Genomic DNA, 72,089 nt, shown 5'->3' on the forward strand with positions numbered 1-72,089 from the left:
TTTTGAACCAAAAAGGGGAATTTTAATTTTGTTTTTTTTTTTTAAAAAAATTTTTTTAAGTCAATGAATCCCCAAATAAAATTTCATTAAAATTTATTTAAAATTTTGGGTTTTGAAAAAAATTTTTAAAAGAAAAAATAAGCTACCCAAAAAAAAAACAAATTTAAGTTTTAAAACCCTTTTTTCTTTAAGGAAACAATTAAAAATGTTAAAACAAGCAACTTTGGTTTAAAATTTTTCCTAAAGAAAATTTTTATCGTTTTTTTTTTGGTATTAAACTTTTTAATAAACTTCTAAAGTCATTCTCACAAATTTTTTCAAAAAGTGAAATAGAAGGATGTAAGGGTGGGTTAAAAATGCTAGCCACTTTGAAATCTTTAATAAGACTAGGAGTATTACCAAACATCACATTTAAATTTAATTTTCTAGTAAAAGTCTTTAGGTCAATCAAGGACCTAGCAATATTGCTCCTAAATGCAGGAACGAATGAAAGACCTTTTGCCAAAATGTCCACAAGCAATGGGTCAGGTTCAAAGAGGAATTAAAAATTTTAAAGTCCTTGGTAGCATTAGTTATAACAGTCACAGAATCTACTACATTAAGAGTCCCAACTGAAATTTCACCACGAGGACCCAAAGAGGTTATCTCTTCCTCCTGTTCTGAAACTTCCTTTTCTGATTCTGAAAACGAGGGGCACGTTGCTGTCCTGCATTGTTTGAATTCCTCTGGTTCTGAAAACCCTGCTGTTGGTGAAAGTTAGAACTAGAATCACTATTGGCATTCCAATTAGCTTGCCTTTCACTCCTTCTAACCGGAGAGCCGACATTTCTATTCATACTGTCAACATTATTGTGGTCAATACAATTATTATCAAGTTCAAAATGAGAATCATCACCACAAACATCAACAATTACACTTGAACTATTCCTTACATCATTCACAGGGTTAGAATGGGGCAAGGGGTAAGCCAAACCCTTTTTATATGCTAGCGAATCCCTGTTCAATTTTTTAATTTTATTCTCTCTAATTTTGTTCAATGCATTATCTAAACTAGAAAAAATGCGTAAAAAGTCAAATTTGTATCTTTGAAAATCCTTGTCCGACCTGATAGCATTATCCAAGTCTGTTAGTTCGTTCTGTAAACAGTCTATTTGCTTCTGAAAAATTTTTAACAAACATTCAATGAATTCAAGTCCTTGTTGGTCAAATAAGCTCAACAATTATTTGTGGAACGTAGAGTTTAAAATAATACCAGTGGGAAAACGCCACTGTTGAAGTCCCTTTGGGACCTGCTTCCTTTTGATACATTCAGTAAGATACTGAATTTCAATCTGAAGCTTTTTAAACTTAAACAATTTAATGTCAAATATTTTTAAGTTGTTAATTATGGTGTTCTCGTTCTCACAAGAATGCCCTGCTTGTGTTTCTACAGTAACTTTGTTTAAAAAGCTTGCCGGCTTTTTAAGCCAGTCATTCAAGCAGGGCAAAGCTGAAACAGTACTTACAGAGTTATCACATTCGTTGTTCACGTAATTAGCATTCACGACATTTCCACTGGATGTCTGGTTACCAGAACAAGGCAATGGTATACTTTTGTCTGAAGAAGTTTATATATTTTATAAACGAAAGCGCTAACTTTATATTTATTTCTGTGTCCAGAGTGGTATTTTCTCCTTACATATTTCATTCAGTTTTTGTTTTGCATTCGTTTGTCTGTGGTATTATGGAGAATTGTATTGCTACTGGGTCACAGCCGTTATTTGAATCTACAGATTCACCTTCTAACAACCATTCATCTAATGTTGAACCTGGTGTATCTAGCAGCTATGGGAAACTCACAGCATTGATTGAACTGTTGACACAACGCGTTGACTCCTTGGCAAGCCAAGTTGCAGGAGTTTTGCCTCTTGTACCCGGAAGTGCTAGCAACAGCTCTCAAAAGGATTTACCATCGCAGCCTGTGGCTACAACTTCAAGGGTTGCCCTACGATCGCAGGATCGGGGTTTTACAACTACAAACACCTCTAACTCTACTCCATTGCCTTGTTCTGGTAACCGGACATCCAGTGGAAATGCCGTGAATGCTAATTTCGTGAACAACGAATGTGATAACTCTGTAAGTACTGTTTCAGCTTTGCCCTGCTTGAATGACTGGCTTAAAGAGCCGGCAAGCTTTTTAAACAAAGTTACTGTAGAAACACAAGCAGGGCATTCTTGTGAGAACGAGAACACCATAATTAACAACTTAAAAATATTTGACATTAAATTGTTTAAGTTTAAAAAGCTTCAGATTGAAATTCAGTATCTTACTGAATGTATCAAAAGGAAGCAGGTCCCAAAGGGACTTCGACAGTGGCGTTTTCCCACTGGTATGATTTTAAACTCTACGTTCCACAAAGAATTGTTGAACTTATTTGACCAACAAGGACTTGAATTCATTGAATGTTTGTTAAAAAATTATCAGAAGCAAATAGACTGTTTACATAATGAACTAACAGACTTGGATAATGCTATCAGGTCAGACAAGGATTTTCAAAGATACAAATTTGACTTTTTACGCATTTTTTCTAGTTTAGATAATGCATTGAAAAAAATTAGAGAGAATAAAATTAAAAAATTGAACAGGGATTCACTAGCATATAACAAGGGTTTGGCTTACCCCTTGCCCCCTTCTAACCCTGTGAATGATGTAAGGAATAGTTCAAGTGTAATTGTTGATGTTTGTGGCGATGATTCTCATTTTGAACTTGATAATAATTGTATTGACCACAATAATGTTGACAGTATGAATAGAAATGTCGGCTCTCCGGTTAGAAGGAGTGAAAGGCTAGCTAATAGGAATGCCAATAGTGATTTTAGTTCTAGCTTTCACCAACAGCAGGGTTTTCAGAACCAGAGGAATTCAAACAATGCAGGACAGCAACGTGCCCCTCGTTTTCAGAATCAGAAAAGGAAGTTTCAGAACAGGAGGAAGAGATAACCTCTTTGGGTCCTCGTGGTGAAATTTCAGTTGGGACTCTTAATGTAGTAGATTCTGTGACTGTTATAACTAATGCTACCAAGGACTTTAAAATTTTTAATTATTCCTCTTTTGAACCTGACCCATTGCTTGTGGACATTTTGGCAAAAGGTCTTTCATTCGTTCCTGTATTTAGGAGCAATATTGCTAGGTCCTTGATTGACCTAAAGACTTTTACTAGAAAATTAAATTTGAATGTGATGTTTGGTAATACTCCTAGTCTTATTAAAGATTTCAAAGTGGCTAGCATTTTTAACCCACCCTTACATCCTTCTATTTCACTTTTGAAAAAATTTGTGAGAATGACTTTAGAAGTTTATTAAATGTACATTATCCAGTTAATTCTTTGGATGACAATCTTACTTTTGAGGAAAAAGATGCTTTGAATAGCCTAAAGTTTGCTAACATACGAATATGTAAACCAGATAAAGGGGGTGGTTTGGCCTTTATGGATAAGGCTGATTATACAACTAATATGTTGCTTGTTTTGGACAGTGCAGCTTATGTATGTGTTTCTCTTAATGAAATTAATGGAGCCTATCGTAAACTTAAAGGTTTCATTAATGACTTATTCATTGAAGGCCGCATTGACATTGACTTATTTAATTTTCTTAACATTACACACCCAGTTATTCCTACATTATTTGGGTTGCCAAAAGTCCATAAGAATTTAAATAAACCCCCTTTTCGTCCGATCATCGATGGTAGGCAATCTATCACTTATGGGTGTGCCAGATTCATTGACTGTAAACTAAAAGATTTACTAAAAAATCAAAAACAAATTTGCAAGGATTCCTGGGCTTTTTTGGATTCTTTAAATAGTTTTTCTTTTGATGAAGATTTTAATTTTTTTACCATCGATGTTTGTGACTTGTACACTTGTATACCACAAGACCTTGGATGTGAATGGGTTAGGGATTTTATGTTGGACCAGAAAATGGATGGGCATGTTATTGATTTGGTCATATACTTACTGGAACTTGTTTTAGCTAACAATTATTTCCTTTTTGAATCTAAATTCTATTTGCAACAAACAGGTGTAGCCATGGGATCTCCCTGTGGTGCAACCTTTGCCAATACAGTAATGGCATTTTGGGAAACACATTTTTTATTTAAAGACCCTGTTTTCCAGAGTAAGGCTGCTTTATATACCCGTTATTTGGATGATAATTTTATTCTTTGGAAGGGTGATAGACATTCCGCAGCATCATTTATTGAAAAAGTTACTGATTTTACTGATTTCATGGATTTCACTTGGGACTTTCAAGAAAAAGAGACTTCATTTTTAGATGTAAAATTAGTGAAAAATTTTGTTTTACACACATTTACATCTAGGATTTTTCGAAAACCCACTTACTCAAATGCATTCCTCCATTTTTCTAGCTGCCACCCCTTCTATCAGAAGAAGGGAGTTGTTAAGGGACAACTAGTTAGGGCAGCTAGGATGGTAACTTTAGATGAAGATTTTTTGGATGAGTGTAGTTTATTAAGGGACATGTTTATGAAAAGAGGTTACCCTATTAACTTATTGGATGAACTCATTTTTGAGGTTACATCTAAAAGAACATATGGTTACTTTAAACCAATTCTAAGTTATGTTATTTCATCTGGAAATGAGAATCTTGAGTGTGTTAATGATATTATGGTATACCTAACACACTGTTTCCTTTAACACAGCAATTTGAGCATGAAAATAACAATAACTTTGGAAATTTGAGTTTTATTACCACTTTTTCTAAGGATGCTCCCTTTTTGAGGGATATCATTTTCAAGAACTGGTACTTTTTAGTCGAGGATAGTACAACAAGAAATTATGTGGGTGAAAGGCCTCTTGTAATTTTTAACAAAGGTAGGAACTTAAAAACTATCCTTGAAACAGTAAATTATAAATGTAACCGCCCACATTGTGGGATGTTTAAATGTGGATCATGCCATTGGTGTAAGTTTATATGTGTTACCAACATGTTTATGATCAATAAGAAAAAATATTACTTAATGGATAAATATAACTGCAACACAAGAGGGGTGGTCTACTTGGCATTATGTCAGAATTGCCCATCTTTCTATGTTGGCAAAACTGATAGGGTTTTTAAAAATCGAATTTATGAACATTTTTACGCCATTTCTAAAGCAAATATTACAAATGCCCCGGCTAGACATATTTTGGCCTTTCCCACACATGAATTTTGTTTTTTAATCATTGATAGGGTTGTTGAAAATATTAGGGGAGGTCCGACTTCCTTGCAACTTGAGGAGAAAGAACTTTTATGGCAACTTAGGTTGAACGCTTCAGTTTCACCTGGATTGAATGACACTATTTCTATCATGAGTGTTTTGAAACTGAAGTCTTTATGTAGATAACATTTATTATTGTATTTTTGTAGTCAATTATTTAAATATTCTAACTTCTATATATATTTCATGCATATATTTGTAGTGTTTATGATTTTATTTAAAGTTTTGTTCAATGGGTCTATTGTGTAGTTGGATATCTTATTTTGAGGCATGTCTTTTATTTTGATGTTTAATGGGCCTTTTATTGTGACTTTTTTCTTTGAATGGGAAATGATGCCACTTCTTGAATGCTTATTTGAATGGTTTATTTCCTGTATACTTTTGTCTGAAGAAGTTTATATATTTTATAAACGAAAGCGCTAACTTTATATTTATTTCTGTGTCCAGAGTGGTATTTTCTCCTTACATATTTCATTCAGTTTTTGTTTTGCACTCGTTTGTCTATAATATGTACATTTGAAAGCTTTGACTAAATAGTAAGGGCAGATTCAGAAAACTTTGTTGCATCATGGTTGGTAAATTTGTGTTACTAATGGCCACTTGCAGAGTGGGTACAATTCAGAAAACCTACCCACACAATGAGGCTAGACCAGATTATGTGGTGATCTATGCTATATTCTAATGACTATATAATAAAGCACTGGGTATGATAATGAGGCAAAACAAGATGCTGGAGTGATTCAGATAAATTTAAATGTCACACAGCAATGCTGTGCTCACCTTAGATTTGAACTCAGCCATATTCCCATGTTCAGAGTACATTACACAAATATCCTTGAGATTGGTGCAGTCATTGTAAATATGTATCTGCAAGAAGTTCCTATTGCAACTGCTTTGACTGACAGTGCTTGACATTCCCCATGGAGTTGCAGGGTCATCCACCCATGTTTACCATTTCAGTGTATCAGTGCAGTGTAGATAAGGACACCATGCAAGAAATCATGGACTTGTCTCAGCCCCATCTGCAGTTCAGTGGGAGTCATGGAATACCTATGCCAGCACATACAATGGTATTTACAGCTTTACATATATTAGCTACAGTGACCTTTCAATGATCCATTGAATATGCAGTGGCAGTATCGCAGGCATCTTCCTTAAGAATACTTCATCAGTTCCTCAATGCCATCCTTCAACATGTGAGGGAATATATGTGGTTCCCACATAACCCAGGAAAAGAGCAAACACCATGTGGGAGTTCTCTGACATTACCCATTAACCTAAGTTACTGGGGCCATAGACTGTACCCACATTAAAATAAATGCCCCACCTGGTGAACCATGAAGGAGGTATGTGAACTGCAAAGGATATCATTCCTTCAACTGCCAAGTGTTCTATAAAACACAGAGTATCATCTACAATGAGTGTGCAAGCTACGCAGGTAGTTTTTATGATTCACACATATAGCACACATATGACCTTTATGAACAGCTTGAGAACAGTGACTTCTCTAAAGGGCATCATTTGTTTAATGCTGGATATGCCCTAGAATGTTGGCTCTTGACACCAATCAGAAATCCACACAATCAAACTGACAAAGAGCACAGGTGTGCACTTTAAAAACAAAAAATATTATACAGGATGTGTTCAGGCTGCTGAAGTCACACTTTCACTGCCTGGATACATCTGGGGGTGCTCTGCAGTATGACCCTGCCACGTGCCAGATTTCTGACTGTCTGGGCTATCTTGCATATAGTTAGGAAGCATTTACAGCAGGGTGGCCTCTTGCAAGGCCAGCAGTTCTCCACCCCACAGGCAGTGGTAGCTGGGACAGATGAGGAGCCAGAAAATGAGCTATTAGCATGTGATGATCTTGCCAGATGGAGGTGGCACAATATACCATGCCACGAGCACAGACCAAGTAGATTGCACATAGCTTTATGACATAAATATACAAGTGTTAAAAAGCTGCACTAAAATGTAAAAGTGATTCACACACAAATACAGGACTGTGCTGACCCATGCATATGCTGGTCATGCTGTGTATCGTACTTATACAACTCAAGTAACACTGTAAAAAGGGAAGGGCAAAATTATCATTATTTGAAGAGGTGGACAAGGGAGTGCAGGGTTGTCATGCTTTCACAGGGAAGTTAGCATAAGTACTGAGGTACGACAAAATAAAACGTGCATTTATGAGTAGTATAGTATCAGAACCTGCTTTGGAGAGAGTTTAATGTTTAGAAGGGCCAAGGTCAGTGGATGTGTTGGATGTACTGAGGGCATAACAGAATGCAGCTAACATGATTCAAACACCTTTTCACAGCTGTTTTCCTCCATAGTTTGATGATGGTCTGGTCATCTCATTGTCCTTATATTGTGTACATTCACTGATCTGTGAATGATGATTGTGATTATTAGGGCTCATCTCATTATTGTTTCTGAATCATTCAATTCGCATGACAAGCAGACCGAAAAACATTGTGAAGATTACTGTATGATACTGTGCACATGCCTGAGCACCTGTGGTCAGCTCAATGCACTTGCTAGAATGGGCAGAGAGAACTTTCATCCCATACTTAACCATCCAAAAATGGAGTTGCTGTTGTGTATGTATTCCCAGCAGCAAACAAAAGTATGGAGGACTGCTATGTTTCACACCTTAAACTACCAATGTAAGCATAATTATACAGTGCCTATATATTATTATTTTGCCATCCATCTTGCAAATGAGTGACTCAATGATGTCCATCATTGTCTGGTGGCTGAGACTTAAGAAAATTATTTTGGGATCTAATTCTCTATCATTTTTCCTGAGATCTTTGGAGGTGAGACAGTCATGGCAGGAGAAGGTGAGGGTAGTGTTCCATTTAAAGATCAGAGTTGGTGGGAAGAGAAGTCCAATACATTTCTGAACATCTTCCATAAGCATTACAGGTTAAGGATCTGGAAAGAAGTCCATACCAGGTCACAGTATAAGGATGATGCCTGGAATAGTTTGGTAAGGCTGTCACTCATGCTTCTAGCATCCCACTTACCAGAAAACAGTGCCGTCACCACTACAGTGACATGAGTCAATGCAAGCCTGACCCCCTTGGCAAATGGGATGCTGAAACTAGGGTGCAGGCATCAACTCAACACTAAGTCTACCATCTTAAAGGTCAACAAATAACCTATCACTGCAAGCTGCTATCTAATTTCTTGTTATGTCCTGTTTATGTCTCTAACCTCTGCAGAAATTGAAAGGAGTAGGGAGAGGCAAACGAGTAGAAAAGATCATCTAAGAGAGCACCAGGGTGAGTATACATGCTGTTGTGATAAATTTCTCTGTTGACATCATAACTGTTGTAGCCATTAAAATAATTCTGTCTAACTTTTTGACGCCAGTGCCTCATCTGTCAGTACTGGCATAGGTTAAGGGTAGCAGTATGACTGTGCAATGTCAGAAGTACACCTTTGCATGCTTCCTCCTGCATTGCTGGACAAGTGAATCATTGTGTTATATCTATGAGCAATGAGATTGTCATGATGGCTGTGGGTTCAATTCCCCCCACCCCCAGAAAAACATGTTGTCAAGGCAAAGTATTTTGTCATCCCACTAATATTAATGCACTACTACAAGGTCCATATATGTAATATCCATAACTAGTAGTAGTTTTTTGGCTATTTTACAGTATATTATAAAAGCTTCTGTCCCTTGTCTGTCACCTGTGCTGGACATATTTATTGTATGAGATTAGCATGTTTATTTTGTATATGTAATTTTAATATTATCAAACCTCAAATAGCATTACTGGCCACAGACACAGATGTGCTATCTTGATAAATATCTCCTGCATTTAGTATTCTCTTGTGTCATACCACTTTTGAGGATGACTTTTAGCTTAGGCTTCCCTCCATATCTTATAATCAAGCAAACAGTATCACTTTCAACATAGTTAAGAATGCAATATTCATTGTGTACATATTTCTCTTTTCCACCCTCTTTGTCACTATCCTTTCTCTTTCAAACATATATTTTATTTATTTATTTTGTTTCTCTCCATTTCTGTCACTTTTATGTGTAGCAGCACAGCAACCTGCACCTCTCCCACTGTCAAGTCCTGTGACACTCCAACAGATGATAGCAGTAATGAATCCTTCACTACCACTACCACCACCACCACCACCACCAGAGGCACCTGTAACATATGTTTCCTAACCTACCACAGTTGCCTCCACATCTCCTGCCCTACATGTACCACCTATATCAGGTAGCCCTGCACAGGAGGGTGGTACAGGGGTACCTGTCAGTAGCAGTACAAGTAGATGTGACACTTTTGTCACCCATCAGGAGCTGGCAGAGCTTATGAGAGAGGTAAAGATAGGTGGTTGGATGCTCACTTTGGCCATCTGGAGACCATGCTTAGTGACTCATTGAATTGTGCTACTGCCCACTGCTGACTCCACCTTCTGGGCTAGGACCAAGTGGTGACATTCCCAGGGTGAAGAGTAATCACTGAAAAGGTCAAAGCTGGCAGAGGCTGCATCTTCATATACCTATTCCTATCCCCCAACCTGGTGTTCCCCTCCCTGTTGTGTCCATGCCTACCCTTGTATGTTGTACAATCCCCCCCATTGTCTTCCCTCTGTTTGTCTGTCTTCCCTCTTTCATTATGTTACCCCACACCATGTCAGTCATGTTTGTCTTTCCCTGCTACCTAGCCTCATCCTCTTATAAACCTCTTACTTCCCTGACTTCCATCCACAGCTTTCCCTTTTCTAAAAAATAAAAAGACACCTGTTCCAAGGAAAAAAAAAAATTACTTCCACCCATACCTCCCAACTTCCCTGATATCTTGTACACATGACGGCTACAAGTATTCATCACAAAAAGTGAAGTTTTTTGACTTTTCATTGAGGATTGAAGTCATTAAATAATTACAACTATTGTTGCAGTTCTCCAGGATTATTGACCTAAGGTGTTGATAGGTATGCTTCAATCCTGGGTCTCTATCAGTTAAGTGAAACTCAGTTCAGCAAACGGCATTTTCAGTACACTTAAATTGAACATGCCATTCGTTAAACTGGTCATATTGAGAGTGCGGTACAGTGAGGATCAGGAAATGTGCCTTTTCCTCACTGTAGTGCGATCTCGGAGTTATTATATATAATTAGTGGGGGGGGTTCCCCCCATATGAGTGGAATTCAATGAATGGCATTTCCGATGGAATGCCATTCGTTGAAGTGTCACTTCTTCTTCTTCTTTCGGCTGCTCCTGTTAGGGGTCACCACAGCAGATCAACTGTTTCCATTTCTTCCTGTCCTCTTCATCTTGCTCTGTCACACCAACCACCTGCATGTCCTCTCTCACCGCTTCCATAAACCTTATCTTAGGCCTTCCTCTTTTCCTGTTATCTGGCAGCTTCATCCTTAGCATATTTTTCCCAATATACTCTGCATCCCTCCTCAGCACTTGTCCAAACCAACATAATCTTGCCTCTCTGGCTTTGTCTCCAAACCTTCCAACCTGGGCTGACCGTCTAATATACTTATTCCTAATCCTGTCCATCCTCGTCACACCCAGTGCAAATCTTAACAGCTTCAACTCTGCCACATCAAGCTCTGATGCCTGCCTTTTTGTCAATGCCATTGTCTCCAGCCCATTTAACATAGCTGGTCTCACTACCCTCTTGTAGACCATCCCTGTCACTCTTACTTGTACTCGTCTGTCACAAATCACTCCTGACACTCTTCTCCACCCACTCCATCCTGCCTGTACTCTCTTCTTCACCTCTCTTCCACACTCACCATTACTCTGAACTGTTGATCCCAAGTATTTAAACTCATCCACCTTCGCCACCTCTACTCCCTGCATCTTCACCATTCTTCTATCCTCCCTCTCATTCAACCACATATATTCTGTCTTAGTCCTGCTGACCTTCATTCCTCTTCTCTCTAGAGCATATCTCCACCTCTCCAGGGTCTCCTCCACCTGTTCCCTACTCTCACTACAGATCACAATGTCATCTGCAAACATCATAGTCCATGGGGACTCCTGTCTGATCTCGTCTGTCAACCTGTCCATCACCATTGCAAATAAGAAAGGGCTCAGAGCTGATCCTTGATGTAATCCCACCTCCACCTTAAACGCATTCGTCACTCCCACCGTAGACCTCACCGCTGTCACACTACCCTCGTACATATCCTGTACCACTCTTACATACTTCTCTGACACTCCCGACTTCCTAATACAATACCACAACTCCTCTCTAGGCACTCTGTCATATGCTTTATCAAAGTCCACAAAGACGCAATGCAACTCCTTCTGACCTTCTCTGTACTTCTCCATCAACACTCTCAGAGCAAACATCGCATCTGTAGTGCTCTTTCCTGGCATGAAACCATACTGCTGATCACTAATCATCACCTCCCTTCTTAACCTAGCTTCCACTACTCTTTCCCATAACTTCATGCTGTGACTGATCAATTTAATCCCTCTGTAGTTACTACAGCTCTGCACATCACCCTTATTCTTAAAAATCGGTACCATTACACTTTTTCTCCATTTCTCAGGCATCCTCTCACTTTCCAAGATTTCATTAAATAATCTAGTTAAAAACTCCACTGCCATTTCACCTAAACACCTCCATGCTTCCACGGGTATGTCATCTGGACCAACAGCCTTTCCATTCTTCATCCTCTTCATAGCTATCTTTGCTAATCCACTGCACTTCATGATTCACTATCCGCAAATCATCCAACCTTCTCTCCCTCTCATTCTCTTCATTCATTAGCCCCTCAAAGTACTCTTTCCATCTGCTCAACACACTCTCCTCACGTGTGTGAAGTGTCACTTCAATGAAGTGATATAACCCCCCAATCCCACCTCTATCCTGCTCTTTCCTTATTTGCTCACCTTGTCTTCAACCCTCTGCCTGATACCCCTTTTCATCTCTGTCCTATACTCCCATTTCCAACATTCAATCTAGTCAAAAATCAGATAAATACAGCACGCATATCTGCTTTGCATGACTGTCTGCTTCAGACTGTTTCATTTTCAAACAGGATACGGCACTGCAGAAGAATAACTACATGATTTGCACAACTGTATACATTTTTTACAACTCTGCTCTGTTTTCCCAAAATTAAAGTAATATTTTCCAGATTTTTTTTCGCTTTTTCTTCAGCCAACTGTGGATAGCTACAACTTGAGAATGAGAGTGGGATAAGTTAAAGTTGGAATGTACTGTGCAGAATTTTAATTTGTTATAAGTTTTGAGAGAGCTAAGGCTGTCATCTTTATGAGTAGATTTATAAGTATGCACCCTTAATAAAGCCTTAGAAAGCTGACAGTCAGATATAACATTTCGGCATGTTTTAGCAATCCTGCGATGTATTTGCTACTCAAAAGAATAAACACCATAGCAGTGCCAACATAAATGGTCATCTGTCTTATTCTATCAAATGTCTTACACTGAAACTGCCTGCAAAGCCATTCTCTCTATCAGAGCATACTTCTTCAATGGTAGAATTTGAAAGTGTATGTGCACTTCTGTTTAGTGTGCCTCAGTCTTCAGTGGACAGGTTGCGCTGCTGCATTCCAGTAAATAACATTGCATTCCAATTTAGGTGTATGCTGCTGACTGATTTTTTTTTTTAACAAAAACTTGCTTTTTTTAATTTATAAATAAAACATAACCAAAACACCACTCTGGAATCCAAGAAACAAATCTTTATTAGACCGAGCGCTTATTTTATCTAATTACTAAAATTTCTCCAGCATCATAATTATTTGATTTTCTAAAAAGGGTCTATATTAAATGAACAAAGTGACAAAAAGAGCAAACGCTCTTTCATCAACACATAAAAGCCGAAACCACAAAACAGCGAAGTAACGGAATATCGATTTTTTTTCCCAGGGAAAATATCGCTGGGCCGTTCTCAGGACTTTGCCATTTTCTCCATTGTGATGTGATCTCGAAGTTGGTATAGTTAAGTAGGGGAGGTGTGGGGGGAGAAGCCCCCCACTTTATTTTGCCTTAACATTTTTTTTTTTTTTTTTTTGAGCAGCAATTTTTTTTCCCTGGGAAAAAAATCACTGTACTGTAACTTCGCTGTTTTGTGGTTTCGCATTTATCTGTTGATGAAAGAGTGTTCACTCTTTTGTCATTTCGTTCATTTAATATAGACCCTCTAAAAAGCCCTCACTCCCTAACAGGTGAATGTGTGCAATTATGTGCGCTGGCTTTTTTATAGGCCACACTAATAAAAAATAGATTATCACTGATCTTTTTCTCAGTAGATACTGAGTCACTACTCTTTGTTTTTCAGCATTAGTGAAATTTAACAATGTCCTGTGGATTTCTTTTCCTATTAGGTCATCATGGGGCAAGGTTTCCCTCTGTTTCCCTCTGTCTCCTTTACTTTTGTTATTCATTTTTGGAACCTTTAGTATGATGCATAAAAAAGGATTCTATGTTCAGTCTGTGACAGTGGAGAGGAAACACTTCATATTACTTATTTATGCTGAAGACATCCTTTTAATTCGCAGTGCCCACTTACCTCAAACTGTTGAGCTCTGCATATGATTGATAATTATTCATTGTTGCCAAATTATAAATTAAGCAAGAACATTTTTTTCACTACTCCCACCTTAATTTAGAGGACTTGTCTCCCCACGGTTTATCTAGTCATCTGTTGGCCTCATGTACCTGCCTCATTCGTAACAACCTTTTTACATTTAAGTATTTTTATTTTTTTCTGTCACTACTATGTCTATTTAATGTGCTTCCCAGTAATGACTTTTGTGTTTTCAGTAAAATATTTTGTGTGCATTATTTCGGTTGCTTCTGCTTCAAGGAAAAGTTGAACTAGAATCCTATCAGCAACATTGCAAAGGTTCTTCAGTAAAATGGAAGAGATAGACTTGTGAGTGACTCCTCTGAAATATCTGATCCTCACGCTGGTCTTCTACTGAGTTCAATACCAGTGAGCTATGTCACTGGAAAGGCGCACAGAAAGCATGGTTTCATAGGTATGGAGCTGTCAACCCTTAGATAATCATAACCAATGGATTTTGTCATTTTAATGTGGCTTCTTACTACAACAGGCCAAACACAGCAGTGGCTCATTAATTAAGTACTAGCAGATATAGTATCAAGTATATAAAACTCCTCTTATCAAGCAGCACTACTTTCTTCTACAATATGTAGACTCTCTTTAATCCAGCACCCAAATAAGCACTATTACCTTTAGGCAATTGAACTTACTGTACTCACTGTACTCACTAGACATAGCTACAGTGCCTGAATCTAATTATTACAGCTGTGAAATCGACATTAGGTTAAGTTTTCCATGTTCTATATTTAATAAATCATGTGCCAGTAATAAAAACCAAAATGCCTGCCTCCTATAATTGAGAAATTGTTCAGAGGCACAGATGTATAAGCATGAGGAAGGATGTTTTTGCAGTGTTGAACTAAGTATGTGAACCACACCTGTGCTGTCACGTCTTGCCAGTGATATGTTGTTTCAGGGCCCCACCTAAATGCTGTCAGCCCCTTTCTTCTTCAAAACACACAAAACACATAGCCTTTTCCTTAGTCATCCCAAAGAAAAACACAGTCATCTTGTATTTATACAACAACAAGAGAAAAGTGTGAATAAAAACAGTTTGATTCTTCAGATTATGAAATTGCAAGATATGGGTGAATCAGAGTAGCAGATGTAAACTAAAAAATGAAATCTACATGTATATACATATGTATATATGCATAGATAGATGCACCTTCACACACACACACACACACACACACACATACACACACACACATATATATATATATATGTATAAACATACATTTTTTTTAAGTTAGGCACTAAAGCAGTCACACTGAACGTTTGCTGAGGAAACTGAAGGGTTAAACACTAGAATGTTTCTGAACTCGAGAGTGCAGAGACATCTGTTAACTGGAATAAGTGCTGGCTCTAACTCAGAGAGTAGGGTGGAATGGAGAGTCAAGCTGGGAGACAAAATTAATTCAAATCCTTGACAGATGGGGAAAGCAAAAGCTCTGATGCAGGTTTAATTTCCTGATAAATATAGTTTAACCTTACCAAAGCCCTGTAGGGAGACAAGATAAAGTCTACCTTATATTTGGACTGTACATAGACCTTGTCAGGCTGCATAGGTTAAAATACATAGTGTGTTACATGTGCTTCTGCATGAAATTAACATTGGAAAGTACATTTTTTGAGCGACCGTGGGCTAAAAGGAGAAGGTACTATTACAATTACATATTATAATAATTTTAATAGTACCTTCTCCTTTGAGCGACCGTGGGCTAAAAGGAGAAGGTACTATTAAAATTATTATAATATGTAATTGTTCACAGACAAATGAAACATCTTCAATATATAAAACAGACTAGAAATTTGTAGCTGCATAACTATGCTAACTAAAGGTTTGGGTAGAATTATGCAAATTACTTTACAGTCAGTTACCATTTTATTTTGTAACATTAGCAACTGAAGTTTGCAAATAAATATTGCAGGAGAATGAATTTGAATATTGCATAGTTTTGTTTGTTCTTGATTTGTTGACACAAAGAATTCCATCCAGCAGGAGTAATCCTGTTGAAAGCTCTTTTTCAACTACTAAACCCAAGGTCTAAGGCAGGTGTTCTAAGGTGCAATCAGCCTTGCTTTTGAAGTGTCAAGGTGTACAATTTATATGTTAATGGCAGGTAATGCTCCTGATATAACACTCTTGAATGTTGAGTGGGCTCCTGATGCAACAATCTGAATGTCAGATTGCCCTCCTGATTTGACAGTTTAGATACCAGATTGGACTCCTGTTATAACAGTTTGAATGTCAGAGTGGGCTCCTGATGTAACTGTCTAAATACATGAGTGAGCTCATGATGTAACAGTGTGAATGGTGAGTAATAGTGCTACACTCACAGTTTAAAGCAACTGCAAACATACCAGCTTTCATCAGTATCAGATCCAGATTTAGAGCATGTCCCAATCCCTGCACCATCTGACATTGTGGCTACTAGCTCTGCCCCCTCCCCATTTGCTTAAATGGTGTGGTCTCCTCAAATACTGCCTTTATAGCTTATTCTCAGTGTTGGTAGTTTTCATAGAGCTGTCACTGACAATAAAGCACACCACAAGTGATTATAAGAGTAAATAAGAGTAGAAAGAATGCATAATGTATAATAATTATCTATCAAATAAAGTAGGTATCTCCATGAAACTATTAGGATTACAAATAAAATCACTGTTAAAACTGTTCTGAGTGCAACTGTTCTTCTAAGTAGCATTGACGACACAATCAATGAGCAAGATACCTGTTTAAGAAAACTTTTTTAAAATAAAAGTATAAATTTAGTAAATGGAAGCAAATCATAAATGCAGCTATAAAACTGGGTCTTAGAAAAATAGAGAAGGGGGCCATGGCCAAGAAATCTGACAATAGCAGAAATCCATAGCTCTGCTTAGATTTTAATATACTGACAGGGAATATACTTTAATTTTTAGAAAAATCTAAATAAAAGTATACTAAAAGTTAGTAAATAAAAAATCAATAGTCCCAACGGAACTAATGGTGCTGATTAACAAAAATGTAAAGCAACTTAAGACAAAACAGCACCAAAGCACAACTGTAACCATAAAACACAGTTTTAATAAATACAGAGTAAACGCTTTCACACAATCAGTGTGCTTCTTCAGACAGTTTATCTAAAAAACAAGTGAAATAAATAGCATAGGTACTATCAATTAAAAATACAAACCATCCAATGAAAAAATACATTCAATTAAAACAAAATAAAATCATGGCTTATTTAAAGAGACCTCTCGCTTTCAAAGCTGGTTTAATGGAAACTCTCCCATTAATACCAGGAAACCTATCTGCTTGTATGCTAATTATCCAGGGCAACTCATGTTCCTCATAAAATTCCGGAAATCTCCTCCACGGATGTCCCAATTCACCATCTCACTCACTCTAAACCCAAAAACATGGTCATTCCCATATTCTACAACGTGCTTAGCCAAAGCATTGGGTTCTTCTAATCTATGTATACAATATGTATGTTCCATCATTCTTTCTAACAGGGACCTGTTGGTCTTACCTACATAAAAACAGGCACTGCATTTAGCCAGATAGATTAGGTACCTGGAATGACAATCAGCAATAACATTAAACCGAAACATCTTGTTGGTGACCGGGTGGAGAAAGTCCACAAATGGATCTATAAAATCACAAAAATTACATTTAGGGCAGCAGCGTATTAAGGGAGAATTAACTGTATTACCTCTAGGGTGCATGGAATTTTTATAACATAAACGTCTCTTTAAAGATTTTTTTTTATTTTTAAAAACTAAACCTAGGCTGCTCATCAACAACAGAGCAAATGTTATCATCTAGATGTAAAATAGACCAATTATTCTTCATAACCTGTATAATTTTGTTAACATCACTAGTATAGCAAATAGACATGGGTAGTGTTTTGGTAACTGCAGGTGTATGGCTAAATTCCTCAATTCACATGCAGGGCATGTGATTGTTTTTATGTAGGGAAGACTAACAGGTCTCTGTTAGAGAGAATGAGAGAATATACATATTGTATACATAGATTAGATGAATATGGGAATGACCATATTTTTGGGTTAAGAGTGATTGAGATGGTGAATTGTGACATCCGTGGGGGAGATTTCAGGAATTTTACTGAGGAATGTGAGTTGTCCTGGATAATTAGTATGCAAACAAATAGGTGTCCTGGTATTAATGGGAGAGTTTCCATTAAACCAGCTTTGAAAGTAAGAGGTCTCTTTAAATAAGCCATGATTTTATTTTGTTTTAATTGAATGTATTTTTTCATTGGATGGTTTGTATTTTTAATTGATAGTACCTATGCTATTTATTTCACTTGTTTTTGAGATAAACTGTCTGAAGAAGCACAGTGGTTGTGTGAAAGCGCTTGCTCTGTATTTATTAAAACTGTGTTTTATGGTTACAGTCTTGCTTTGGTGCTGTTTTGTCTTTAGTTGCTATACTAAAAGTTAGATTAACATAGACTCTTTATTATTTTCTAAAAATTAATACACTGTCAAGAGAATTTTTTAGTTATTCCTGTCACGAAGTTTTCTACTGGAGATCTCAAGATGAGCAACTCTAAGAACCCGAAAGAACTACATCTTATAATACAAACATTCAAGAACTGTCACTAAAAACATGAGCAACGTGAAGAACCCACACCAGGAGAGTGCAGTGAAGAAAGAACTACATCTTATAACAACAAACATCCAAGAACTGTCACTAAAATGGACAAATTCAAAAACAAAATGGATGTTATCAAACAAGAATACAGTAAACAACTGGAACTTCTAAATGGAATAGTAAAAAAGCAATCTGAACAGATTCTTGCCTCAGAGGAAACAGTAACTGACCTAGATACTAGAGTGACAGAAAATGAACATCACAATGAATTTCTTCTGAAACAAAACGCCAGGCTGATTGAGAAACTGGAAGATCTTGAAAGTAGATCACGGAGGAATAACATAAGAATATATGGAATTCCTGAGAAAGAAGAGGGTGCTAACATGATTCACTTCCTCAATAAGTGGTTTTCATTTGTACCAAACATGCCTGAATCCCTCTCTTTTGGAACTGAGAGGGCTCATCGGTCCCTGGCAAATCCAGCTTCATCTCTGAGTTCACCTAACCCCAGGTCTACAATAGTTAGATTTCTTTCCTCGCAAGACAAGGACTTAGTGCTGAAATCATCTTGGACTAATTCCCCTATCAAGATGGGTGAAAAAGGATTTTTTTTGACAATGACTCCACCTCTACAGTCATATCCAGAAGAAAGGAGCGTTTTCCTCTAATTAAGTCCTTGAAAAAAGCCAATATTAAAGTTATTTTTCCTGCAATAATAAAAATCACCTTGCCAGAAGGAGTGAAGATCTTTGCAGTAGAATTTATCCAAAAGAAGAAAATACTGTCAGACATAGAAGAAATGGAATGGCCATCCTAGAGTTTAAAGAGACAGGCAACCAAAAATGGATGGTCTGTGAAGGAAGGAGCAAACAAAACTAAGAAACTAAATTTCAAATGAATAAATTACTTATAATTTTAAATGCTTTGTTTTATGAATCATTATATATTTGATTCTGGAAAGTATGCTGTAAGGTAATGTGAATCATTTTTATTATTAACTTTCTCTTTTCCTTTCTATATTTACTTCTTCTAATTACATATAGTACTAAGCATTTAAATAACATTCTCTCTCTCTCTTCTTTCTTCCTATTCTTTTTTGTTACCAATGTTCCTTTTCTCTCTTTTTCCCATTATAAGTACTTTACATACTTATCCCTTCTTTATAAAGACAAATGATATATGTCTTCTAATTCTTCAGTAATAGTATTTTCTTCTTATTTCTGCTTTTCCCGGTTAGGGGTCACCACAGCAGATCACCTGTCCACTCATGATTGGCAGTGGAGTTTTATGGTGTTGAATTGCCAGCCCAGAGCCCAACCTTCAACAGAAGGCACACACATGCACGCACAGCTAGGGCCAATTTAGAGTATCCAATCCACCTACAGCATGTCTTTAAGATGTGGGAGAAAACCAAAGCACCCGGAGGAAACCCACGCGACCACAGGGAGGACATGCAGACTCCACACATAAGGCACCCCAGCTGAGAATTGAACTGGAGAACCTCTTGCTGTGAGGTGGCAACACTAACCACTGTGCCACTGCAGCCGGCCTCTTCAGTAATAGTATAATTTGACTTAATACCAAAGTGCATTTTTTCCTAGTGGGTCAGTGGTGGGGTAACAAGGTTTTTCTGATTAGTGTTTCTAACTAGATATTTTAGACTCTTTGTTTAGACACATTTAAACATTAATACAGTGCATTATGGTGTTTTATAGATAGCTAAATGTAAGTTTTATATATATATATATATATATATATATATATATATATATATATATATATATATATATATATTAGGTTCCTTTCTCTCTCTCTCTCTCTGGCCTGGTTAACTGGTGGGTAAATGACTGAAATGTTATATTATGAATTCTGATTTGAGGCAGCTGTTGTTACTTCTAAATAGCTGTTTTTATATATAAGAGTTAATTTTTCATGATGTTGATGTTTTATGAGGAAACTGGTGGTCTGTGTGACTGTTCTGATTGTGGAGATTCATGACATGCACTGAACAAGGCAGCTTGAGTGGGTTTTTTTTCTGTAAACTCTAAAAGATTCAAGATCTGAATTTCCTGCCGAAAATGCTTTTTTCCTTCACTAGAGACAACTTCTGTTGTGCATGAGCCTATTTAGATATTTTATAACAAGTTTATGAAGCTGCAGCTTGAGGAAACAACAGTGATGACATCATTTGAACTTTTGAACTTGTTAAATGGTTGTACTTAGAATTCTTTTCTCTTGAAATTCTGTTATCCTTCACTAGATACTTTAAATGGTAAATAATTAGTTCTGTTAAACACTTTGTTCAGAACTAAATAATTAGTTTTGATAAAAGTGTTTAACACCTTTGAAAATACCTATGTTCTCTTATAGATGCATACATTCTGCAGATTCAGTGACACTATTAGTAACTAAATGACATCAAGTGAACTAGGAGCTGCATTAGAAAATTAATTATGCATATTAACATCAGATTTATGTTATATAACTAAACCTTTAGTAACTAAACAGAGGGTTGTGAGACCCCTTTTCTCTCTCTCCCCCCCCCCCTTCCTGATGAAAGACGTCAACACAGATATTGTTAGGGTTGCCACCTTTTCAAATGGCCAAAGTGGGACATTTTTGGTACAAACATCAGATTTCACAGGCCGACACATACCCACGGCCAGTACAAAGGAAAGAACTTAACTTTTTTACCTAAATAAAAGCTTATTCTTGTAGCATTTTAGTTGTTTATTCTGTTTCTTATAACATTTAGGTATTCCAGATACAGAATAACTGTTTTATGCAACTATTACATAAAATATAGGAAATAATTTTGTCCTAAAATCTCAGGACATTTGCTATTTTTACAATTTTTTGTCAGGACACAACTGCCCAAAGAGGGACTGTCCCTCGCAAAGTGGGACAGGTGGTACACCTAGATATTGTTAATACATATGAGTACTATGTGCATATTTGCAAAATATAATACTTATGTTGTAATAAGTGTTTTAGATATATATATATATATATATATATATATATATATATATATATATATATATATTCAACAGATCCTTACATGAAAAATTTTAGATGACTGACAAAATGGTTAAATTATCTGATGTTTTTTGAAAAGTCTTGGAAATAATAACAATCTTCTTTACCTTCAGCTTCTAATGTTTGTACATACTTTGATCTGATGTGTATTTCTGGCATATCTATGTATTAGAGGTGCTATTATCATATGTGACATATTAATATAGCTTCAGATATATTGGACACTCTCATTCTAATGTATATTTCATGGATTCAGATTTCTTTAGTTGCTTTCATAATGCTTTTCTTTTTTGTTTTTATACCATATTCTAAGCAGAGATGCATAATTTGTGTCATTTGGTATTGGAGAGGAGGTGGATGGATGGTTTAGTTAAGTTTTTAACTAAACCAGAAACTTTATGTTTCATGTATATGTTTATAAATAGTTTTGGGTTTTTGAAAGATGTGCTTAATACACATTATGCACCCATGATAAGAAAGTTTTCAGTAGATTTCAAGTCAACATGGAAGAAAGGTCTTTCAGTTAGTAATAACATACACATTATAGTCAATGGCTTATAAATGTTTATAATTGAATATTAATGGTTTGAACAGTAATGTCAAAAGAGCTGGTTTGCTTAAATATATCAAAATGCATAAAGCCCAGATCATCTTTTTACAGGAAACCCATCTATTAAAAACAGATCTACAAAAATACTCATTCAATGGCTATGCCATTCTGGCTGATTTTTATTCTATGGAAAATACTTATACTATGCCAAGGATTAAAGATGAAATTTCAGATAAAGATGGGATGCTAAGCATGGTTATTTTGGAAATCAATAGGAAGTATTATACTTTGATTAATACATACTGGATACCAGGACTGAGTACTAAATATGTTGACAAATATCTGGACCTGATTACTTTAAATACAAAAGGGGAAATTATAGCAACAGGTGATTTTAATTGCCTATTATCAGGCAATGATACTTCTAAAAATGGTGAAATAAAACTAACATCTCAAGCCAAGAAGTTAAATGACTTTACAAACCAGATGAACCTTAATGGTCTAAGGGAACATTATTCTTTATTCTATGCTCACTATTCATATCGGTTTGGTACACAAACAAACATTGATAAGGTCTTTGTATCAAATAATATATACTGTAAAATAAGTGACATATCTATAATGACTTGTCCACTTTCGGACCATAATGCTATAAACTTTACATTAACTACACAGATGATTTAAGATTTCTACAGAGAATTCCTGCTTGCATAACTTAGTTAAATGACTTTAGGAAATGGATAATGAAAGAAATATGCATGTTTATGGAAACATATGATAATGGTGAAGTGACTGATACTATAATATGGGACACCTTTAAAGTTTATATATATATATATATATATATATATATATATATATATATATATATATATATATATGGTTTAATAAAATCTTGGTACCTTAAAAAAAGGAGAGAGTGAGACAAAAAACTTTTTTGACTTACAAAAAAATAGACAAGATAAAAATAGATGCAAAATCAAATAAAGCAGCACATAATGAAATTACTAAGTTAAATCAAAAATGCTTAGAAGTTCTGAATCATAAGGTAGCCAAAAACCTGGACAAATTGAAATTGCAATTTTATGCTGTAAATCCCAAATATCTACATAAAATAGTGGTAAGATCCAAACAAAAATAAACAATCAAAATCGTATTAATGCGATTAAATATAAAAGTGATGGTTCAGTTAAGAGTACATCTAACTTAATTGGCATATTAGAAGTGTTCATAAACTGCTATAAAGATATAAATAATAACACACCACTTTTGAAGACAGATAATGTAATAAATACTTTTATTCAAGAAAATATAACTACTAAGGTGTCAGTGCAACAAAATAACATACTAAATAAACAAATAACACTAAAAGAAGTGAAAGAGCAAATAAAAAATGTAAAAGATAATAAAGCTCCAGGACTGGAATGAGTGCCTTTACTATGATTAAGCAAAAATGTAAACACCCCCATCATGGAAATACTGAATTATCTCCCCCATATTAAAACAACGTAAGGACCCCAAATCTTGTGATTCATATAGGCCAATTTCATTGCTAAACACTGATTATAAAATTTTCATGACAATATTAGCTAATAGGATAAAGAAAATATTACTTAATCTAATGCATAATGATCATAGAGGGTTCATTCTTCATAGAAAAGTGCAAGATAACATTATTAAATGGTTTACTATTGTTTATTCGATTGGCAAAACATTTGCTATTCGAAACAATGAAAAGTAAACCCAAACACAAACATTCCAACTGGCCACAATGCCGACCCAAATGATGGACACATTTGAGTTGACATTGTGGCCAAAACCATCACGTGATAGCCATATAGGAACTGATGTAAATCAGACTCTTATATGACATATCATGTTTTTGCAGGGGGAGAAGCCCCCCCTACACCCCCCACACACACACCCACTAATGTAGTCTAACTCCAAGATTGCACTATAGTGGGGATATGGATGAATTTCCAATCCCCACTCTACCGTGATCTCCGTGCAGATAGTCAAATACACTTATGCGAATGCACTACTGCATTTGCATAAGTGTGTTCGACTATCCCATCCATTTATGTTTTGTGCACGACATTCTGCTTTATGGCAGCAGGGCTGCCGACAGAATGTTGTTTGCACAAACCATAGTAAATCTTATTAAATTACTATCATTACTAGACATAGCATGCAGATACAAAAAACAACTAACTATTATCAGCCTAGACATAGAAAAGGCTTTTGATTCTATTAGTTGGTCTTCTCTACAAAGAATTCTGATTGGTTTTGAATTCTCCTCAGATTTTGTCAACTTATTAATCAAAATTTATAGTGGGGCACAAGCTTATGTGAAAATCGGATCATGTCTATCCTCACCACTAGAAATCCTCAAGTGAACTAGACAAGGCTGTCCTTTGTCACCATTATTGTTTGTTCTTTCAATGGAACCTTTTGCTACATATATCAGAAACAAACAAAATATAAAAGGCTTTCAAATTAATAAGGACTATTGTCCTAAGCTACAATTATGTGCTGATGATATGTTGTTAACATTGGGTGATATTGATGGTTCTTTGCATGATGTTATAAATACCTTAAGCAAGTTTGAAAGAATTTCAGGGCTTAAATTTAATCATAATAAATCTAAAACATTACTAATTAACAAAAAGAGCAACACAAAAACTAAGAGAGAATAGCCTGTTTAATTGGGAGAATGATGCATTAGAATATTTGGGTGCCAGTATAAAGAGTACATGGAAATAATCTGTTAAACTAAACTATAATAATTTAATAACCACCATTAGTGAACTAATCAAAAGATGGAATAAAGTGTTCTTCACAATGGAGGATAGGCTCTCTTTAATTAAAATGATAATTTTACCTAAAATTTTGTTTTATATACAGTCATTGATACTACCCCCTCCCAAAAATTTATTTAAAAATTAGATTCCATGCTACTTAAATTTTTATGGTTCCCCTTAAAATCTAGGATTGCATATAAATACCACATCAGAGCTTGGAAGAGTAATGGGAAAGCATTCCCTACCTTAGATCTTTATTCCAAATCAGTTATAAAAATTAATGGAATATTATCGTGCTTCCTAAACCTGGTGGACTTCTTTGAGACAGTTATCAAGGCTATAGACGAGGGAAAGGTGGTACACATAGCCTACCTAGACCTCACAAAGGCCTTTGACACCATTCCTCATTCTGGTATTATAGACAAGCTCACCAGCCTGAACATAAACCCCTACATTACAAGATGGGTTGCCAACTGGCTCACGGACAAAGCCCACATGGTAAGAGTTGCAGGAGCTAGGTCTGACTCTAAACCAGTTACAAGTGGCATTCCCCAGGGCTCAGTCATAGGACCCCTGCTGTTCGGCATATACTTCTCAGAGGTATAGGCAACCACAGGAGGACTAAGGCTGACCAAGTTCGCAGATGACTGCAAACTAGGGGCTATAATTGACTCCCCAGCTGACACCGACATCCTCCAAAAGGGTCTCACTGAGACAGATACCTGGTGTCAAAATCATGGCCTCAAGCTAAATGCCAAAAAGTGCATAGTTATACCCTTTGGAAAAAACAAACTACCCACAAACTACCACAGAGGTGGTAGTCCCCTAAATACGGAAGATGTAATAAGGGATCTGGGGACCCAAGTAGATAGTAATCTCTCCTTTGATAATCACATTGCCAAAGTGGTTAGAAAATCCTTCTACCCACTTCTTCCACCTTATAACAAAAGGGTTTGCATCCAGATCAAAAGAGGTCATTGTGCCCCTCTACTCATCGCTCATCAGACCCATCATAGAGCACAAAGGTCATTTGGGATGTATCTTACAAGACACCTGCAACAGCTGGAAAGACCACAGAAGTACCTCACCAAGAGGATCACTGGCCTCAAACAGATGCCCTATGCAGCTCGACTGAAGAAACTCTAGCTGTACTCGGTTGCATACCGCCTACTCAGAGGTGATCTCTGCCTGACATACAAGGCCTTGTCCAACCCAGAACTGATGGACATGCTCCACCTAAAGAAAACCTTATCCCCTCGAGCCACACGCTCTAGGGATCTAAACCTCACCACAACAAGAAATAGGACATGCTGGAGGGATAGATTCCTGTCACAGAGACTTCCCATGCTCTGGAACAAGATTCCAGTCTATATTAGGCAGAGCTCCTCACTAATACTCTTCAAGAGAAACCTTGAAGAGTGGATGGGAAACAGAAAGTTTACCCCGGGGATCACTTCAGTGGCTCTGCTGGACAGAGGCACAGGGAACTAATCTAAGGGGGCAGCGAAAGCCAACACATTCTGGCTAAGCTTATAAATGCCTTTGGGCAGATAGCCTAGTATCTACCTATGAACCTATGAACCTATTACATTGGATCACACCTATCTATATATCTGGCTGAAAAACAATACATGAGATTCATATAACTGATGTTAGAACTATAGAAAATCAATTTAAGGAACAATATGGAATAAGTAGAGTTCATTGACTTTTACGTGAATTTTTTTTATTTAATAAAAGGTTTGATCATTTTTCGTATGGCATTAATCAAATATTTAATAACTTAAAATATAATTGATTGTAATTACAACATTAAACAATTTCTATTTCTTATATTCCCTATGGCATACTCCCCTGATTGCCTAGATTCTTTCAACATCAATGTGATGCAAAAATTAAAGGAAAATAACCTGATATTCTGGCATCAGTTTATTGAAAATAAGAGTATTAAACCACTAAACTCTCTTTTATGTAGTTTTGATAATAGTCAAGACAGTTGGTTGTCTATACACTCATTACGGCAGTTTATAGAAAACAAAATGAGAGTATTAATCAACCTAGAGACTGAATCTATACCTAGTTTGATTCAGCTTTTTATTTGGTGTCTTAAAATGACAGATAATCAAAAATTAAGTATCTCACCTATCTATAACATACTAAGAGAAGACACTCTAAAGTTTGACTCAGAATTTTGGAATTACTATGTAAAGATTAATGGAGAACAAATATCCGATAAATCCAAAAAATTGTTATTGAATTCTACATATGGTACCTCTTCTTCATTATATTCGAGATTGTATTCATGGAAATTTATGAATAGGAGTTTCTATACTCCACATAAAATAAATCTTATGCTCAAAAACAGTGAAAGTAAATGTTGGAAATGTAATGAATTACTAGAAGCCAACTGGATTCACATGTTCATTGAATGTAGAAATATTCAGATATTTTGTAAATGCTTTATGATCTGATAGCTGTCATATTTCTTGCTAAGAAGATATACTGCAGTGGGAGCTGTACCCACAAGGGCACCAACCAAAACATAATATTTGAATGCAGGAGCATGTGCCTAAGTTTAATTTTGTTATGCCTTATTTTAGCAATTTCAGTGAAAATTATCACTTTCAAAAAAACTGCACTGAATTTGAATTGACAACTTGCATTCTACAAGTAGAAATGACCACATTAGTGACATTTTCCTATAGTGCCAAAAGGTGAACAGTACCAATAAAATAATTATTCCATGACCTGGAAGGTGGCGCTGGAAGTCCAGAAGTAGAAAAGCCAGATAAAATGTTAATGTTCCTTCTTCTGCCCAAGCAGAAAATAAAAGGCTCCAATCAAGTAAAAATTCTTGTTTTAATAAAACAATCAATCACACCAAGCGCTTTCGCTCAGCGTAGTGCTGAGCAAAAAGCTCAGCACTACGCTGAGCGAAAGTGCTTGGTGTGATTGATTGTTTTATTAAAACAAGAATTTTTACTTGATTGGAGCGTTTTATTTTCTACTTGGGCAGAAGAAGGAACATTAACATTTTATCTGGCTTTTCTACTTCTGGACTTCCAGCGCCACCTTCCAGGTCGTGGAATAATTATTTTATTTTCCTATAGTGATTACACTGGAGACATTACTGTGCTTAGCAAGGGGCCCCTTTGTTTATCTTTATTTTCTTTTTCAGTTTTAATTACCCAGTTTTATAATTTTAAAGGATGGTCTAGTTTTGTTTCTTGGTATTTTTTGAAAAATAAAATAGACCCTCCCCTTATTTATTGATAGAGGAATATTCATTCCACATATTGTACTTTCAGAAATGGTTAGATACTGAATATGGATATCTATTTGCAGATATTCATGGGTGCATGCTTGTGTGTGTGTGTGTGTGTGTGTGTGTGTGTGTGTGTATGTGTGTGTGTGTGTGTGTGTGTGTGTGTGTTTTAAGTCAAGAAAGCAATATTTGGCATTGCCAAACTTACTTGAATGGAGCTATTCTAAAATATACAAAATGTACTTTTTTTAACATGGAGTGAGGGATTGACTTGAGCTGTAGCATTTTGAATTGCATTTTGTATAAAAAGACAACAATACACAAATACATTAATGGTATTTTGTTATGCTGAAGCTGGTTAATGTTTTCTTTTTAATGTAAGACCACAGCCTCTGCTTAGGGTAAGACTGAAGATTTAGCTTGTGCTATATGTTCTATCTCTGTATGCACATTTTATTGATCCAATGTTGAACTGTTAAATGTCATTGCTACTGTACTGCACAATTTTCAGTAATTTACTTGGTTGCTTTCATGTCCTATACTACATTAACTGTTTTTCACAATTTATGCACATGCTTCTCTTCTTTTGTATGCATACTTCCTTTATGTTTGTAAATTTGTACATCTTTGACTATGTTTTCTTGCAGGAAAAAAAGAAGACCCCCCTCCCCAGCAGACAAATATCCGTGGCTATATCTTCTAGTCTAAAAATGTGCCTTCCATATAATAATTTATGGAGCTTCTCTGACAGCAAAGAGGAGGTATGGTATTTACTGGTCCCAGTTTTGCAATCTTCCTCAATAAGTTTTCTTTTTTTTTAACATTTGTTTTATTTTATTAAAATCTTTGTGATGTGTTATATTCATACAATCTGAAACATATCGAAAGTTAAACAATACATTTTAAAACTATTTACAATATGTACACAATTGCTGAATTCTTATTTAATACATATCTCAATATGAATGTTAATAAATAAATTAACTAATTATATAGTTGTTAAATTATAGCATTAACAATGTTCTGATAAAAAATTAATAACTGATAGAACTTTAGTCCAATGATTCTTCTGAGTAGTCCTAGGATATATTCTGCTTTCCTTTATTCTAGTCTTTTGGAAGATTGTTTCTTTTAACAATGACAAAAATTCTTCAAACTAAGGTGGTGATGAGTGTTTCCACTTCTTAGTTATGTTTTTTTCTTGGCATAACAGTGCAAAATAGATACTGGGTTTTATTGTCTATTTTAGAAGTTCCTGTTATATTAAATAAAACTAACATTTTTGCTAAAGAGAATATTTCAAATCATAATGCTCTTAAAAGTCTCAAAATATTTCCAAAAAAGGTTTTGTTTGTGAACATTTGAAAATATATATGTGACCAATCTGCATTAAAAGATTCCAAACACCATCAACATTGTATGTCCTTATTATTATTAAACTTGGCTATTCAGTTAGGAGTTAAGGAAAGCCCTATATAGAAATTTCCAAGTGAAAATATTCCAATACTATGACCATGAGGTATATTTTTTAGTTCAATAATTATTTTTGTATTATGTCCTAGGTTAAGGTGTTTCTAAATGTTATTATTATTATTATTATTATTAACATAAGACATAAGAATTTGATATAGTTTAGAAATAATATTCTCTGTTTTTTTGCTCATTGTATGTAATTTCATTATGTGTGTGTGTGTGTGTGTGTGTGTGTGTGTGTGTGTGTGTGTGTGTGTGTGTGTGTGTGTGTGTGTGAGTGTGTAAATTTAAAATAGTTTTATTTTTGTTTTGGTATGGAGATACTATGAGATATTTATTTTAAGCATATGTTTTAACATTATATAAATAAATCCAAACTTGAGAATCTAAATTATATTAATTTCTAAGATATCATGTTTCTTTAATTCCTAAATCAATAAAGCATTGTTGTCAGCAGTCAGCAATGGTTTCTTACTTTCCAGTTATTGATTCTAATAGTAGCAATTTTATCCAAAAAAGTCTTGTGTTATTTTTATTGGAATATTCAGCTCATACAAGGGTTCCAAATCCATGTTACCTATAATTGTGTTTTTGAATGCTTTTTAGTTTGATTCAGATGGAGAAGAGATTTATTTTTTATTGATAACAATTACATATATAATACCAGAAAAGATGATCATTTCCAGTAAAATTTGTTCTATCAACTTTCATTTTTTCATGAAAGATAGACATGTTTAAAGTCTTCTAATTTGTGTTGTCCCGGTCCCCTTCAATAATACACATCACACCAAATGACATTTGACGACCTTTATTAAATTTCCATAACATAGCTTTGATCACCAACTTTATTAATTACAACTATGCATGATATAATTGATTCTAAATACATTATAACATCCTTGTAATGTTAATCGGGGCAGCGTACCTACTCACCCTGCTCCAGTAAGCAGCGTCCATACCTCTGCTCACTTACTTTACTTATGAAGCAGCATCCCATCTCACTTCATACACCATTCATTATAATGTTAATCATGGCAGCGTACCTACTCACCCTGCCCAACAAGCAGAGTCCATACCTCTGCTCACTTACTTTACTTATGAAGCAGCGTCCCAACTCACTTCATACACCATCCATTGAATTTACCTTCCACCAAATAGGCACCATCCTTACCTCAGCTTGTTTATCTATTCAGCAAGCTTCCTCCAACTACTCATTTCCTTTCCCCAGATCCTTGAAATGAACATCCAGACATCAGAGGGGAAACAGAAGAGGGCAAACCTATCCCTCTTCTCCGCCAACCAGCCTGACCAGGCTGTTCCCCCTTCCTACTACCCAAAATTGTGAAGGGTCAAGCCAAGCATCATTTGGTGTACTCATCATCTGAAAAGCACCTTAGAATCCCATCATAAACCCCTTTGCCATGCCCTCACTGAAACACACCATAATGAAACTAGAATAAAGAAGGATTACAGTGACCCCCGTTGCAACACCGGAACAACCACCAAGAAAACACATACCCTTTTAGTCTGCTGCCTTCAAAGCTGAAATCATGGCTCAAACTGAAAGTATTGACAGCCTATACTACAACAAAACCACCAACTATAACCCTTTGAACTCAAAATGGCAACCAGTCAAGCAACTAGTAGCAAGTCTCACCCCCAAGACCCGGTTAACCACAGCATATCCTATATGTGCAACAACTCCATTACTGTAGGGAACAGTCTAACTCCAACTTAAATGTCCTACGTTAGCTGGCAGAAACCAGCACCCCTTGTCTACAGCTGCTTTATCCTGCCACAAAGCTTCCTTTAAACCTTCTAAATCCCCTGCAACCATGCACCCAGTTTCTAAAACCACCCCAATACATCCACCTATCTACCATGCTTCCTAAACCCTATCAAAATTCATCCAAAACCCCAAGTGAAATGATCCTTGTGCTATTCTGTAAAACCTTAACCTGGTATGCAACATTAACACTACTTACTCAAGGGACAAATGTGTCACCCAAAGCTACCATCCATTAGGAACAGATGCCAAAATCTTGCCAAATACCTCATTGTCCCATCCCGCACCTAAAGTTCAAACTGGATGAGTGAATGCAACCACGTGAGGTTCCAAGAAAGCAAAGATTGAACTTCACTGGCTTGCAAGAGCCATAATGCTGCAGTCTAATAAGTTTGCATGCTCCTATGAATGTTGTGACTCTACTCATCCCGTGGGATCCCCACACTCCTCAGCACCCCTACCTACCTATCCTTACTTGTCCCAAATCCCAGCCCAAATAATCAGCTCCCACTAATTACCACAAAGGTCTAACATTCCTTACTAAGGTAATACTCAGAACCACCATGAGCCCCATTCAAGTGGCAAGAACATCCATCCCATCAAAACATCACCTTTCAAATCCTCTTGTGAATTCACTGCATGATGCCTTCTGCACTTCAGCAATTTCCATCAGGAACTGTTGCCCAACTTGTGCTCCCCATGTGTAACCTCCTCACTCACCACTGCTTCCCTTGTCTGCGAATTCACTGCATCACCACAACTGATACTCGGCACACCACCATCTACAAAGAAAAGGACAAAATTAAACCCTCTAATAGAAATGAGCAGGCTCCACCTTATACCTACCTATTCCAAATTACAGCCGCAGCATTCCAAAACCCCATCTGCAAGAAAGAAGAGACATGTGAAACATCCAAATACATCACACATTCCAAGGCATCTTCAAGGACAACCTATCCTGCCAACCTGGGAAGAAATATACCACCGCCATTTCCATCTATGACAACGCAGCCATAACTGAAGCTATGCATCCAATGACCCTATCAAATCACCAGGTAAATTTAACTACCGGTCGAGTATGTTAAAACTACTGCACACCTGAAAGGACCTATCAATATCCACAACCCGGGTAACATGGCGATTCCAGAAAGGACCTATCAATATCCACAACCCGGGTAACATTGCGATTCCAGACCACATCAGTTAGAGCCCCATATAAGCCAAGCTAACTTATATTGTAAAGCCCTCTGACTAGCTCTTAACCTTCCATCCCCAAGTGAGGCACACTAACCAACATAATATCGAAGCAGGAATAGGAAAAGCTCCAATATTTTACGTCCGAGAAACATTGGTTCCTGCCTTTATGTTGTGCATTTTCTATAACAAAGGGCTAACAAAACAGATTTCTTCAGCTAAGGAGGCAATGTTGTCCAAATTTGTTTAATTCTCTGAACTGTTTGTTAAAGTAAGGATGGACATTTATATGGAGTTGAATATTGCTGCAGTGTGGGTCATGTATACCAAAACAAACATGAGAAGAACTACTACAGAGGAAAGCTGTGTTTCTTAGACTATGACAGAGAGAAAACTGCAAACAAGAATATAAACCCATAAGGAATTCTACTTCTGCTCATGTCACTTGTATTGTCTCTCATGTGTAAACTATCAAAAGAATTTCACTTTAGTGGCATATAATGTTATTTCTATAAGACTTGTATCCAATTGCATACATTTCAAATGAGAAAATGACATGTATGATAAACCATTATGCGCTGCAGAAACCAAGACTGCATTCTGTGAATGCATTTTTCTTAGATTTTATACATTTTTACCTGATGTTGAATACTATAGTTAACAGTGTGCAGATGTTTATCCTTCTCCTATACTTTCTTTCATTTCACTATTCAGAAATACAGACTAGGATTGTTGCAATAATCTGCGAATGACCACTGCTGTGTAATTTAAATATGCAGTTAGTGCAAACTGAATGCAAGTGGAAACCTCTACAAGCAAATAAATGTTATACTGTCTTTCTGTTCATTGATACCTATACTTTTAAAGGTCAAGCTATAATTTTCACCCAAGAGAATAGTGTGACTCACAAAATGCATTTCAGTGTGCTTTCTATGATAATTTAACACGTCTCTAAATGACTGGCAGGTTACAGAGTTCATGTTTCTCTGAAATAGCAATATCAGTGCAGCTTGTATAAGGATATGGAAGAACGGGACTTGTTTGTGGGTGCAGCTCCACATTAGAAATGTTTTATACTGTAATGCAAAAGCCAAAATAATGCTCACAGTAGCCATTCAGCTGGTATTTATCTCCTCTATAATAGCAGTTTGAGATATACATTTTGCACCCATAAATAGATCTGCCAAGCAGCAACCTAGAAAGTAGTGCATTCCTTTTCACTGCCTTTTCCAAAGTCAAAACTTCATTGTTAATTGGTATATTAGACATTTGCATTTTCTGTAACTTTGACCTCTGTAAACTGTCACTATGCAATTATATGCCTGTATATTTGTATTACACATTTGATATGATATAGCCTTGATTTTGAATCTTTACACTTTTAACCTCTTGAAAACTTCTGCGGTGATGCAGTGATAGCATTGTTGCCTCACAGCAAGAGGTTCTCCCGTTCGATTCCCGGCTGGAGCATGGGGAGTGCCTTCTGTGTGGAGTCTGCATGTCCTTCCTGTGGTTGGGTGGGCATTTGAAAGACATACGTAAATGGGCGTGCCTTCATTGAAGGTTAAACATTGAGCTGGCACCTCGGCGTTCGTGAAAATCTACTGCCAATCATTAGCGGACCGGAGTTCCACTGTGGCGACCCCTAACCGGGAAAAGCTGAAAGACAACAACAACAACACTTTTAACCTCTTGCATTCTGTTATGTACTACCATAATGACCACCATGTAGAACAAAGTTCCTGGTTTCTCTACTGAAAATGGGAATTGTCCAACAAGACAACTTGCTTAATAAAACAGAAACAAAACAAATAATAATATTTGGGCATGTAGCTTAATGTTGATTTTAACCTTGGTAACTTTTCCAGGAAAACTTCAGAACTTAGCCTTCCAAGCTACTGTTAGTCTGTATTTTATAGAAACCTTTTTGTCAAAAAGTTCAGAGAAAACATTTAGTGATTCTGTATGCAGCAACACAAATGATATTGATCCATTTATTTTTGTATTATTTCTTTGTGTAAAAATCATAGTTACCAAACAATTTCTGTAGAGCCAGAACAAAGGGCAGAACACAGGTAAAATGCAAAAACTATTAAAATACCAAGTTGTTAAACACTTTCGTTCCATATACCACTTTCTGGAACTTACTCAGAACAACTATCAGAAATAAAATTGAGTTTATTATAATAAGTTCATGTGACCCAACCAAATAACCAAAACAAATAAAGAAAACTTAACAATGATTACTTAGCGAACGGTTTCAGCTTCAAAATGAAATAAACTGAGACTGAATCATTTTACCCAGGTAAACTGGTAGCATCCAACTTAATCTGCCATAATAATTCACTTTTCACAAGGTGCCTATCTATCACATAACTCCAGGAAACAAACATTATTTGATCTAAAATAACAAAATGAAATGAATAGTCCACCTTGTCCCGGTCCCCTTAAATCTCACCAAATGATCGGCAGAGCCCCCAACTTCACCACTTGACTGTGGCAGAGCCCATCCAGTCCACACCAGCAAGTACACCACAGCCAAACAACTATCCCCAGACAACAGCATGCATGCATGCAAGCCACTCCATCCAAACAATCTGCAAGATGTCGGAAGAGATGAAATACTTTTTTCTTTTTTTTCTTTTTTATTTTTTTTTTTTTTTGACAGTATTGCATTTTCTTTTTTCCAAACTCTACACTCTTGACAGCCATTCCCCAGACAGTGACTCTCACCAACAACCAACAGGCCGCACCCAAAAGTGACTGTGCGAAAGGCACAAAACGAGCCGGCCAACACCGTGAGCAATGCTCAAGCCCCCACCATCACCGCAACTGCACAATCGCAGCAACCATCATCCACCAAAGCCCCCGAACCAAGCCTCAACACCGACATCACTGTGTCCGGATGAAGCAACACCACCAGGAGCCAAAATGCCCCAAACATCAGGCTAGCAGGCTCGCTTGACAGGGACAACAGTGTCAAACTCCAGTCAAGCACCAATTCAGGCCCCAGGCTCCCCTTCCACACTCATAGACTCGGACCGAGTAAACCCCATTAATCTTCTCGGAACAACCCAATGCCCCCAGTGAATGAATACCAAACTAGAAGCAGCCAGGCCCCGCATAACAGCCAGACAAGATTCTGACACAATCACTCCTTCGCCGTTCAGGCCCTGTGAGCCAACCACCAATCAGCAACACACAACTTACCTTAAGGTGACTAACAAGATCACCCTTACAAAAGGCCCCCCCCCCCTCAAGCCCTGAACACCTGACCAAGCCATTCTAAAGCCATACCGCAGAAAGGGAGACAAAAAAAATGAAACTTTTTATTTTTAAATCAACCATCCCACCACCTTCCTTCCAAGGCCTACCTCACAACACAGCACCACTCCAGGTCGTCATGGACATACCTTGCCTTAGCAAGTTCACGCCAAATATGATTGCTTGACCCAACTACACTAGCTTAAACCTCTTAAGCCCCTCCCCATCATTATCGCATTTCCTCCCAACCTTCCCTGCCTTCACTTAACTCTTTCACCTCCCCAACCCACTTAACTCCCCTTAATATTAACCTAACCCCCCCCCCCATGAAGATGTCCCGGGACAACTTAGTTTGTTGCCAAACTTCATTTATCATTAGGATCTATCTAATTTAGAATCATATTTAAAAACTATTGATTTTACACTGGTATTTAAATCTGGAAAATGAATACCTCCTGAGTCTAGTTTTTTAATTTGATGTTGAAAAGCCCTTCTCATTTTTATTTATTCTTATGATTATTTTAGTAATTTCTTTTATTTGATTTCTGTCTGTAGGAAGAGCTAAAGATTGTATTATAAATAATATATTTGGAAAAAGAAGCAGTTTTTATTAGTTGCAATCTATCTTCAAAGGAAATTATCACTTTACTCCATTTGATAGTTAAATCTGTAATGGTTTCCAAGATTTTTTTTGTAGTTCATGTCTTTAGTTTCTTCTAATGTGCTTGTTATAGTTACATCTAAGTATTTTAATATTGTAGTTTGTTCACCACTATTATTATTTGTTTGCAGTAGTGATATTCTCTTTTTATTTAAAAGTAAGTATTGTGAATAGGACTTATTAAATTTTAATCCTGAGTATACTTGAAATGTATTAATTGTGAATTTTATTTCCTTTAATATTGTTTGTGAATTTGAAAGAGTTAATATAATGTCAACAGCAAACAACATTAAGTTTGAATTACAGTATTTTGGTGCTTCTATTCCATTTATTTTAGAGTTGTTTCAAATAGAGACTGCTGATAATTTTATAGCCAAAGCAAAAAAAAAAAAATACAGAAGATAAGGAACAACCTTGTTTAGTGCCCCTATTCAGTAAAATAGTTTCAGAAGTAATAGGGCCTAATTTGACATACGTTTTATTATTGTTAAATAGATTTTTAAGAGGGAAATAAATTCTATAGGAAAATTAAATATCTATAGTAAGAACCATACCACTGTCCTTACTAGGAGCCTTAGTCCACCAAAAATAAAACTGCAAACAAATGTAGCAATACTCGTGGTCCAATAAATGGCAGGTAGTTCCAGTATTAAAAATCTTTATTCCATCACAAACGTATAAGCACTTTCACAGATAACGTCTGCTTCTTCAGATACAAATACAAACTATCAACCACATGTCTTTTATACTGTAAATAGAATAATTAGGCAATAATGTCTTAAAGGAACACTCCACATTAATAATTTGCATTTCATATAAATACAATGGTCCAATAAATGGCAGGTAGTTCCAGTATTAAAAATCTTTATTTGATCACAAACGTATAAGCACTTTCATAGATAACATCTGCTTCTTCAGATACAAATACAAACTATCTACCACATGTCTTTTATACTATAAATAGAATAATTAGGCAATAATGTCTTAAAGGAACACTCCACATTAATAATTTGCATTTCATATAAATACAATAAAATAGTCATATTTAAACTAGTTCTCTTCATTCATTGCTATAAATATAAAAAACATAATTTATAAAAATTCATATATATAAATATATATGTGTATAAATATGCATACATTTTCATTGACACCTACTCCAAAAAATACCTACAACTAAAACCTTAATTTATTTAATGGTCTCCCTTTAAGTTTCGGTCTTATTGGTATTCTGTCATTAAGCCCATGCCCAGAATCTGCTTTGAGTCTTATAATCCATTTTGCCTCAAGCTGTTCCATTCTATTTCTAATGTCTCCCATCCTAGTATTTTCAAAAATTCTACCCACAGCTAAAAATAAAAATATATCCAACCAAAATAGTGCAAGAGACTGTTGAACATGAAAAAAAGCAACAAAGCTTGTCAACAATTTTTAATACCAAACTGTTTTTTCCCCTCCCTATCAAGGAGACAGGAGATATGGGGAGGAGAATGAGGTCGAGAAGCAGAAGTCGAATAAAACGGAAGTTAGAGGAAGCAACAGGAATGCCAACAATCAAAAAGGCATGGGGGATCTAGAAGAAATAGCAATATGGAACTTATCATCTCATGTACTTACAACGGATGAAGTCCGTGTCTTAAGAAAAGGACTGTCTTTTACTCCGAGTCAGAATGTGGACTTTACTGAGGTAATATTTGATTTGAAATTATTTACGAGGAATCTTACTCTGAAATTGAATTATAAATGTAATGAAACTGCCAAAAAAAAACACAAACATTTAGAAAATCGAGTATATATGTACCGGCACTTAATCCAGTAATTAATGCTTTTGAAAGACTGTGTATTAATGACATTCATAAAGTTAATGAAAATGTTAAAACTAGAAAGTACAAGAATTATAATTTAACAAAAAAATTAGTTCATATCACTTAAAGCCTTAGAAGCTAACCATAATATAATAATACGACCAGCAGATAAAGGAGGCCCGACAGTAATTTATGATGTGGAACATTATCAGAATGACATGAAAATTATGTTATCAGATGCCCATTTTTATTCTATTATTAATAAGGTAAAGGTTCAATGTGTTACGAATAACCTTAATATGACCTACATGAACCTCCTTAAAAAGGCAGAATTGATAAAGGTTTTTATGATTATTTGATTGTGCAACATCCTTTATTACCTCTAATTCAAGGGTTACCTAAAACCTCATAAGGACCCCTTGCATCCACCACTAAGACCTATAGTGGCTGGACAAGGATGGTCCACAGAACCAGCTTCTATACATATAGAGAGAGAAAACTCTCCATCCGTTACTGAATACTATAACACATATTTTAAAAGATACAAAGAAATGTTTGAATTATTTGTTTGACTTTTGTGATAGCTATGAAAATTGTGAAAATGTGTATTTAGTAACCATGGCTATTACATCATTGTTTACAATGATTCCAAATGAAGGAACGAGAAATGTAGAAGTGTTTTGCAGGTCTTATATAGAATCTGATGATGAAAAAATAGAAATGATTATTATGATGCTAAAACTAACCTTGGAGAATAACATGTTCATGTTTAATGATACCATCTATTGGCAGAAGCATGGCCATGCTATGGGTACATCTTGTGCCAATAGCTATGGCAATACAGTTCTGGCAATGTGGAAATAGAAATACATATTGAAAGGCATTTGCAGACAGTACATTTTGTTTTATAGTAGGTTTGTGGATGACCTTTTTTTTAATATGGGGAGGGACACAGGTACAATCTGAATTTTTTTTTTTGCTTACATCAATGATTCTATGGAATATTTAAAATTCTCTGTTGATATGTCAATAGAGGAGGTTCATTTTTTGGATGTTAATATTAAGAAAGATGAGAAAGGGAAGATATGCACTAAAATATATAAAAAAGAATGTCACTGTGATAATTTTGTCCATAGAACAAGTATGCATCCCCATATATATTTAAAAGTGTGGCACATTGTCAGTTACTTAGGGCATCCAGACTTAGTACTAGAACACAAGATTTTGAGCAATAAGTAGAAAGGATTAGTCAACATTTTATAGAAAGAGGCTATGATAAAGATGAGATAAGAAGAACCAAAGATATGGTTGCTGGATTAAGGGAAGGTACAGCCAAGACCTATTTTTCAAGGAGAATCTCAACGCAGGAGATACGTAGTAGGAAGAAAGAGAAGAGAATAAAATAAGATTTCCCATGTTTTATTCTAGAGATACTACATTGTATAAAAATATAATAGAGAAGCATTGGGAGGTTTTAATGACAGATGAAGAAATTAGATCTTTACTTGACCCTAGACCAAATTTTGCCCACAAGAATATGCATTCATTGATAAGGAGACTTTGCTATTTTAGGAATGAAAGTGTGAGAGGAAAGAAAGGACAGACAAACCCTTGTGGAAAATGTTCTATGTGTAAATGCATTAATAGGAATAATGAGTTTTCACATCCTGATGCAGGTAAAATATATGTTTTTGATACTTCAGCTACTTGTGCTTCAGAACACATTGTCTATTTAGCTCAGTGTACAATGTGTTCTTGTTTTTATATAGGGAAAACAGACAGAGCCCTTAGAGATTGAATTAGAGAGCACATGTATCAAATACAAAAAAGAAGTGATGTCAGTGCATTATCTAAACATGTTAAATTTAATAATGATACACATAACTTTTTATTTTTAGCTGTGGGTAGAATTTTTGAAAATACTAGGATGGGAGACATTAGAAATAAAATGGAACAGCTTGAGGCAAAATGGATTATAAGACTCAAAGCAGATTCTGGGCATGGGCTTAATGACAGAATACAAATAAGACTGAAACTTAAAGGGAGACCATTAAACAAATGAAGGTTTTAGTTGTAGGTATTTTTTGGAGTAGGTGTCAACGAAAATGTATGCATATTTATACACATATATATTTATATATATGAATTTTTATAAATTATGTTTTTTATATTTATAGGAATGAATGAAGTGAACTAGTTTAAACATGACTATTTTATTGTATTTATATGAAATGTATGTTTTTTAATGCCTTTAAGACATTATTGTCTAATTATTCTATTTAGAGTATAAAAGACATGGTAGATAGTTTGTATTTGTATCTGAAGAAGCAGAAGTTATCTGTGAAAGTGCTTATACGTTTGTGATCGAATAAAGAGTTTTAATACTGGAACTACCTGCCATTTCTTGTACCAAGAGCGTTGTTACATAAATATCTATAGTGTTTTAAATAATTTCAGTTTAAGGAGTCAAACACCTTCTCAATTTCTAAACTCACAAATACGGCTTCTTCTTTTCTGTTAATAAGGAGGTGTATAAGAGTTAAAATCCTTCTGATATTGCCATTTGTTTGCCTCTTATGTATAAAATCAGTTTGATATGGATTATTTGTGATACAGTTATCCCACTCCACAAGGGGGAATCCACCACCATCCCATCAGTCTAACTAGCCTGATCAGCAAGGGCATGGAACGCATTATCATGGAACTTATAAACAAAGACATTGGCAACCTTCAAACACTGGACCCCACCCAGTTTGGGTTTGTGATGGGCCGATCTTGTCTCCTGAACCTGATTGACTTCTTTGAGTCAGTCTCCAGAGCTGTGGACGAGGGTAAGACGGTCCATACAGCCTATTTAGACCTTGCCAAGGCCTTTGACACCATCCCCCACAATGGAATCATAGATAAACTTACTAAGCTGCTCATAAATCCCTACGTTATTCAATGGGTTGCCAACTGGCTTACTGACAGAACCCAGACTGTAAAAGTAGCTGACTCCAAATCTAGCTCCAGACAAGTGACACGTGGAGTACCTCAGGGTGCAGTCCTGAGACCGCTCTTGTTTGGCATCTACTTCTCTGAAGTACAGGCCAATACTAAGGGACTCTGGCTAACAAAGTTCGCAGATGACTGCAAACTGGAAGCCATTATTGAATCCCCAAATCATGTGGATATTTTACAAAAGAGCCTTACAGAAACAGATGCTTGGTGCCAGAGCCATGGGCTCAAGCTCAATGCCAAGAAATGTATAGTAATCCCCTTTGGGAAAAAACATGTACCCATGAATTACTACATAGGTGGCAGTACACTAATCACTGAAAGTGTGATGAGAAACTTAGGGACACAGGTGGACAGTGGTCTCACATTCGATAAACACATTGCCACAATAGTCAGGAAATCCTTCTATGTGGCACACCTCATCACTAAGGCCTTTTCATCCAGGAAAAAAGGAGGTCATTGTCCCTCTGTACTCATCCCTCATTAGACTCGTTATAGAGTACAATGTCCCTTTTAGTATGTACCTCACAAGATATCTGCAACAGCTGGAAAGGCCGCAGCAATACCTCACTAAAAGAATCACAGGCCTAAAGCAGATGGCATATGCTGACCATCTAAAAAAACTCTAGCTATACTCTGTGGTATATTGTCTACTCAGAGGCGATCTCTGCTTAACATACAAGTCCATGTCAAACCCTGAGCTTTTGGGCATGCTCCACTTAAAGAAATCCCAATCCCTCAGAGCCACACACTCCAGGGTTCTAAAACCTTGTCATCACAATAAACAAAACATGCTGGAGGGATAGGTTCCTGACCCAGAGACTCCCCATACTCTGAAATAGACTACCCATACATGTCAAGCAGAGCACCTCGTTGGCCCTCTTCAAAAGGAACCTTGACAATTGGATGGGAAATAGGAAATTCACCCTGGGAATCACATCATTCGCCCTGCTAGACAGGGGTCCAGGAAAGTAAATATTGTGGGAAGAAATATCCAGGGAATTGTTATTGCTAGGCTTGTATAGACCCTACCTATGAACCTATAAGGGTTCTTTCAGTCTATCCTTAAAGATTGACATAAAAATGTCAATAATATACAAAGACTGTCAACTAATAAACATGAAATAAAAAAAACTTTTCAAATGCTTTGGCCAAGCATGCTGTGTCTTGTACAAACTTTAAAAAGTTTACTTTTACGGTATTGGATTCAGTTAACAGTACTGGGTTCATTGGTGACTTTAAAACTATGCTTGAATGCAAAGAAACAGCTTGGCAGATCAGACTTAGTGCTGATCAGAAGCCTGGCCATAACAAATCTATTAATATTAAATGTTTTTTGCTGCAGTGCAAGTATACCTGAATATTTAATTAACATTTGAATTCAAATTTTAGTTTTTATTATTTATTTTTTATTTTTTATTTCATGTTTATTAGTTGACAGTCTTTGTATAATAATATTTAGTGTATGTTCCTTTAATTTGGTTTAAATGTGATGTAATCCATTGCAAGTTTCTATTGGTCCGAATGGATCACTTGATGTTTTTAGATGGTTATTTAAATGGTATTGATTCAGTATAGATTTTTCTGTTGAAATTCTAATGAAATTAAAGAATGAAAGTGTTTAAAAAATCAATCTTTTGTCTGTGGATATTCACCACTGTCGGTGGAGTTTATTATAGATGTATCATTATTTTTATATTTATTTATTTTTTATTTTATTTATTTACGTTTGTTGACCGGGAGAGTCCAACTGGACACAGGTCCGTTTTCAGTGGAGGCCCGGGGAGAAAAGCTCCACATTAAGTATTATTTGCATTAAACAGTTAAAAAACATAGCATTTAAATATAGACATTAGTCCAGTTAAGGACGCAAGACAAGAAGAAAACAGATGTAAAACAGCTGTAGAACATAGTACAATTTTAAAATATGGTGACATATACTAAACATAGTTACAAATGTAGTTGAGATTCATCAGTGAACAATTGATACAATCTGTTTTGAGGTACATAACAGCCATTAGCAGTTGTTGCTACAAGAAGTTAGTATTATGTGGTAGGTAGCTGGGAACATGAGTAGCCAAGCTTACTAAGAGTAGGTTGTTGATAGGGGCTGAGAGAGGTAGTGGGTGGGGGGAGTGGATGGTATTAGAGGGGGGGGGGTTGCAAGGGCATATCTGGCAAGTTTTGAAGCATGATTTTAGTAAGGATTTAAAGTGTGTGCAAGAAGTTACAGAGGTAATTGAGGATGGGAGGGAGTTCCAGAGTTTGGCTATAGTGCAGGAGAATAATGCTTCTCCAGCAGAGTTAATGGCTCTTGTGACCTGTAGGAGGTTTTTGTGGCTGGATCTTAGTGGTCTCGTGGTTATGTAGGGTTGGAGTAGATTCTGGAGGGATAGGACTTTTACTGGTTGGTTTATTAATTTGTGGGCGAGTGCGAGTTGGTACCATTGAAGGAGGTGGGGGAGCTCTAGCCAGCCCAGTTCTGCTAGTGAGAGACAGTGGTGAGTACGGTAGGAAGCCCCTGTGGCGAATCTGGCAATTTTGTTGTAGCAGGTTTGAGCTTATTTAGATTGCATTGTCTAAGGTTAGTAAATATTGGAGAGGCGTAGAGTAGGGTAGACATAAGATGAGAATTTGCTACCAAAATTTTAGCTGCTTTGGTAAGTAGTTGCTGATTTCTATATAATGCTCCTAGTTTTTTGTCCACTTTTTTAATGGTCATGGAAATGTGAATGTCAAAGTTCACTTTATTGTCTGTTCTACTCCTAGTAATTTTGCGTGTTCTGTAGGCTGGATGGTGGTGTTGTCTTTTGCTGTGATGTTAAAGTGAGAGCTGTCTAGGGTAAGTTTGGTGGGTTGGAAGATTAGTAATTTTGTTTTGTTTGGGTTGAGTATTAGTTGGGCATCGGATAACCAAGTTTCAATAGAAGAAAATGCTTCCTGTGTGACTTTTTGCAGTTCTGGTAGGGAGTGGGCTGTGCAGATGATGGTTGAGTCACCTGCGTATTGTATGAGTGTGCCATGTGTTGTGGCTGAGGCTAGATTATTGGTGAAAATAGAGAAGAGTAGGGGTTCCAGGATGGACCCTTGGGGAACTCCTATGGAGACTGGTAGTTGGGGGGATAGGTTGTCCTGCCAAACAACTGCTTGTTGGCGGTCAGATAGGTAACTCTGAAACCAGGTGATGACTGGTTGAGAGAAGGACAGGTTATTGAGAAGAGAGATGAGTTGTTTGTGTGGGACCATGTCGAAAGCTTTAGAGAGGTCTAGGAAGGTAGCTGAGGAGAGATAACCTGCATTTTTATTTTGTAGGATAGTGTTAGAGAAAGAGAGTAAGGCAGTGGTGGTGCTATGGTTAGGTCAGAAACCATGTGTGTTGGAGAGGAAGTTGTTAGCAAGGAGGTGATCTGAGACTTGAGAATGAATGCATCTCTCTAGTATTTTGGAGAGTGGTGAGAGAATAGTTATGGGGTGGTAATTGGATAGATCTGTGGAGCGGCCTCCTTTGTGTAGGGGAATTATGTGTGAGACTTTCCATAGTGTAGGAACATAACTTTCTGACAGAAATCTGTTAATCAAGAGTGATACGAGGTAGGCTAGAAAATCAGCTGCAAGTTGAATGTATTCACCTGGGAGGTTGTCTGCTGCTAATCTGGTGGTTTTAAGTTTAGTTAGTAGTAGTTTTATTTTGGAGGTAGAAACAGGAGAGAAAGGGAAACTAGTTGGGAGATTGTTAGTTCTAGTTGATGGTGTGGGTTTATGGGGGGTTGTGTTGTCTAACTAGTGATAGTACGGTTTGTGTGAAGTGATTGTTGAAAGAGGTAGCAAGATTTTCGGAGGAGTGAGTAAAGTTAGGAGTGGGCGTACTTACTTTATCTGGGTGGAGGATGGAGTTTATTGAGAACCAGAATTGTTTGGGGTTATGTTGGGAGGAGGTAAGGGCAGACTGGTAGTATTGGATTTTGTCCTGTTTTATAAGCTTTTCAGTTCTATTGCGTAGTTCTAGGAATTTTTGCCTAGTAGAGGGGGTTTTGGTTTTGCGCCAGTTGTCCCACGCTCTATCCCTGTTTTTCATTTCAGATTTCATGTTTTTTGTAGCCATGGGGATTGATTGTTATAGTGTGCTTTAGCTTTCTGAAATTCATTTTCTAATCTCAATTGTTGAGATTCCCATTCTATTAACTTGCATTTGTGCCAAGGTAATGATTTGTCATATATGTATGATTTAAGTTAATCCCAAACCATAATTATATTTGCTTCCTCTGTGTAGTTTGTTTATATAAAAAAAATCTACTTCAGAAATTAGACAGGACTTATGTTTTTCTTTTTTTAATTTGGTTATATAGGTGGTATTCTGAATACACGTGTACGTTTCTTGTATATTGTTTCAAGTTTTAAGGTAAGAGCATTATGTTCAGAGCTCTACAGAAAGTAGTTGATAGTTTGAGAGCATAACTATTACATATATATATATATATATATATATATATGGGTTTACTTCAGTATACCGAAGTTTCACTTAACCAACGCTAAAATTTCAGAGACAAAAGGACCAATAAGTTCAAAAGACTGACATCTGGAACACCGACCTTTCACGCGAGGTAAGTAACTGCTTGGCCATCCTGTTGAACTTTGCCCCTTACCCACCATGGTAGTGCAATCTCGGAGTTGGTATACTTAGTTTGGGGGGTTAGGGATAAAGCCCCTAACATCGGTGGGTTTAATTTTGTTTTGTTTAATTTTTTTATTCGAGATGGCCAAAAGGTTACTTACCTCACGTGAAAAGTCGGTGTTCCGGATGTCAATGTTTTGAAGTTGTCGGTCCTTTCATTTCAGCCAAGTGGGAGTCGGGTAAGCGAAATGGTCTACTGAAGTAGACCCATATATATATATACATATATATATATATATATATATATATATATATATATACATATATATATATATATATATATATATATAGATGGTTCCCATTCACATTGCCGAAAGTACAATTTTCCGAACTACATTTTGCCTAGACCATAACTTCGAATTTACACTTCTCCAAAACGGCACCTTTCTAATTCAATAAGTAACCCACATACTATTCTTTACTAGGGATGCTTAAATAATTCTAACTTAATCTTAAAAATAATCTTAGCTTATGTGTCCTATCTTTCCAAAGTTGCTCAAATGTCTGAAAATTGATTTTCATATTATGTTTTTCTATCTAATATGTAACTTTATATTCTTCTGTAAGAATTATTTTGCAAGAATGCCTTTTGCTTATTATATATCCTTTACTATGTAATTTTCAACAATGCAACCTCTTTTGCCATGAATGTATCTTCTCCCTGGGCCTCCACTGAAAATGGGTTGCTCTGACCCAGTGGACTCTCCCGGTCAACAAATTCAAATAAATAAATAATAAATAAATACATTTTTCTCTTTTCCTTTCCCTCTTTACCTGTGTACCTAAGGAGGTTTACAATTTGTTGTGCACTAATATATAAATGTCTAATTTGTGTATATAACTGTTGAAAAGTTAACATCTTTATACTGTATATGAATTATTAATACGTCATACAATAGAGACAACTCTTCTACTTTTCCATTATTCATTGTAGAATATTCATGTTAATGTATTTATATAATTCAATACATTTTATTGAAGTAATTGTTATACTAATATATGTTATTATGTACCAAACATTATTCACAACAATCTTCAGTCTCAGACATTTGTATTCCTTTAATAGAATGTAATTTCTTTTTCAGACTCTTGCCAAAAGCAATAAAAAAATTGCAGAGGAATCCCCAAGTGCATAAAAATCATTATAAGAAGCAATGAAAAAACACAATAATTTTGTGCATATGTAGCCATGGTCCACAGCCCTCCCCTGCACATAAAATCCAACCAACCCCGCCCGAACACACCTCATTCAAGCCACTTCAAATCTATCACTCACAACCATAACCACACTCAGAAACACACTAAAAAAAGGAAAAATATCTCTAAGAGCAAAGCATCACATCATTATCTGGACATTAAATGCAGGTGTCCTGTCTCACCCTCTGCCTTCATAGGTGAAATGCTCAAGCACCATTATCTCTTAAGCTTAAATAAAAGTAAAAATAAATCTGCAGTATATTAAGAGAATATTATAACAGTTCTGAAGTTTACTCTACCATACCAAGAAGCACAAGCTCCACCTTTTTATACACTGCCCTGCCTCTTGACAAGAAACCAAGACATTAAGGCATTTAGGAAGGTGTACATGAGCAGTGGGGAAATACAGACCTGAATGAGATGGAGATCAATACTTGCCTTCAATTCATTCTTTTTCCCTTTACCCCATCACTATAGTAACTACTACATCCCAAATAACAGCAGAGATTATCAATCAGAACACCAATAGATCTCATTTTAGCTAATTTAAAGGTAAAGTGCACTACTCCATCCCTGGGAAAATCCATGCCATTTTGACTGACAAATCAGACAGTCACCAAGAGGCAATGTAATCTTTAGGCATGAGCCAAAAGTGGGAAGGAAGGAAGTACAGAAAATTCAAGTGTGAGAGGAAAGATAACAGGAAACAAAAGAAAAAAAAAACATGATTATTTCACACATTTATAGTCATGCTTCATAGTATCTGCTCTCACATATAAAACTGGTTTGATTCCCAAACATATCTCTTTCAAATGATTGCAAGCATAACTTTCATAACCTTAATCAAACACAATACTATGTTAGTAAAAGAGAAAGCATTTTAAAGAGTAAAGTATTGTAGTAATACATGTATTTTGAATATATGGTTTCATTTTATCTTTTTCTTTTAAAAGGAATATGTTTAAGCACTAGTATTAGTTATAAACATTTCTATTATAAGTTATACTGTTTATAATACTTTTTGTATGATAGAAGTATTATAAGTTAAATGATAAATTAACAAGAACAAGTAATATATATTTGCTTTAAAAGATGTTAGGGCAGATTCAATAAATGCTACATGGTCTGCTAAGACTGTGTGCACATAGCAACATCACACACACTTAGTAGCACACTTGTTTGTATTCAGTAAGCAGCTCTATACAGTGTGTAGAGCTGCTCAACCATGATATACACAGTGGCATGCTAATTACAGCGTAAGCAGCTTAATTGCATGCTAATCAACAAATCCAAGATGGAGAAGCTATACAACAAGCTCAAAAGCAACTGTGTGGACAAAGTGTTGGTTTTCCCTGCATGTTCCAAAACCTACTGGAATACAGCCAAGGAAACGAGTCTACACAGAAAGAATGTTAGGGGGCTGCTGTTGCATTAATTCATGAGTATGTGCAATAGGCTGAAGTCTATGCTGCTGCTGCTGCTAATAAACCATAGCTAAGAAGGTGAACAGTTTTCAGACCCCTGTTTCACTTATCCCAATCTGCACGAGGTCGAAATTGTAGAGTGCTGCAGGGGGGATAGAGACACACTCAGACACTTTGCAACCTCTATCATTCTCAACTCAGACCAGAGTGAACCGAGAGGAACCAATACCAGTGGAGACAAAGGTAAATGTAGCAGTTTGATTTTAGCTACAGAAACCTTTCAGAGAACAATAGTGGGCATGCTGGGGGTATTACAAGCATATCCATCCAGAATCCTACATCATTTCCTGAATGCTATGCTCCAACATGCCAGTGACCAGATATATGTTCCCTGAACTCTTGAGTATATGCAGGAGTTCTACTCTGGTAGCACACTACCCTGAAGTACAGGGTGCCACAGATTGTATATATATATATATATATATATATATATATATATATATATATATATATATATATATATATATATATATATATATATATATAAATCAAAGCACTATCTGGGGAACAGGGAAAGGTTTACATAAATAAAAAGGCTTCCATTCTATTAACTTCCAAGTCATGTGTAATGCTAAGAGAATCATCTTGAATGTGTGCACTGGCAACCCAGGCAGTTACCACAACTGACATATCTGGCATACCTCCCAACTGTATCAGATGTTTACTAGGGGAGATACCCCACAGGGTCATTTACTGGGGGGTGCAGTGGAATTGTGGCTGATGGCACCCATCAGAAATGCACACACACACACACACACACACACACACACACACACACACACACACACACACACACACACACACTGAAGAACACAATAACGAGGCACACACTCAAACCAGAAATATCATAGAGCATGTGTTTGTGCTGCTGAAGTAGCAGTTCAAGTGCCTAGATACATCTGGGGAGCCCTGCAGTACAATCCACATACAAGTACTGAAATCTTCACCATCTGTGCCATGCTTCACATCATCCTGAGAAAACAGCTTCAGCATTCCCAATGAGAGGAAAGGGCACACATTCCATCACCAATGGCAAAGTCACCACAGCCACACACAGGGGAGGAATCAGAGGGGGAAACAGCAGCTGCTGTGGATGTAGGCAGATACAGACATACTCAATATGGCCTCAGATTGGATGAAGGGCCTACACCTTCACCACCTAAGGGGCTAAAACTTTAATCCTATGCACATACATATATTAACATTGATGCCAGGCAACGCTCACAACCTTTACCTACCCATGTAATGGTTGTGTACTCCTAGCATCAGACAGACTGAGCCCTGAACTAAAACTGTAGCAATTGCTGAATTTACAAAGTAAGTGTTGAACTTGGAGTATTAAAACAAAATTGTGTAATAATAGAAATGAATGGCTTATCCTTGCATGCTATTACTTGGCAATGTAAGTAAGTAAAAGGTGGGTGATTTTTACAGCAGTGACTTCAACATGTGACAGTGGAGACATATGTGAATACATGTGTCCTCTATAAAGTAATAGGCTTCACACATTCATACCCCTCAAAAGTACTGATGGTCAGTGAATGTCCACACTTTGGCCTCATACATTTGTACTGGCAAATCATTAGAGAAGTTAAAAATTAATGAAACACTTTTTAGTTTCAAACTTCATAACCTTCAGAAGATTGTTAAAAATACTGATGCAAAAAAATGTTTTGATTCTATCAACTGTCTAACTTTGTAAGACCAAAATATGTAAAAAGTGCAATTAGCAAAACATCAGAAACACAGATATACTAAGCACTAATTCAGCTATGCACCTGAGTATACACAAAGTTTATGTGTCGCTGAATCCAATAGATAGAAAACAAGGATTGCACAGGGTATTGTGTTGGGGGTAGGAAGCTTAGGATGACACAAAAGGTAAGTGAGTGTGTGTGAATAAGAAAAAGAAACAGGCAGACAATTGGACAAAGTAAAAAATGGCCACTGAGACAGAATGAGCTTTAAGCCTCACTGCTAAACCATGGAGCTGTTATGTGTGTGTGTGTCTGTATTGTCCCTCCAGATGAAACTGGTGTGTGAGTGTCTGCAAGAACACAGCCAAGCTTTGTGCTAGCTCTACATCTTGATATGTTGGACAGGTGTGAGCCATGCATGGTAAAGGTGGCAGTTCATTGTTGTCGTATCTGGCCATGACAGCTGGCTCTGACAGTAGTTACACCAGCACATCCACGCCCACAGTAAGATGCACTATAGCAGCCCCCATGGTAGCCATTTGTTCAAAGGCCACTGCAGCTGCTCTCCACTGGACCAATGAAATCATCTCATTGGCCCTATAATGCACCTGATCGTATATCCTGCACTGGCCACCTACTCAGTCCCCTCTCAAAAAGAATAGCACTATGTCACTTAAATGCTTCGACAATCACTTAATTCTCAGGGTCACAGAAGAGGGGGTTGCAGGGATTGGGACACCTGGATGCCATAGTCCTAGCTGACATAAAATACAAAAGAAAGATAATACACATAAGTATCACATTAATAAAAGTCCTGCTTAGATATAATACGTAAAAGGTAGTTTTTCAATATTACCCACTGGAGAAACAAAAACAGTCAAGATATTCAAATACAGAAACGGATTTATGTGGTTGTAACCTATTACAATCTCACACAAAGCAAGGCAGAATTCAAAACAAGGAGAGTAACAATAGCAAACCAAACCTCTGTACAAACAATTTTGTTTGTGCCAATACAGAAATTGAACTTGTACCCCCCAAAAACAACAGGCAAATGACACATTTTGCTAACAAACCAACAGTAAACTGCTAAACTGCTAAAAGTGCTATCAAATAAACTCTCCCAAAAACATGTATACACATTTACCACAAAACATTAAATTTTATGCAATTGCCATTCAAATCTACCTGTGGCCAACACTCCCCTAGAGGTGTCTATGGACCATCCTAGAAGGCTAACAGTCCTGTGTCATTGACAATATAGGACATTTACATTTCACAGAAATAACAATAGAAGGGTGTAAAGAGAAAAAGAGTTGTAACATTAGCACTTGTGATGGCAGTTATTAAGGCTATGGATCTGAGAAAGTAAACTGCCCTGACAAACATGTGTAAGCCATCAGTAAACTTCTAAAAAGTGCATACAGATAAAAGTAGCATTTTCTAATGTATATGTTATATCTATATATATATATATATATATATATATATATATATATATGTGTGTGTGTGTGTGTGTGTGATTTTTTTTTTTTGTGACGTGAGCATATCCAGTATATAACTGAAAAATGCAATTATACCTTATCAAGATCTGTAGTCTTTTGTGCAGATAAATCCCAAAGTAATATCTTCTTCTGTGTTCTCCACATAAACAAGTATCCTCATCTTCAGGTTCCCTAGCTGCACGGTTACCTTTTAATAGTGTAGATTCAGGGCTGTGAACACAGTGAAGATGCAAATGAGGTGTGAACTCATTAGAATTGCTGAATCTCAAATACTTAGTTCCGTGTAGAAAATATAAACATACTGGAGGCACTCCCTCAGTGTTTGTTGCTAATGGATTGCAACTATGAATGATAACTGGTAGGGAGAAGGAAAACAGAACAGCAATTCAGACTTCCTTACCTCCAGTGAGTGTGTCAGTCAGGTTAGACTTACAAAGTGTAGAAGTAATTATATCAAAGTTTTAAATGTAAGTAAGCAGCACACATTTCACAGTCTTTGTTCAATAATATCCAACCTCTCCTTTATTTCTTGACAACTGTATATTATTGCCACTTAATATCATCACACATTTTAAGGACAATAGTACAGAAATACAGAATGCCTTACAGGTTGCATGTCTCAGATTACTGGTCAGATAAGACAAGAATGAGCAACAAACACAGAGAAATAACACAGAGATGCATTTCTGCAAGCAATAATCATAAATTGTGTTCTCACTCGGTGCACTGCATCTGAAATCAATACATGTACTAACAACTCGTACAACTGTCATATGTTTTGTTAATACTGTGGATGATGTTGCAGTTGTTTTCATTCTCTGCTGCAAAGCTGTTTCTGTGGCAAAGAGGGATAAGACACCCTTACTCTGTTTTGAAGGTTCATTGGAGTAAGAGTTGAAATCCAGACTTGTGTAAAAATATTTCATGTGTACCAACATAAAATTTTGTATCAAACAGGGGAAATGGAGAAACACAAAAAATGTCATGTTTAGCATCGCTTATCTCGTTTGTGAGATGCTTATCTGTGCAAAAACCTGGACTAGTGACCCACAGAGGAAGCAGACAGCACACCTGCAGACAGGGTGTAGACATTCTAGATGTTGAAAAGCATACATTGTTGCAGTTTTTGGTTTCTCTGCTAAGTGTCATTGTGCAGCAGTTAACACACAGAAGTTAATAATGAATAGAGAATTATCCAACTACTATTTAACTATTCCTGTGTCAGCAGGTATAAGTAGAGATTTGCAGTACAGATGGTTCTGGGGTCTAATACAGGAAGTGCAACATATTTTCCTGTTGTGACAGTTTATAGTAATGAACAGGAAAATATCAAAGAGTTATTTCATTATTCCCGTGGCAACAGGTGTAATACAGAAAATTCCAGACATTTTACTGTTATTCCATTTCAGATTATGTTACATATCACTTATAACAATTATACATAATTATAAATAGTGGTGCTGATATGAATTATATGCATGAGGGATAAGGCACCCTTACTGTGTTTTGAAGGTTCAGCTGCATGACTAAGGGTATACTGCCTAATATGTTTCTGTAAGTATAATTCTGCTATCTGGACTTGGATGGCCTTCACACTTAAATAAGACACATACACAAATAAATGTATATACAAGAACATTGTCAGGTCACACACATACATGGTAAACACCACAATCTGTCATCTGTATTTATAAATAATTCATGACTATGCCTGAGAAGCAATTCTTCTGTGGCAAAGATGGGAAATCACCACTGTGGAAGAAAATGTTTTGTCCCTTATGTATAAGTTTGGATCCCACATTGTAAAAATCAATTTTAGCAGTATATAAAGCCAAACAGACGTATGTCAGGTCATGACATGTATGTCCCCCAGTGCATGTCTGCAAAGTTAAATCACCTAAAGTTGTCTCTATTTGGCATTGTTGCACTCTGTCTAACATCCCAAAAATGTGGTTGGCATCATTGCTCGGGTTTGTGCACTACCAATAAACAGGTTCAGCTGCATGACTAAGGGTATACTGTCTAATATGTTTCTGTAAGTATAATTCTGTTATCTGGACTTGGATGGCCTTCGCACTTAAATAAGACACATACACAAAGAAATGTATATACAAGAACATTGTCAGGTCACACACATACATGGTAAACACCACAGTCTGTCATCTGTATTTATAAATAATTCATGACTATGTCTGAGAAGCAATTCTTCTGTGGCAAAGATGGGAAATCACCACTGTGGAAGAAAATGTTTTGTCCCTTATGTATAAGTTTGGATCCCACATTGTAGAAATCAATTTTAGCAGTATATAAAGCCAAACAAACGTATGTCAGGTCATGACATGTATGTCCCCCAGTGCATGTCTGCAAAGTTAAATCACCTAAAGTTGTCTCTATTTGGCAGTGTTGCACTCTGCCTAACATCCCAAAAATGTGATTGGCATCATTGCTCGGATTTGTGCACTACCAATAAACATGATAACAGAAACTGGTGGTAAATCATTATTTGATATTGTTATTGCTTTGGGATTAGACATGTCTGGTGTTAGAGGGGAAGGTGCCCAATTTAGGCACAGAGGTGGGGTGTTCAAGAGTCCAGAATATTTAGTGGACTCCTGATAACATACCACAGCCAAAAGCTTTTGCAGGGGGACTATTCTGGCTCCCAGTACATGTCTGAGGTTTGGAATAGTCTGGCCAAGGCTGTATCCAGTGCAACTGGCATCCCACTAACTCTCGACAGTGTAGACACCACTTCAGTGACCTAAAAAGGCACATGAAGGATATACTCAACCAGTGGTTGAAAGAGTTCTGAACTACCAACATCCCACAGTTGTGTAAGTATGCTAATAAAGAGAATTTATAATACATAGCAAGCTAAATATAGGCATGACTGGTATGCAAAATGCTCTCCTATTCTTTTCTTATCTTTTCACAGCTAATTCTGAAATAGATGTGAATAGGCAGGCCCATGCTGAGCATCTAGAAAGACTGAGGGAAGCAAGTGGTATGTATGCATCACAAGAGTAGTATTACTGTAGCTTTAAAATTTAAAGAAAAAAGTTATTTTCAATACAGTAGTAGCAAAGAAAGCATGCATATTCTAACTGTAAAAACAAGTACGCATGCATCAGTCTGTAGCATACACCAGTGTTAAGAGTCAAGTCTAAGACTGTAGTCAGAGGTTGTTGGTTCAGATACCATGAGTAACAAGTATGAAATACTGCAATTCTTTAATAATATTACAGAAATTAAATTCTACACAAGTGGCATACATTCCCTGCTGTTAACTTTAATCTGTACAATTAGACCAAGTATATATGCAATATCTGCACATTGCAAGGATTACTTTGAGCAATATGTAATTATAGTATGTAGTTGTTAGGAAGTATACTTACATGTAAAACTTCAGATAAAATAGTTGTATTATTGTCATAATGCAATACGTCACATATGATGGTACTAATTTTATCCCTTTTTTCCCTTCCCACCCCTTATCTCTTTTTTATTTTCTATTATGTGTTGTCAGAATGTCTCCATGTCATCCATATATAACAAATCACTAAATGCTTCACAGCATAGGGAGGTAGGCCAACCCTAGTGGCTCAGCCTTCCCATACTCCCGCATCTCCAGTACTGATGGCAAACACATTTGGGACTCAACCTGGCAGTATTGCATCTGCTTCCCATGCACTACCTGTGCCCTTAGGTAGTACTACCCTGCAGCTGATGCTGTGGTACACTCCAGGAGTACTGGTGGAGGTGAGGAGGTGAGACATTTGCACTGTGCAGTCTGTGCTGCACCATGTTGATATGCGATTAGTGTCTCTGCTACAACTGTCTTCCATTTACATGTCCTCATCTGCTGTACATTACTATGTTTCATCTGTTCTCATTCTGTGTGTTCATTCCTGCAAATCATCTGTGTCCCTATTTAGTACACACACGTCCCGTGACTGCTTATTTTACATGGCAGTCCATGTACCATTACAGATTACTTACACAACTTTTGCGTAGAATGCCTGAAATGGTATTCCACAATACTCTGCACTGTATACACTGTCATGTCATGTGTTTGAACCATATACATTGCTATCTTATTAACCCTGGTAATCATTGTGGCATTCCGTGCAATTCCGCAGACCTAGTTTGCCCATAGGTAAATATGTCTGCTGCTATCCATGTTGCTTTACATGGTTTAATGCTTGGCAACACAAACACTGTTGCCAGCCATGAAACTGCAGTTGTTTATATTTAAAAGTGATATGTGGCATGAATATGTAATTAGTACTGCTGCTCACCACGCAAACACTTAAACTCCATGTAAGCATCACTCAAAGCCTATGTGGAGTTTATTGAATCCCAGTGGTTACCTTTTTTCAAGTAACTGTACAGCAGAACACAATACATGTTCCTGAAGTTAGTAAAAGAAGTTTATATTTTCAGTTCACTTTATCTGCAAAGTCTTCAGAGATTTACTGTTGTAATAAGTAGTTAGTTCAGTTTTTGTTTCTTTTTTTAACTCAGTCCATGAAACTTTGTCTGAGGAACTCTTTAAGGTAGGAGAGGACAAGTCCATCTCTTTTGCCATGGATATGACATTGCTCTTCTTCACAAAGGAAGTTGCTTCTTCAATAGAGTTGAATATTCTTGAGCTACTAGATAAACGTGTGCTAATTTTTACAGGAAGAATTAGTTGAGATTTAATTCCATTTTGCTTGGCCAGTATGTCTTTCTGATTTTCATGTTTGTTATTGAATAATCATTGACAAATCTTATGCTATGCTGTCCAAACTTCAGAGGTGATTTTTCCCAACAGTTCTTTAAGAACCAGTTCATTACCTAAAAAAGAAAGAAATTTTACAATTCTAGATCTTGGTGTAGATGAAACAGAAGAGTATAGCTCTATGAGCTCTTTCTATATCATATGACAGTCCTTCTTATAAGTTTAACAATCCAGGGATCCAAGTAGTTAAAAAAGCAAATATGTCTTCAGCCTCTGTTTTTTCAAGTAAACCAGATATTTTTATGGTACATCTATTTTCTCTGTATTCAAGGTCATCTAATTAATTTATTAACCATGTGTTTTGTTTTAGTCTATATTCAGCATTTCTTCCTCCTTTAGTCTTCCTTATGCATCATTTAAACCATCTTTTATATCAGTAATTTTAGTCTGATGTTGCTGTATCACTTCTTTGAGAATGTCTGTTTGTTTTATATTGTTTTCTCTTATGCTTTCTAAGTTTTCCTGGAGTCCATCTATTTTTCAGTGATAATTCCTGAAGAGTAGAAGTTATTTGCTGCATGTTCTTCTTTAATGAAGAATAAGCGTGGGGATGTTTAGAAGTACTCATCTCTTCAACAATCTGGTAATTCTCCAAGGTATTTTGAAAGGAAAATTTTGGAATAACTTCAAAAAATCAACAGCAGTGTAGTCTTTGTGTGTATTAGATTTTTTTATGAAGATGTTTTTTCTTTTATGGTTATTTTCTCATGAAAAAATGTAAAGATATTGCAGAGCTCTGAGAAAGTGCTGCCTTCACTCAGCCATCCAGGGTCTGCCCTCAATAACTTTTCTTAGCATGGACTTTAGTGTTTTATTGAAATGCTCTATCACTTCATCAAAGGACGGTACATTTGCTAGATATGAAAGCATTGGGCAAGCATTATTCCAGACATTAATGAAGTCCCTTGATCAGTGAGATTTTCCTTTAGTATCCTACCCTGGAAATTAATGAGACTAGCTCCCTGGCTATGGACTCAGCAAAATATTTATATTGTGGGATAGTCTCACTGAAATTAGTTTCTTAGAACAAAATAACCAACATTTATTAACATCCACTGTTTGATTATACCAGTGGCCCAAAATATCCATTGCAATATGATTGAATGGCATCTCTGCAGTAGACAGCAGACTCAAAGGATTTTTAATGCCTGAATATGGGGCTGTTTTCTGGCACTGAGAACATCCAACACAGAATTTCTCGAGTTTGCTCATTATTCCTGACCAGTAAAATGTTGCTATGTTCCATGTTTTAGTTTTGATCATTGTTAGGTCTCTCTCTAGCATACAGATATGTGCCAGTCTAATCACTTGGTTTTTGAAAGACTTGAACATCAACAGCATGTATACTATTTCATCTCTCTCTTTACTTACAAGTCATTTTGAAACTGAATGTATGAATTAGAAGTAGGAACATCTTGTTCAGCTTTTTCCCCTGCAACCCTAGCTGGTTCTACTTTATAATGTCGCATTTACACAACATTAAACATTAAAACAGAGAGACCACAATGTTGCACACCCATAACATTGAAAACTCACTTCATTGGGTATTGTAACATTGTAAACTACAGACCATAGCAATGAAAACTCACAACACTGGACATCAAATGCTTGGAAATAGTGCGTTACTGCAACACACTTTAAAAGGGAGAAGTCCCTTTTAAGACGGTGTACATAGTACTGCAAATAAGGAGTACGGTACATTCCGCAGTCCTGGAGTGGTAGGCAATCTGTATCCCACCACTAAGTCAAAAAAGAGTAAGGATATTCTACTAATAGATGGCTATGTATATAATTTAGAAAGAACCGTGAACAGTAAAAAGTATTGGAGCTGCAAACAAAAACATGTGGATAAGTTCAAAGGTCATGCGGTTATTATTTTTTTGTCTGGCGGGGAAAAGTTGTGTAAATCAGCTTCCCATATGCATACTGGTAATCCAGCAGAAGTGGAGCGGTACCTGGTGTGCATTGAGCTAAAGCAAAAAGCACTATTATCTAGAGATACGCCATGTTTAGTTGTGGACGATGTCATGGTGTCCACATCCTTAGTGTATGTACCCAGTTTCCCTAGCCATAAAGCTCTCCTACAACAAGTAGGTAGGATATGTAGAAAGCAATGTAGAACACAATCATATCCAGAGTTAGCATTACAAAATGTAGATCTCAGCACATTTCCCCTGAAGGATGGTGGTTTTATAGAGAAACGTTTTATAGATCCAAGCTGTGGTCTCACTGTACTTGTGTTTACAACTGTCAGCAACTTGTATGACTTCAGCTGTGCCTCCATTTGGCTAATGAATGGCATCATGTGTAGACAGTTTTACAGCATACATGGGCTTGCAAAAATATGGTGGGTACACCAAAACCATTCTGTTTGTGTATTGTCTCATGTCCAAGAAATCCCTGAAAAGTTACAATGTAATGTGGCACTGTGTGTTCCATTTATTGACTGAATACCAGTTTGAAACAACTGTCCAGTATGTTATGTGTGATTTCAAGATAGCTGCAATTAAGAGTTTGAGGTCTAATATCACTAGCATAAAACCAAAGGACTATTTATTCAATTTTAGCCAAAATGGGTGGTGCAAAGTACAGGCTTTTGGATTGTCTGCTTTGTATAATAAATCACAAACCTTCCAACTAGCAGTGAAGAGTCTAACAGCCCTTGCATTTCTAAAAGAGGAGGACAGCATTTCTCCCCAGGCCTCCACTGAAAATTGCCTTCAATCCAAGTCGGACTTTTGCAGTAAACAAATGTAAAATAAATAAAAATAGATTTTACTGGCATTTAATGCTTTAAGGGATATATTTCCAACCAAAGGAAAGGATTTGCTGAAATATTTCAGTGAGTGGTATTTAGTGGGAATGGCAAGGAAGTTTACTACATGGAGTACGCCGTTTGTAAGATTTCCACCACTATTCTTTATAGAGTTCTGGAACGTATGTGAATTGAATACATTGTGTCCATCTAGGACACAAACAAGTATAGAAAGATGGCATAAGAGAATAAAATGTATTTTGGGATCTCAAGCAATGGATTTGTCACTTTGATCTCAACATTAGGGAGGGAACAGGACAGAGTAGAAGAACTGCGACTGCGCATGGTGGCAGGTTGTCCACCATCGCCAAAGAAATGGAAACTAATGTTGCATCACTCACAGTTTGAAGTTGTTTTACAAAACAAGGAGAGCAATGATACAATCAGCTTCTTGAAGGCTATTGCAAGTTTGCTGAAACTATGATCAGTAATAGTGATTTAGTTCTGCATCACATTGCATTATGTATTTTCCATTGGGTTATGTTACATTATGGTTACACTTTACTTTGCAAGATTCACATAGGAGATTCTTGGAATATCTCATTTTTACACTGGACTGTCGTTGTAGTTGCATGTTCTGAAAAACGTGTCACATTTGCAATTGAGTATGCTATCTATGTTGGGGAAGTTTGCACTTATGTTGAATGCCATGGGTGGAAGCATTGGAGTGTATCATCGGCTGCTTAATATTTGACGTTGTGAGTTTTCATTGTTATGGTCTGTAGTTTTACAACATTGCAATACCTGATGAAGTGAGTTTTCAATGTTATATGTGTGCGACATTGTGATCTCGCTGTTTTAATGTTCAATGTTGTATAAATGTGATGTTAGAAAGTAGAACCCCCTAGCTATATTTCCCTTGTTTTGCTCAAAATGTCATCTACATAATTTGCATTATAAAAATTCGGTCAGCCAACCAGAATGTTGGTCAGCTTGAGATGAGGTAGAAGAAAATGTCTCCTCCTCTACCAACAGAGGCAGATTATTCCTAGCTCTTTTACTCAAAATATCTCATATCAGTATTCATTAGATGTTGTCTCTATTTTTTCATGGCCCCTTTCTTTATGAACTTAATGCATGGATCCCTTTTTTCTTTTGGTAAGAGTTCCTATATTTTGGCTTGATAAGAATATTACTGGAACTCTGCTTAATATTACTTCAACCTTTAAAATACATTTCTTTCTCCTTCTTCTTGTCATATTTATGTTGCTCTCCCCTCTGTGTCTTGATTAATGAACATCACCCTCTCGGTTTCTTTCTCTTGTCTAGATTGCTTTTCCTCGACAGTTTATTTATCATCAGTAATTCATTTTCCCTGCTTATATACACCTGTTGCTTAAAGTCTTCACTTATTTGTAGTTTCTGTCATATACTGACATACATGTGTTTATAACTCTAACCAGGTATTATTTTTCTTTCTTTAACCATGGTGATGAAATCCTTCTTATTGTTACATTTCTCCTTCTCAATGCCAACCTGCTGCTTAAAATTCTCCCTTTATTGGGCTTTCTGTTTTAACTTGAAAGAATGTTTAGAATTCTGCAGGAGTGGTCCATTTTTCACACTTCCTAGCTTCATTACAATAGAATACACAATTTCTGTGAGTGTTCCTTTCTCTTCATCTCTAATCTCCACTTTAACACCCTGCTTTGCAATATTTTCAGGCTGCAATGACAATTACATCCCCCTGGCCTACAGAGGTATATTCTGACATATCTTTTTAACTGACATAGGTTTTTTCTGTTTGTATCCTTAGCCATATTTTTTGTATCTTTAGGCATAGCTCTCAACCTTCCATCTCAAAAATAAAGACCACTAGACCTCATAATGTGCAACAAATGGGCAGAATGTGGAACACATACTAACGGCATACTAACAACTTCAGCTAGGAAGGTCATATGATGGTTAAAATGTGCTGGTTTTACTTACACAAAATATCTTTCAGTGAATTAATATGATTCATTTCTTTTTAACATGAATATCAGTTAAAATATTCCTAACTAAAATTAATATTAATCTATTAATCTATTAATTAATTAAAACACTGGATGTGTGACAGAACCTCTCAGTGAACAACTACAAGGAGCATGAACTTTGTAAGACCCCAAATGAGATACATTCCTTGTAATGAGGTACACTTGAGAGGGATGTTTAGGATTTTCTAAGAATATACACTTGCCTTTGCTGGCTTAATACATTCTAAATAAATGTGTCGGCTGCTTTCTCCCCCTTTATCTTGGTTACACACAGCTACATCTGTAGAATTGTCACCTGCTGGGTCCCACACTGACTGAGTAGTTTATCAAAGGAGCTGCCTCTCCCTGTCTCCTTGACTCTTCAAAGTAGGGAAAATATTTTCCTAACATGTCATGTGATAAATTCCAAACAACTGACAATGAATGTCCTAATTTTCTCAACCCAGTATGTAAATTTATCTGATTAAAATGGATGTCCTACTTTTCTACACCCGGTTTGTATTTTTGTGTGAGTAATTAGTTTCTTATGAACATAAATAGATGTTATTTCTGCTGTTTTGTTAGCAGTATTCTTTTTCTTACAAGAATTTTTCTCTTTTATACATGTCGCCATACTGCCTAAGTCTAAGTTCTTGCAGTTTTCTGTCATCAGTTAAAACATTGTGCTTAACTACTGGCATAGTAACATAAAGCAGTATCAATCATTCTAGAAGATAAGTTATTATATTATTGGGGTAAACATGACCAGTAGCTTTCCTTTCAAATGTTTTCTTTAGCATTGTTATTATTAATGCAAAATCTACCTGATTATGTCAGTGGATGTTACTTTATGCTTATTGCCAGTATTTAACATAAGTTATACTACAAGTCTAGATTCCTCATATTTATACAAGGTTTCATGGCATAAATCTTTCTACCAGCACAATAAACCTTTCAGAATCTTTAAGATCAGTTTGACATACCCATTTCCTTATAGCAGTGGGTAATGATCTTTTCAATGTGCCAGTCATTAACATTTCTATCATTTATTTTATTATGTCAACCCTCTGACCTAGTACTACAGTAATAATATATTTTATATTATATAATTGTGACCTTACTCTTATGTTAGTAGGAAATATCTAAGATTTTTTTGTGAAGCTGCAGCTGGCATTAAATTTCAAATTATTGATCATGTGGACATTTAGAAATGGAAGGAGACATCCCATATCTTTTAGAAAAACATGAACTACTGTGGCAGCTGAAACTGAACTCTTTTAGAAAATTGGGGCTTAATTATTATTGCTCCTTAAAAAGCATACTAGAACTCAGAAAACTGCCCACTATGAATTATCCAGGGCACAATTTTAAGTTTATTGTTATAGAGAAAGTTGCACCTCATCTGAGATGGGGAGCTTGGCCATTGCACTTAGAAAGAAGAGAACTTTATTGAATTTTGTTTTTTTAATTAAGTTGATGGCATGGGCTGAACAAATTAGTATCCACTGGATGCCTATTGAAACTTAAGGCACAAACTAGGCAGTGGTTCTGTTTGTATTTGTATTTTATTGGTATAAAGAAGTAAGCTGTGGACATTACTTTATTTTAGTTCTTTGTGTGGTAGGTTTTCATGTGTAATGCACCGATGTTCTGATTTACACGATTTTTAGATACTGTTACTTTAAGAGCTTGCTTGCAAATTAATTGTTTTATTTGATTGCTATCATGTGATTCTTTTACTTATGTATAACTGTTTTAGTTTGTGATGTTCTTGTATCTGATGAAGTCTCTTTTATTTTACTTCATGAGATGAAAGCGCTTATACTTTTAGTAAACGGTATGTGTTTCCGAGGCTGAGTTCAACTTTTGTTCATTGTTACAGAAAAGTGCTTTTTTTTGTTCAATTGAAGAGCTACATTGGGTGGGGAGCTGGCTTGAGGTATGGTTCCAGGCCACTGATTGAGCCAGCTGTGCCTCTGGAAAATGATTGTTTCTATGATATTTGTTTAAGGGCTTTGCCAAAGTTTAGGTATAAGTACAGAGAAGCTGTTACTAAAGCAAAGAGCTTTATTGCAGGGGTCTGCAGAGGTGTAGCTAGATAGTGCAAAGGAGGAGGTTGACCAAGGTGCAAGGTGCCAGCAGGGCACAATTGGTCAGAAACAAATACCAGTACTGTATCTGTGGTCATAGCTAAACAACCTTTTAACTGTAGCAATTCACTTGTGACATTTGTAGTATTTATAGCAAATGGTTTATTAAAGTTTGCTACTGTTTCAGAGCAGAACATTTTTATTTTATATTATAATATAAAGATGATGGTCCTCAACTTTAAGAATATTTTTTTCCTTTTGCTGTTTAAGTTAGAGATGAATGGGTGCCAAAATGGGGAACTGGGTAGGGCACCACATAACCTAGAAACAGTTCAGTTCCCTGGGTTATACGTTGAGTTATAATAAGTCTCATGGCTAGTGGTGAATATGTTTCCTGGTAGAGTAGTTAGTAAAGTAGTGAGCCAAGTAGGAGTTTAACTCTATCTGGAATATGGAACTATCTTGCTTTGGAGAGTGTGATTTAAGAATATTCTAGGTAGGGAGAGTTGGTTATACATTGGCAAATTTTGTCTGAAATAGTTTGCAAAGTTGTGATGTTTTTGTTGGAGGCAGTGACACATATTGGTAAACCATACTGCAACTGTGCAATAGTGCTCCTTTTAATATTGATACTCTAACAAGTGGGGAGAAAAACTGAGAAAGTTTTTTTGTGCCCAGCAAAAGAATTACTTAAGTTTAAACCTGATTTTAGCAATTTACTGTTGGACGTTAAGTAATTAATCAAGCCAGATTCCAATATATCTGCAGTGGGAATATGTTTCTGAACAATTCAATATTTGGTGTACATGTGCATCTCTCACACCAAATGCTAGGAGAAGTGTCTGCTTTAGCAGGTCAGCATATGTAAGTGGCCTCCTTGGGAGCCAGTGTCCATGATATTGCATGTTCCATGACCAGGACATAGTTGATCACTACTGCATGGACACTGACATCATATGGGAAATAGTACACTTCTGCTTTCCTCAAATGGAATTGTGGGTGTGTACTACCAATCTCAGAGGACACAAAAGTTTGTATAGCATTAACCATCCTTGTTACAGGAATCGTTCATTGTTTGACTGGAGACACTTAGCAATTTTGCAGGTGAATATCTCATGAATTCTACCCTAATTCCTGGACATGAGGCTGCAAAATATGAAGTAGGATATTTGGTTTCCATGGACAGCATGGACGACTGCCACCACTATGTGGGCATTCTGCATTACAGCCCTTTTCTATGACATCCTGTGGGCCATCAACTACATCAATATTGCTAACAAAGCCGGCTTGTTTCATATGGTGTCTATTATATCAACCAGAAGGGCAGGCTTTCATTCCATTAACTGTGAGGTGATGGACAATTCACAGGAAATTATATGCAATGTGTCTCTGCACTGTTTAGGCAGTTTCCAAGATTTCCATATTTGGCACACTTGTAACCTATACCAACATTTTATGCTGGACGACTTTTCAAATGGTCCTCTAGTTAATACAAACACTCAGTGTTGCCCATAGAGTCCACAATATTTTGCTCCATGAATATGAGGAGCAGACCACTGACAATATTGTCCAGTGTTGTGTGTGGCTGGTGATGCTGGATATACCTTGGAACCATGACTGATAACCCCCATCTACAGTACCGTTACAGTGACAGAGAGAGTGTATAATACCACAGTATCACAGACACATGGAATTAAATATTGTTCGTACTGCTAAAGGTCCATTTCTACTTTCTTGATACATCTTGTGGTACATTTCTGTATGCTCCAAAGACCTGCAGGAAGATTATTTGTGGTCTGAACCATACTGCATAACATGATGCTATAAAAGCTGCTACACCATAGGGAGGCCTTACCATTACCTGACATATCTGTGACAGCAATGGAGGTGAAGCCAGCTGAGGAGGTGTCAGAGGAACTGGTTGTGGCAGGCCCACATGTAAGGCAGAGATGGGCACAATATATTATGGCACTGGCAAAGAGGAGGTATCCAATTCACAACTATGGTCTGCAACTGTAGAAGTACATAATGCATAAAACTGATGCTTACAGCAGGATGCCTAGGTTATATATTACAGTGCATTCACATTACTACATCCATACAGCCAGAGGGGTACACAGGCCACAGTTATTATCATTCACATAGGTGGGGTAGAAACAGTAACAGAGAACTGCAATGCTTGCATAGGTGCAAAAGTCATGGGTGGTGGATGATGTAGTCATGCACATGATTAGGAGTTTGGAATGGCCAGTGTTCTCATTCTCCAGTGATAGAATGGAGCTTCGATGGATGAAGCACTTGCTGGGTGGACCATGTGGTCCCACAGTGTCAGTGCTGGAGGCATCTTGGCCGTGGATGGCATACTGCAGTGTGTGTGTGTGTGTGTGTGTGTGTGTGTGTGTGTGTGTGTGTGTGTGTGTGTGTGTGTGTGTGTGTCTGTGTGTGTGTGTGTGTGTGTGTGTGTGTGTGTGTGTGTGTGTGCAGGAACCTTGCTATGAGCCTTGCTGTGATGCTCTGGAAGAATGTTAGCATCCATGACTACAAGAACAGGCATGAGTAGGCGTTAACCAGATATGCGCTACATGGTAACATGATGACAGTGAACTGGGAAGAGGGGACTTTAATTGGCTTGTGTGGTGAATAGTGGCTATGGTGGAGATGAATGCATTGTTCACATCCTGAAAAGTGTCCATGGCTTCAGATGGATGGAGCCATGGAGAGTGAAGCTAGCCCTGGAACAGAACAGTGCATGCTATCTGTGAATGCTAGTCACGTGATCAGGCAGTATGCATCCATCCACTAAAATGACCATGGTCACCAATTCCCTGTATCCAAATAGCTGTACTAGTGAGTGACAATTCAGCCTCCACCACTTTCACCTGGGTGTGTCTGGTCACAGTCCATATATGCTGCATTATAATGCATAAATTACTGCAGTTCCTGCAGCAATTTTAAGGCTTCACACAAGCCATGCTGCAAACTCATCTCTGACAGAATGTGATTAGTATCTGTATGTGTTTGAAATACTGACCTGCACAATCATTGATTGATGTCAAGGGTAACACCCAGGTCATGAAACATTCTGGAGTCAAGTTGATAACAGTCACCTCTACACCTCTCCCGTATCCTGTGTACATGCATCTCAGAAGAAGTGCAATCCCCTGATGCCATGTCTCACTGTCAGATTCAAGTGAATACTAGCATCAGGTATGTGTCAAACTGTTGTGTTCGACCATTTCACAGTGAAACCTGTGAATGTGTACAGATAACATATCTGCAGCAGTGCCGGTATGCATTTGTGACTCACAGCGCCATGTTGCATACAAACTGCTACATGACAATCTTACACATGCAGTATGGGCCGCTACATACATTATGATGAAGACTGTTGCTTTGCAACCTTGATGTCTCTGGATGACATAAATACATATGTATTTGTCTCACTAAAGTATACAAAGGTGCAAGACACTGTCCTATGGGAATGGCAAGTGCTACTGCTCACTTAGTCCATCCCCTACAGACACGTAACCAGTCATCAACAGACTGGTTCCCAAATCCAAGCCATGACCAGTTATAAGGGCTTTCTCACTTTTCTCAGTGAATGATGCCAGAAATTTCTCCATCTAGGTGCAACATCTCTGTGTTGGTGGTCCAACCTCAGTGGTCAACCTGTCTCTGGCAGTTTCCTGTGCCTTGGTACATGGATGCAAAACATAGGTTCATATGATCATGCAGGATTACTGGCTAAAGACCCTGAGGGCCTTTTTATATACATGCTTTCCAAATGTGTTTGACATGTTTTTATAACCTAAGGCTATTTTAAGGGGTATATGTATGCTTGACCATTGAAGGTCAAACAGTTACAGGCTGCTTATGTCTACAAGAGACTTAGGTGCCAGACAAGGGGTCAATTTCCAATTCCCCATCCACTCATCAAAGTTATACTTCAACTGGAATTGACTCTGTTTCACATGGATGAGAAGCTTGTTCCAGAGAAGGGTAGTCTCTGAGACACATAGCCATGCCCCCAAAATGTCCTAGAATGTGTAATTCTTATGCTAGTTCTTTTGTGTATGTGCATGTATGTGCAACAGATGCATCAGAGCAGAACAGATGATGCATTGTTTACCAGGCCCAGATGTCTCTCAGCAGTCTATAGGAGACTGAGTAGAGGCATAGGGCTTTGAGGTGGTTTGCATAGGACATGTTGTTCATGCACTGTATTCTCTTTGTGAGGAACCTCTGTGGACACTCCACTTGTTACATATTCCTGGTCAGGTATATAGCAAAGGAGGCATTGTACTCAATGACTGATTTATTGAGGGACAGATACAGTGGAGCAATGACATCCTTGGACCTAGATGCCACATAATTGCTTATAAGCTGTGCAACATACAATGATTTCCTTACTACTGTGCACACATGATGGTCAAAGGCCAGGTTACTGTCTACATGCAGTCCCAAATCCTTGAACACTGGGTCTACTATTAGAGGTATATTATCAATGTGCTAGTGTCTAAGGGTAGCTGTCTTCAATGTACTATAATGCATTTCTTGGTATTGAGGTTTAGATTGAGGCTTTGGCACCAGTTATCAGTCTGTGTCAGACCTTCTTGGAGGGTATTGTGCCTTTGGGGGATTCTATGACAGTACTAGTTGCAATCATCTGAGGCACTTGACATTGGCTTTAACTTCAGAGAAGTAGATGACAAAAAAGAACTGTTAGTGACTGGCCTCTTTGTGGATATAGACTCTGTTATTCTGACTTCTTGGGTCCTATCTATGAGACAGATGGTTATCCAGAGGGTGTCACCAGGGTTTATACCTAATTTTGTGAATTTCTCTACTATGTCCATGTTGGGCATTATCCAAAAACACATGACTAGTGTGTAGAGCTTCTCCCAAAAAGAACACAAATCAAGTAAACAAAATAAGGGAGAAAGCACCATGAATGGAGCAGGTTTCACAGCAAATACAATGTTTTAATGTAAAAGTAGCAATTCCTGGACATGAGGCTGGAAACTATGGAGTAGGATATTTGGTTTCCATGGACAGCATGGAAGATTACCACCTCTATGTGGGCATTTTACATTACAGCCCTTTCCTATGAAGTTCTGTGGGCCATCAACTACATCAATATTTCTAGCAAAGCTTGCTTGTTTCATATGGTGTTTGTTATATCAACCAGAAGGGTGAGCTTTCATTCCATTAACTGTGAGGTGATGGACAATTCACAGGCAATTATATGCAATGTGTCTCTGCACTATTTAGGCAGTTTCCAAGATTTCCATATTCAGCACACTTGTAATCTATACCAACATTTTATGCTGGATGACTTTTCAAATGGTCCTATAGTTATTACAAACACACAGTGTTGCCCATAGAGTTCACAATATTTTGCTCCATGTGAGGTGCAGACCACTGACAGTATTGTCCATTGTTGTGTGTGGCTGGTGATGCTGGATATACCTTGGAACCATAACTGCTAACCCCCATTTACAGCACCCATTCTGTGGCAGAGATAGAGTATAATACCACAGTACCACAGACACATAGTATTAAATATTGTTCATACTGCTAAAGGTCCACTTCCACTTTCTAGATACATCTTGTGGTACATTTCTGTATGCTCCAAAGACCTACAGGAAGATAATTTGTGGTCTAAACCACACTGCATAACATGATGCTACAAAAGCTGTTACACCATGGGGAGACCTTACCACTACCTGACATATCTGTGACAGCAATGGAGGTGAAGCCAGGTGAGAAGGTGCCAGAGAAATTGGCTGTCACAGGCCCACATGTAAGGAAGAGATGGGAACAATATATTATGGCACTGGTAAAGAGGCAGTATCCAATTCACAATTATGGTCTGCAACGGTAGAAGTACATAATGAATAAAACTGATACTTACAGCAAAATGCCTAAGCTATATATTACAGTGCATTCACATTACTACATCCATACAGTCAGAGGGGTACACAGGCCATAGTTATTATCATTCACATAGGTGGGGTAGGAACAGTGACAGAGAACTGCAATGCTTGCATAGGTGCAAAAGTCATGGGTGGTGGATGATGTAGTCATGCACATGATTAGGAGTTTGGAATGGTCAATGTTCTCATCCTCCAGTGATAGAATGGAGCTTCGATGGATGAAGTACTTGCTGGGTTGACCATGTGGTCCCACAGTGTCAGTGCTGGTGGCATCTTGTCCGTGGGTGACATACTGCAGTGTGTGTGTGTGTGTGTGTGTGTGTGTGTGTGTGTGTGTGTGTGTGTGTGTGTGTGTGCGCGTGCGTGTGTGCAGGAACCTTGCTATGAGCCTTGTGGTGATGCTCTGGAAGAATGTTAGCATCCATGACTCCATGTACAGGTATGAGTAGGTATTAACCAGATATAGGTTCATAGGTTCATACTAGGCTATCTGCCCTAGGGCATTTATAAGCCTAGCCAGAGTGTGTTTGGCTTTCGCCACCCATTTTAAATTAATTTTGCTATGCCCTTTTTCGAGGTTAGTATACTGTGCTTCTGTCTAACAGTGACACAGAAGTGATACCCAGGGTAAACCTACGATCTCCCATCCACTCATCAAGATTCCTCTTGAAGAGAGTCAATGAGGGACTCTGCCTAACCTGGACTAGGATATGCACTACATGGGAACATGATGACAGTGAACTAGGAAGAGGGGACTTTAATTGGCTTGAGCAGTGAATAATGGCTATGATGGAGATGAAAGATCATTGTTCACATCCTGAGAAGTGTCCATGGCTTCAGATGGATGGAGCCATGGAGAATGAAGCTAGCCCTGGAATGGAACAGCATATGCTATCTGTGAATGCCAATCACATGATCAGGCAGTATGCATCCATCCCCTAAAAAGACCATGCTCACCAATTCCCTGTATCCAAATAGCTGTGATAGTGAGTGACAATTCAGCCTCCACCACTTTCACCTGGGTGTGCCTGGTCACAGTCCATATATGCTATGTTATAATGCATAAATTACTGCAGTCCCTGCAGCAATTTTAGGGCTTCACACAAGCCATGCTACAAACTCATCTCTGACAGAATGTGATTAGTATCTGTATGTGTCGGAAATACTGACCTGTACAATCATTGATTGATGTCAAGGGTAACACCCAGGTCATGAAACATTCTGGAGTCAAGTTGGTAACAGTCACCTCTACACCTCTCCCGTATCCTGTGTACATGCATCTCAGAAGAAGTGCAATCCTCTAATGCCATGTCTCACTGTCAGATTCAAGTGAATACTAGCATCAGGCATGTGCCAAACTGTTGTGTTGGACCATCTCACAATGAAACCTGTGAATGTGTACAGATAACATATCTGCAGCAGTGCTAGCATGTATTTGTGACTCGCAGCATCATGTTGCATACAAACTGCTACATGACAATTTTACACATACTGTATGGGCCGATATGTACATTATGATGAAGACTGTTGCTTTGCAACCCTGATGTCTCTGGATGACATAAATGCATATGTATTTGTCTCACTAAAGTATACAAAGGTGCAAGATACTGTCCTATGGGAATGGCAAGTGCTACTGCTCACTTGGTCCATCCCCTGTGGCACATAGCCAGTCATCAACAGAATGGTTCCCAAATCCAAGCCATGACCAGTTATAAGGGCTTTCTCACTTTTCTCAGTGAATGATGTCAGAAATTTCTCCATCTAGGTTCAACATCTTTGTGTTGGTGGTCCAACCTCAGTGGTCAACCTGTCTCTGACAATTTCCTGTGCCTTGGTACAGGGATGCAAAACATAGGTTCATATGATCATGCGGGATTACTGGCTAAAGACCCTGAGGGCCTTTTTATATACATGCTTTCCAATTGTGTCTGGCATGTTTTTATAACCTAAGGCTATTTTAAGGGGTATATGTAAGCCTAACCATTGAAGGTCAAACAGTTACAGGCTGCTTATATCTACAAAAGACTTAGGTGCCAGACAAGGGGTGAATTTCTAATTCCCCATCCACTGGTCGAAGTTATACTTCAACTGGAATTGACTCTGTTTCACATGGATGAGAAGCTTGTTCCAGAGAAGGGTAGTCTCTGAGACACATAGCCATGCCCCCAAAATGTCCTAGAATGTGTAATTCTTATGCTAGTTCTTTTGTGTATGTGCATATATGTGCAACAGATGCATCAGAGCAGAACAGATGATGCATTGTTTACCAGGCTCAGGTGTCTCTCAGCAGTCTATAGGAGACTGAGTAGAGGCATAGGGCTTTGAGGTGGTTTGCATAGGACATGTTGTTCATGCACTGTATTCTCTTTTTGAGGAACATCTGTGGACACTCCACTTGTTACATATTCCTGGTCAGGTACATAGCGAAGGAGGCATTATACTCAATGACTGATCTAATGAGGGACAGGTACAGTGGACCAATGACATCCTTGGACCTAGATGCCACATAATTGCTTATAAGCTGTGTAACATACAATGATTTCCTTACTACTGTACACACATGATGGTCAAAGGCCAGGTTACTGTCTACATGCAGTCCCAAATCCTTCACCACTGAGTCTACTATTAGAAGTATATTATCAATGTGCTAGTGTCTAGGGGT

Source organism: Protopterus annectens, chromosome 7.part0 (genome assembly GCF_019279795.1).
Source record: "Protopterus annectens isolate FY-2018-M chromosome 7.part0, PAN1.0, whole genome shotgun sequence".
Taxonomy (NCBI): Eukaryota; Metazoa; Chordata; order Ceratodontiformes; family Protopteridae; genus Protopterus; species Protopterus annectens.